At 32.2% G+C, this 72,089-nt stretch overlaps 2 protein-coding genes across 4 annotated transcripts; one reads left to right on the top strand and one right to left on the bottom strand.

Moving 5' to 3' along the window:
• Positions 1–37,985: 37,985 nt before the first annotated feature.
• Positions 37,986–42,863, bottom strand: LOC115717035 (mediator of RNA polymerase II transcription subunit 6). 3 transcript variants are annotated; one of them, XM_030645973.2, is made up of 6 exons: positions 42,439–42,863; positions 41,841–42,015; positions 41,489–41,558; positions 41,093–41,202; positions 38,796–38,996; positions 37,986–38,333 (listed from the first exon to the last, which is right to left on the bottom strand). In XM_030645973.2, exons 1-5 carry the CDS (start codon positions 42,675–42,677, stop codon positions 38,832–38,834), a joined length of 759 nt encoding a protein of 252 aa, XP_030501833.1. In that variant the 5' UTR covers positions 42,678–42,863; the 3' UTR covers positions 37,986–38,333; positions 38,796–38,831. The 3 variants fall into 3 exon arrangements, with proteins under 3 accessions (XP_030501833.1, XP_030501835.1, XP_030501834.1); XM_030645975.2 differs by having other exon boundaries at positions 37,986–38,390; positions 42,439–42,856; XM_030645974.2 differs by having other exon boundaries at positions 37,986–38,394; positions 42,439–42,855.
• A 20,139-nt stretch (positions 42,864–63,002) lies between these two features.
• Positions 63,003–67,228, top strand: LOC115716645 (uncharacterized). Its single transcript, XM_030645492.2, has 4 exons — positions 63,003–64,680; positions 65,747–65,893; positions 66,198–66,314; positions 66,409–67,228. The coding sequence occupies exons 1-4, from the start codon at positions 63,148–63,150 to the stop codon at positions 67,024–67,026; spliced, it is 2,415 nt and encodes an 804-aa protein (XP_030501352.1). The 5' UTR covers positions 63,003–63,147; the 3' UTR covers positions 67,027–67,228.
• Positions 67,229–72,089: the final 4,861 nt, after the last annotated feature.

Genomic DNA, 72,089 nt, shown 5'->3' with positions numbered 1-72,089 from the left:
ATTGAATAAGCCCAAAGCTAAATGGGCCTAAATAAAATCTATCAATGACTATGACATTTTATTTAGCAACATTAACCTATATGCATCTATAATAAAATTAAACACATAGGCTCACACAGGCACACTTTGGATGGGTCCTATCATGTTGCTAGGTCATACACAGATGAAAGAAGATTGTAAAATTTACCTGTTACAAATTATTAACTTGACCAAGGGAGCCATCAGATCATTAGATCTGGCAAAAAGTAACCATGGCTATTTGCAATCAAGTAATAATAGGTTTTAAAAACTTACACATAAGCTAAAACACATACTCCTGCAACAAGGTTAGTTGGATAGTTGGATGTAGGATTTATTTAATTTTAAATTAAATATTTAATTTCGAAAATAATTAATTAAATAAAAAAAATAATTTTTCGAAAAATTTAAAAAAAAATTTGAAAAATTCGAAATTTTTTTTTTTTAAAAAAATTAAAATTTAAAATTAAACCTACAATTTTTGAAAAATTAGGTTTCAACCAACCTAAATATCATTTCAAAAAAAATTTGCTAACTACTTTTAAATTTTAAATGTTATTTTATAAATAAAAATTAAATAAAAAATTAGAAAAGATAAATAAATATCTTTTTCAAATTTTAAATTTAATTTAAATAAATAAAATAACAAAATTTAAAAAAAATTAGCAAAATATCTTATATCATTTAAAAATTACATAATTATAAATATCTTATTTTTAAATTTAAAATAAGATAAGATATAATCAAATTTTAAAATAAGATAGATTTTTAAGCAAAAAGATAAATACTAATTCTATTCGAATTCAAATTACACTAATATCTTGAATTAAAAAAAATTAAATTAATTCAAAATGATAATTAGAATTGAATTAGGAATAGTAATAGTATATATACAAAACCATACAAAAAATTGGAAGTTAATTCCATGAAAAAGTATGAAAAATTGAAGAAAAAGGAAAAAATCCGAAACTGTACGGACAGTTCTGCGATCATGAAACTATCAAGACAGGATTTTGTCAAATCTTCAAAAAATCATAACTAATTCAAATAAAATCCAAATTGAGTTCTGTAAAAGGCTAACTTGCTTAATTTTTTCCATACTATCCAATAAAAATAATTCCAGAAACGAAATCACAATTATTTTTCACGAAAATTTCACAAACAACAATCAATCATCAAATAACACTCAATACAACATGATACCATCCAAAGAACATACAAACAATCGTTTTAAAGTCCAAATTTCTTGCAAGTAAATCAATTACCATGGCTCTGAGGCCAGTTGTTGGAATTTATTTTACCAGGATCTTAGATCTACTCACAAGTATGTTTATTAACATCCTAAATAAGAACTTTCTAAAACGATGAAATAAACACATATAAAGTTTAGGAAACCTTACATTGGGTGCAGCGGAATAATATGACTCCTTCCGTTCAGATATCTAGCCCTTGATTCCTTTCTGTAGCAGAGCATTATCAATATCTGAACCTGGATCTCTTTCTCTGAAACTTTGATGCTGAATCTCCTTTGCTGATGATCTTTCTTCACGATCTTCCTCACTATGATTGAGGTATCACTTGATGTGTGTGGGCACTACTCTAATCACTAAGAGAGGTTCGAAATATTGAGGAAGAAAAGAGAGAGAGAGTGGCGGCTAGAGAAGAGAGTGGAGGCTCAGGTTTTTCTGATTCAGAAAGTGTAATTTTCCTGAAGCCTTCACTATCTATTTATAGCATTCCTCTAGGGCTTGATTTGAATTATATGGCATTAAAATAATGAAAAAATCATTTAAAAAAGATAACACAAGTGGCCGGCCCTATGCTAGGTGGACTGGGCCTTGATTTTTGCAATTTTGCAATTTTACCACTTTTGTATCTGATTTTCTCAAAAATGCCAATTTCCTAATTCAATCATTTAAATGCCAATTCTAACTATTTAATAACTATAAATAATTATTAAATAATATTGTCATTTATCATATTTATTAATTGAACCATACAAAGTATCATAATTAACAAATATGCCCCTATAAACTCTTTCTTTACAATTTCGCCCTTACTTAGTGAAAATTTCACAAATAGACATAGTCTAATTTGTGAATTATAATTGATTAATCAAAACCAATTACATGAGTCTTACAAGCAATATTATCTCAACTAGTGGGGGGACCATGGGTCTATATAACCGAGCTTCCAATAAGTAGATCAAGAATTTAGCACTAAAATTCACTAACTTATTAATTCTTCGTTGAATCCACGCATAGAACTCGAATTGCACTCTCGGTATATAGAATGCTCTATATGTTCCACCATATAGACACATCATTAGTTATCCATTGTTATAATCCTAATGTGATCAATGATCCTCTATATGAATGATCTACACTGTAAAGGGATTAAATTACCGTTACACCCTACAATGTATTTATTCCTTAAAACACTTGACCCCGTATAAATGATATTTCAGCTTATGTGAAATGAGTACTCCACCATTTATGTTCGTTTGGTCAAGCTCGAAGGAGATCATCCTTTGCTTACTATTCGCCAGATAGAAGCTATAGATTCCATGTTTATGCTAGCGCTCCCACTCAATTGCACTACCGTGTTCCCAAAATGTACGTATCACCCTGACCTAAAAGTAGGCTTAACTAACAAATCAAAGAACACGAATAGCCTTTCAAGATTGAGCCTAATCATATCAGGATTAAGATCATTTGATCTAGGATCAACTTAGGCGATATTGACTTGAATAGATATTACGGTAAGTTTAATAAATCTAAGTCAAAGTTCAATATCGGTCCCTTCCGATGCATACTCCATGCATCCAACCTGAGCTTTACTTTAACCAATGTTCTGGAAAGAACATAGTATTTCTCCAAATACAAGTAAACTCTGTTGTAGATTATCATATCAGTAAAACCCTGTGTCTGATAAATCTAGGAAACTTTATTCACATAGTCATGTTTACTTTCCAATGTGTTGACGGCACAATAAACAGGATCAAGTATGTGAAAAGGGTTTCAGATGAATTTATACATTATGTACATATAATCATGAAATAAATCATGTGAACCATGCAACATTAAATGTTATTTCTGATCTATATTAATAAGTAAATCTGATTATATTGAAATGAGTTTTATTTAGGGCATAAAACCCAACATAAACATGGTTAGGGTATTTATGATTTTGAAAACCGGGTGGTTGAGAGACATAAACCTCTTCCATAATGTACCCATTTAAGAATGCGCTTTTTACATCCATTTGGTACAAGATAAAATTCTTGTGGCATGCAAAAGCTAACAACATTCTAATGGACTCAAGTCTTGCTACCGGGGCAAAGGTTTCCTCATAATCAATTCCTTCTTCTTGATTGTAACCTTGGGCCACTAATCTAGCCTTGTTACGCACAATGACCCCATGCTCATCTACCTTATTTCTATAGACCCATTTTGTTCCAATCACCGATTGATGTGACGGTCTTGGAACTAACTCCCAAACATTATTTCTTATAAATTGATTTATTTCTTCTTGCATAGCTAGAAGCCAAAATTCATCAACTTCGGCCTCTTTAAAATTCTTTGGTTCAATTTGAGAAATAAAAGCAATGAAATTACACAAGTTTCTAAGGGAGTTTCTAGTAGTGACACCTTGAGAAGGATCACCTAGAATTTGGTCTATAGGATGAGCACTTTTGAATTTCCACTCATGTGGAAGGTTAGAGTTCATACCTTGGCTTTCATTTACCTTTTCCACGGGTGGTTCCTCTTTGGGAGTTTGTGAAGGAGCATTGGAAGTCTCTCCAATTTCGAGATTTTGAACCTCATCTCCCAAACCTACAACATCATCATCTAAACTTTTGCTTGTAGGCGGGTTAGTCTCATCAAAAGCAACATGAATAGATTCTTCAACAACATTAGTTCTTTTGTTATAAATTCTATAAGCTTTACTATGTGTTGAATACCCTATAAAAATTCCAACATCGGATTTCGCATCAAATTTTCCAAGGTTGTCCTTGGTGTTTAAAATGTAACATTTGCATCCAAAAACTTTAAAATAGCCAATGTTGGGTTTTCTTCCTTTCCAAAGCTCATAAGGGGTTTTATTCATGTTGGGCCTAATGAAAACACGATTCAAAATATAACAAGAAGTATTGACGGCCTCGGCCCAAAAATATTTTGGTAATGAAATTTCATTTAGCATTGACCTAGCCATTTCTTGAATTGTTCTATTCTTCCTTTCGACAACTCCATTTTGTTGTGGAGTTCTTGGTGCCGAAAAGTTATGGTTAAAACCATGTTCATCACAAAACAATTCTAAGGCATCATTGTCAAACTCACCACCATGGTCACTCCTAACGGAGGTAATAGAATATCCTTTTTCATTTTGCACACTTTTACAGAATTTGACAAAGTTTTCCAAAACATCACTTTTAAGAGTCAAGAAAATAACCCAAGTAAATCTTGAAAAATCATCAACAATTACAAATGCATAGTATTTACCACCAAGACTAGCAATTCTAGAAGGACCAAATAAATCAATATGAAGCAATTGCAAAGGTCTAGTAGTTGAAATTTCTTTCTTGGAATGAAAAGATGTTTTAATTTGTTTTCCAAATTGGCATGCATCACAAAGTTTATCTTTAACAAACGGAATAGATGGCAAACCAATAACAAGATCTTTTCTAACCAATTTTGAAATAGAATCCATACTAGCATGTCCTAATCTTCTATGCCACAACCAAGAATTATCATTCATAACGGTTAACATTTATTTTTACTATCAAAAGAATCAACATCAATAACATACACATTATCCTTCCTTACTCCAAGGAAAATAACTTCATTGGTTGAAACATTTTCAATGGAGCATTTTGAGGATTCAAACACAACACGAAAACCTATATCACATAATTGACTAATACTAAGCAAGTTATGTTTAAGATTATCAACAAGAAGCACATTTTTAATACATGGAGAGTATATGTTACCGATATCACCAATGCCCAAGATTTTTCCTTTTGAATTGTCTCCAAAAGTGACAAAGCCACTTTCCTTACTTTTAAAGCTTGAAAATCTTGATGGATCACCGGTCATATGCTTTGAACATCCACTATCCAAGAACCATAAGCTTTGGCTCTTTCTTGTTGATTCCTACAAAAACAAATTCATTTGTTGGCTTTTGGTACCCATATAACTTTGGGTCCATTCATGTTAGTTCTAGAACCCTTTGGTACCCATTTAGTCTTGCCTAGATATGCAAATTTCTTTACATGACAATAGGAAATAGTATGACCATCTCGGTTACAATATGTGCATGTAAAGTGAGGTAGACTAGATGATTTCACAAAAAAGTTTCTCAAAAATTTTTGTTTCTTACTAGGATCATAACCAATACCATTTTTGAAAAACCACATGATTGGTTTCCCACCATGAGATCATAGCCTTCCTTACCTCTAGTGAAGGTATATATGTCATTTTTTAGGCTTCTCACATGGGCTTTCAAATCAATAATTTCTTTCTTATGTGAAGCACATGTAGCACATTGAGATTTAGCTATAAGTTCTTTTTCATTTATTTTCAAAATCTCAATTTCTTTTAAAAGCATGTTGGTCTTCTCTCTAAGGGTTTGGTTTTTAACAAGCAATTTACCAAAATCATCAAATAGTTCCTTAAATGAATTAGACAACTCATCATATGACATATCTAAGTTATCATCATCATTTTCGCTATCACAATCATTTTGGTTAGAAATGCTTACCCCATCATCAAGTGCCATCATGCACATGTTTGCCACTTCATTCTTTCCTTCTTCTTCGGAGTCCTCTTCGTCACTATTGAGCCAATCCGCCAACATTGCCCTTCCTTTGTATTTGTTCTTCTTTCTCATTGGACAATCCATCTTCATATGTCCGGGCTTCTTGCACTCAAAGCAAATTGGTGGATCATCTTTGCTTTTTCTTTCTTTTGACTCACTCCCTCTTTGTGGCTTCTTCCCAAAGTTCTTTTTGAATTTCATGAACTTTTTGTATTTCTTAGAGAAGAGTGCCAAGTCCTCCATGTCACTACATAAGCTTTCCTCATCTTCTTCACTAATGGCATGGGAGGATGAAGACTTGAATGCAATAGTCTTCTTTTTCTTCTCAACTTCCTCTTCTTCTTGAGCACTCATGAAAATTTCATGGTTCATGAGTGAGCCAATTAGTTCTTCCAAGGGAAGTGTTGAGAGATCCTTGGCTTCTTGAATGGCAACCACCTTTCCTTGATAAGCCTTGGTGAGACTTCTCAAAATCTTGGTCACCATATCCTTTTGAGTAAGTACCTTGCCAAGAGAGTTCAAACCATTAGTAATTGTAGTGAAGCGAGTATACATATTAGCAATGGTTTCATCCGATTTCATCTTAAAGTTCTCATATTGAGTGGAATAAATTTGAATTTTAGTTTCCTTCATAGCACTAGTTCCTTGATGAGTAACTTCAAGCATTTTCCACATATCATAAGCGGTAGAGGCTTGTTCAATATTTTTAAAAATGTCTCTATCCAAACCACATATAAGAGCATATTTAGCTTTAGCATTTTTAGAAAGCATTTTCTTATCATTTTCATCATATGCTTCATAAGTCTTAATTACTTCTACACCATTTATGACATGTTTAGCAACATAAGGACCACTAGACACAATATGCCACAAATCATAGTCAATAGATTGAAGGTAAGTTTCCATTCTAATTTTCCAATAAGGAAAATCTACTCCATTGAAGTATGGTGCTCTATTTGTGCTAAAACCTTCTAACATGTTATTTTGTGAATTACTTGGAAACGCCATGCTCTAGATTGTGAAATCTAATCAAATAATTTGAGCCCTTGCTCTGATACCAATTGTTAGCCCAAGATATGTTTCCAAGAGGGGGGGTGAATTGGAAATTTAAACTAATTTCGGAAAATTAAAACTTTTAACACAAAATTATGCAATTAGTCAATTAATCAAGTAAAAGCAAGTAGTATGGCAAGCAATATATTAAGACAAATAATTAAACTTGTAAAGTAAAGAGTTTAAGGATTAGAAAATGCAAACTCTCGATTTTTACAAGGTTCGGTAGAACTATGCCACCTACGTCCTTGGTCTTCAAAGCTATGGACCTAGCTTTGAGTTCCAATATCGAGCCAAGTTAACGGGCTTGACTAACCCTTACAACCGGGAAATTTTCACCAAGGTATTTCCAAACCTCTTACAATAGTTTCGCACCCCCGAGGACTATTAACCTCTTTCTCGGATTGTTAAAGTGCCAATCTCACTATTTCCGGGTTGTTTACAAAACCGGTGCCAACCTCACCTCAATCACAATATGGAAATGTGTTTGATATACAAGCTAAAATCACTCTAGAAATATGATGATACAATGGAAACCTAGAGTGAAAAGCAAGCACACTTAAGATGAATAAAATCAAATTTTGGCTCAAAGTGTGTGAAATGTGTTGGTTTGGATTTCAAACTTAGAAGCTCCTTAATCTCACTTAGATAGGTTAGATATATGTAATAAATGCTCAACCAACTTATTTTTTGAAAGAAAAATCGAGTTTATATAGTGTTTGATAAAAAACTAGCCGTTTATAGCCGTTAGCACGTTTCCCGAGGTGAGGTCAGCCATGAACCGGAAGTCCGGATGGGAACCGGAATTCCGGATTGATTACAACCGGAATTCCGGTTGCCAACCGGAATTCCGGATGGCTGACCAGTGGCAAAAGTGCCATTTTTCGGGACTTAAACGCGCATAACTTCTTACTCGATTATCCGATTTCAGAAATTCCAACTTTGTTCTCTTAGTTAAACAAAATGTAATTTAGAAATTCAATCAAAAAAATTTTTGAACTATCGTGTGAGAAAACTTGTTGCACAAGTTAGTGAATGGGCCAAAATTCAAATTTATAAAAACTTAGTGTGCTATGCAAATCACTTTAACAAGACTAAAGTAGATTTATACCATTTAATTTTGAGTAGTCTTGATGTAGAAGAGCCTCCTAGCTTGATTTGCATGTTTTTGATCCCAAGTTGATTTTTTCCGAGAGTTGACCTTGACTTTGACTTTGACTTTGACTTTCGGGTTGACTTTTTGACTTTGGGATTTTTGAAGACCTCTTTTGAATAGGGTCTTGAGTTGTTGATCCCTTGATGAATCTTTTGCTCTTGATATGCTTGTTGAGTCCATTTAGTGTTGCTTTTAAAAGTTTGGTAAAAATACCAAAATATTTATTTTCTCTTTTAAATTTGCTACAAAGTCAATAAATCATTAGTAACAAATAATAATCAAATATTTGCTAATCATCAAAACAAGGAGATCGAAAAGTTTGAGTTAACACAGAGGAGTATCTATGATGAGGGACAAGTTCAGCAACTCAACTCTCTTATCAACAGAATGAATATTGGGATTGATGACCCGAACTATTTAGCACAACCTCCTCGGTTCTATCCCTATGACCAGCTGCCACCACCCAACCCTTTCTGAAAGGGTCTCAGGTAAGTTTCTTCTCTCTGCATTGTACTGTCTACATTGGGGACAATGTAATATTTAGTTTGGGGGGAGAGACTTAAAAATTTTAAATTCTGCACTTTAACTTCGGCATTTTAATTTTCTGTTTTAGTTTTAGTTAAGGAATGGCAATAAGCTTGATGATAGTTAATACTGCTGATTAGTGTGATGTGATCTGAAATTGCAAAATAACTGTGTGCTTGATTCTGTTAACTCTTTGGATTAGTTTGGATGCTTAGAAACCTGTGTTTAATTGTAATTACTCAATCTGTGAAAATTGTTATAACTGTTTTACTATGGTTTGTGGTAAGATTAACAGGATAGCTTAGAACTTGCATGTTTATTCTTTTGAGGCGAAATCCTTGATAGTGTTCAATTGGAATATGACTTAGGCATTTGTTGGATAGTTTGAGCCTTTCAAGCCTACCATAATAATGTGTATCCCTAGTTAACCTTTTGAGCCTAAACCTGTTATGTTTTTCACCCATTGATTTGAAAAATTATGCAACCGCACTATTAATTATTCTTCTTCACCATGTTATCCATGATATCATAAGCTACATGATTAGTTTGGGGGAGGAGAAACATTTAGTGTGAGGAAATAGTGAGAGGGAGAAAGAACTTGTAAGATTGAGAAGAAAAAAATTTGTGTAATTCAATGTCACTGAAAAAAAAAAAATATGAGAAAAAGAAAAAGAAACACAATGAAAAAGTAAAAATATGTGTTTAAAAGAAAAAAAAATAATAAAATATATGATTTCAGTGATGTTGGAAAATAGTAGAGATGTCTTCTATCAATCTTGGTAAATTTGGGAACAGTATGGGGTTTTAGAGAAAGAGAAGTAAAAAGCTTGTGGGTTCTGTTTGTGTGCTTATGATATCTTGAGCCAAAATTGTCTTTTGCCTATCCCTGAATATCTGAGCCATACTACCTAAGCCTTGAAAAGACCTAATGATTTTGAAGAACACTGTCAACATTAGTGGAGAAAGGTAAGCATGCAAGCTTATGAGTTATCGGATTGTGGAATTAATGGAAAGAGTAAAACTTTTATAACAATGTTTCACATTTGAGTAAATTGTTGCAGTTGTACATAGTGTTATTTATGGAGCATCCGAGTTAATTGTTAGAGTTAGTAGGATCAAAATTCTAGTTTATGCAAGTAGAAAACAGAGCATGAGTCAGCAGCATAGTAATTATCTGATAGTGTAGTTAGTTTTTTTATCTTACTCGGGGGCGAGTAAGAATCTAGTTTGGGGGATTTTGTTAGGATATAATTAGCCTATGTCACGGGTCTTTAAAGTTAGCATTATCTCGTCTATTGGTGTCTTTTGGAGCAGTTTTACGCTTGATTTTCATTATTTCAGGTTCCCGGAGTGTTAAAGTTCAAATTCAGTCAAATGGCGAAAAACTGGGATAAACTGGAAAAAATTGGAAAAATTCGTCTCCAGAAGCTACAGTAGTCGCGACTTCCATTGAGCCAGGTCGCGAGCCTTTTTCCTGGTCGCGACCCTGGTCGCGACTTCGAGGTTTGGCAGAACCTTCGATTTTCGAGGTTTGCCTGTAGTCGCGACCAGCTTAAGTGCTAGTCGCGACTAGGTACGGAAATCGCAGATTTGACCTAATTTTGATTTTTCTCTCAATTGGAGGCACACCACTCATCCCTATATAAGGAATACGACAACCGAAGGTCGAATCAAGCAAAAGGACCTAATAGTGGAGGCAAGTGGAGAGGAAGCTATCTTGAAGACCCGGAGCGATACCACCTTCTAGTTTCTTTCTTTTACCCTTTTAATTCTTCTTTATGTTTGTTTTTATTTCAGAATTAATCATGGATGTTTTTAGAGTTATTATGAACTAAATTTCCCAATAAGGGAGGATGATGATTGTTGTTTAAGTTTATGCCTAGTTAATAAATAATTGCCATTCCTTCATCTTATGTGTGAATACTATCTTTATTTGTGTTTAATTCCATGTGCAAGCTTGATCACCTTTTACATGTTTAATGATCTCAATTCAAAATCTGAAAAGTGAGAATTGAGAATGCTAAAATTTGGATAGTCTGGGTTTTGATGTAAAACGAAAGTATTTACATAGCCTCAGTGACTAATAGATTATTGCTTAATGCTGATTTTGTGTTGATTTAATTAAGAAGTTAATTAGAGAACATATTATTTAGAACCTAAAAGATCTGAAAAGAGTTAGGTTAATTTATAATCTGTCATTCACATTGAGATAAGGATAGCAATTAGGTTTTAACATTGGTAGCTTATCAACAGGATTCACCTCCCTAATCTCTCATCTTGATTAATCTTCGTTTATTTTCTCTTTAATTTTCTGAGTTATTTACTTTCAAATTGCAAACTTATTATTTTACCAAATAGAATTATAAGTATAGTTCAGTAGTACTTAATCCAATTCCCTGTGGTTCGACCTCACTTGCGTGAGATACTACTTGATTGCGTACACTTGCGTAATAACCATAAATTTCGTAACAGCAACTGTAAATCAACTTAAAAACCACAACTCTTTCCTCAAAATTACATAGTTCTTACTCATTGTCACTTTTCATCATGTTTATTCGAATCAGATCAATTTCCAACTATTATAAAACTAATTTGCTACCATTTACATAAATCGTACCTTGTATATATGCTAGCTTTTGGTACTCGTCAATTGACACTTCTTCATGATTTGTAAACCATTTTAAAACGATATTGCAACTGTAAGGCAACGCAAAAAGTAAAAAAAAAAAACCTTATTAGTATCATGTGGTTCCTTAATTAGAATCAGTTCTTGTTTTTTGTTGTTAGAATCTGAATTTCCTGTTGTAAACCGGTGAATCAACCAGAATGCAACTGTGTATGACGTATATCATTGTTGAAAAAAATTTCATTTCATACCTTTTTTTGGATTTCAGGGGGAGCTCCGGATCTGTTCAATACAGATTTACATTGCTTCAATCTGGATTTTCGACGCTCGTTTGAGTGATATTGCACGATAAAAAACCGAAATCAAATGTTTAATTTCAGTTTCTCCACGGTTTTTTGGTCTTTTTTTTTTAAATTTTCTGTTAAGATCCTTGGATTTGTTCGTTTCCTATCGAAATTCGCCAGAATTGATGGTTGTTCTACGCTCGATCTGGTTTCATTCTGGTTGCATAGCCGACTGCATCAATAGAGGTTCCTTCATCGTCTCCGTTCGTGACGTGCAGCTGAAGGTATAGGTGAGGTGGTATTTTTGTAATATATTTATAGTGGGCTGTACAAATGTTGATTGGGCCGGCCCATAGTATTTTTGTAATATTTAACCCTTTTTAGAATTTTCCTGTTTTTTTTTCCTTTTTTATTTAATTTTACTAAAATGAGTTGATTTTTCTTTAAATCACTTTATTTATACTTACATTAAGTAATTAGTTATTTTGAGTTTTCATAAATAATTTATTTAGATCTTGATATCCACCTACTACGATTTGTCCGTAATCAATTATATATAACTTTTAATTATAATTAATTTTAGTAGAAGTATTTAAAGCTATGTTACAAAGTTCATTATATCGATTTTTGTGAGATTCTTTAAAGTATATATTAAACATTTTTTGTGATATCCTCAGCACATAAAATGATATAGTAGCATCGCTAATAAATTATGATTATGAATTGTCTTATCACTACTAAAAACAGGAGGATTTCTTGACTGTTTAAAACAATCGGGGAAAGTTTTGTTATCGTGTCCTAAAATTGATGCCTATACCACCCATGCAAAACCTAATGGAATATGCGTCAGCTCTAAACGGTCGCTAAGGAGGAATATGCGTCAGCTCTAAACGGTCGCTAAGGAAATTTTACCCGTCAATTTTTAATCAACACATCGAAAAAAAAAAATTGAATCTGAGAACCATCCAAATTTAACCACTACAGCTTTGAACAACTATCATGACACCGCCAGCGACCATGAGCCCAAACCACCACCCACCATTTTGAGCTGTGAAAATGGTACCACAATAAAATTAGAGTATGAGAGAGAGAGAGAGAGAGAGAGAGAGAGAGAGAGAGAGAGAGAGAGAACAGTAGATAGGCGTACAAGTACCTTCGTCAAGGGCAAAAACCCACCACCAAACTTGAAACACATTAAAAAGTTACTAAGAGAGAAATCTTAAAATTAAGATAAATTTTGCTATAAGTGGATAAATAGGCGTAATTTATTAATTACGGAGATTTAATTAAAATGTGTGGATATAATGTAAGTTATTCGTGAAATAAAAATATTTTCATGTTCGGCGACCCTAGAAACCCGATTGGCCAGGCCAAAATATCACAACGGTTTTAGTTAGTAATATTGATGACATTATTGAGATAAGTCGATTATAGTAATATTTTGGTATTTCGGCGTACTCGGAGTTGACCAAATATCGTAAAATTAAAAAAAAAATTAATAGCTAAGAAATGATAAGATAATTATTAATGATAAAATTTTTATTAATATTATTATATTATTGTTACTGTTATTAATATTATGATTATTATTATAATATTAACATTATTATTATATTATTATTAAAACTTATGGTCAGATAAATTTATATATATGTGTGTTTTAAGTTTATAAACGAAACAGTACGAATGAACCTTCTATTCTTCGTCGAACAAAACCCTCATCTTCTTTTATCCATTTTTTTTATTTTCAACTCAAAACCTAGCGATTTAAGCTCTGGTAGTAGTAGCAAATCCTTGAAGAGAGAAAGTTGTCTGGGCTTAGGGCAACGGTAAGGAAGAGAATCATTTATTGCTGCAACACTGGGAACATGTAAATTTTGCCATGCATGATATGATTAGACAACAAGGGAAAACAAATCTGAGATCTGAGAGAACAACAGGCTCGTCTTCTGTTTATTCATGTACCACCGACACATTATGTTGTACCACTGGATATGGTGAAACTTATGGAACCAACTTACGAGCATATTAGGATCAAAAACTAAATAAAATACCAATTATGGAATAGAGCAAAAGGTTTCAGGGTGACCAAGATAGCGGTGAAGGTGAGAACAAGAAATGGCGAACTTATCCTGAGTGTTCAATATGTAAAAAAATACCATTTGGGCCAATGTAGAGCCAGATCTTGTTTTCATTGTGGAGTAGTGGGTCACATGAAAAGAACCTGCCCACAATTAACAAATAATGATGTTAAAGGAGAAGAGTGTATGGTTCTTGCCCAAGTGTCGATTATGACTCAAGAGGACTGAGGTATCGTTCCTTCGATCGACTCAGGTTAGAATTTTATGGGTAATAATATAATTGTTGTTTCAATTGATATCGATATTAAGAATTGTACACTCAATGAGGGGACATCAAAAGATCTGAATGGACTGTGCATGTATGTTAGTTAGTGGTAACTCATCTGACGGGGTCAGACAGATTAGGGAAATGACAATATGAATTAAATTTGCTGGTATTCCTAAGTGGAATATAGGACATGAGTAGCCAATGGAGGCATCCATTTAATTGATTTGGAGAAAAGAATCTTTTGTTTAGAAGTGATCTAGTATTAGTAAAGGTGAGATAATTTATGAGTATTGCCCAGAATCCTAAGTGAATTAAAGGCGACGATTATGTGGGTCAATCTATCTACTACCAAGGGAAAAATAAAACAAAAGAGACATGAGTCAAATTGCGACAGTCAGAGCCCCGTGATCTGCAAGGAATAGATTGGGAGGTATATAATCCCACATCGCCTGGGAGAAGGTTGTATATGATGATTATGAGACTATGTAGGTATGGGACTACATTATCGTAAGGGATTTGAATGGATTGATTGGGGCCACCTATATCAACGAGGTGTATCTTATTTTTGGTAGCCTATGACGAAAGAACTCTACGATTAAGTGTCCTTGACTTGAGGTGATTTCATTTCAGGAAGGGTGAGTTCTTAAGAAGTTTTTCCAAGAAGCATGTGGGTCAGAACAAAGCACGTTGGGAACACTCGAGTTGACCTGAAGAGTCAGTCATCGATCCAGGAAGTGGTCAGAGTGGCGTACCTGTATATAAAATCCAATAATCCGTGGGGGAGAAGGCCCAATAGAGGCTTGAAGCAAGGGCGTTAGAAAGGTAACGTATAGCAAAAGGTTAGGGAGAGTAGTGGTATTACTAAGGTAAAGAAGATTACTTGAATATTTCATGGTGATATGGTAATGATGGAGAATACTTTTATATTTAACTGGATGGTCAATCTGGTATTTTGAATAAATAGGTACTTATATTTTGAATAACAAGATACTTACATTTTGGATAATTATACTATCTTAAGTAATTAATTACCTGTAATTTGGGTAACCAGTTACTTATATTAGAGGAGCTCTTATGACGATTAGATCTTAAGAATAACCACAAGTGCATCCACAATTACAACTGAAAGTTGTAAGAAAAAAATACAATAATAAAAATTAATATTAATATAACTATATAATGTTAAATGTGCAAAAATAAATAATAAAAATTAGAGATGATGGAAGATTAAAAAAATTAAAAATAGAGGGAATACAAAAGGGAAAGTATTAAAATTATAAAGAAAAAGAAAAGGAAAATAAATGAAAAATGGTAGAAAAAGAAAATGAGAGGGAAAAAAAGAATAATAAAGCAAAAATATATATATATATATGAAAAAATATAAAAAAAAAATAGAAAGAAAAATAATAACTAGGAAAAAAAAGAAAGAGAAATAAAGAAATAAAGAACAAAAAATAAAGTAAAATAATGAGAGAAATAAAAAGTATATAAAACATAATAAATAAAGAAAATATAATTGAAAAAAATACTTATAAGAAATTGAAAACTCATTAAAAAAATTAAGGGATCATTAGAAGAAAAAAAAAGAGACACACACAAACGATAAAAAGAATTACAAAAATACAGTTGTACATAATTTTTAATATTTTTATGGCTTTTAAAATTTTATTTACATAAAATATAGTCTTTTGATGTATTTTTATGTTGTACTCTTGTTATTTTGTTGTTGATTTTTTATTATTTGTGTATTATTTATTTTTTTTTATGTTATTTTTCTATTACTTTCATGTGGTTTTCTTGTTTTTTTTAAGTAAGAATATATTATTGTCACAGAATAACTTTACAACAAAGACCAATCTAAGTACAATTAATATGTTGTACCCAAACTATCCAACCAATCAATATCCTCTATACTAGCTTTCTCTCTTTTAAAATGAGAAAACCTCATACAAATTTATCTTTTAATTCTATTTACAAGAAAATGAATAATATATGCATGGGCATTTCTTTTTTTTTTTTGAAGAAAAGCGTGCATACATTAGATTAAAAACCGTCAGACCTCGCGGTCATTACAAAATATAGTTTCGGGCATAGAGGATAGAGGCACAGAGCCGAACCTCTGATGGGAAAAAGCCCACTTGGCCACATTATGGGCCATAAAATTACATTGTCTACTAACAAATTCAAAAGTACAACCAATAAAGAAAGGGGAGGTGATTTTACAAAAAGAGACGTAGTTATCAATCTCCCACTGGGAATCCTTTCCGTTAAGAGCGTTGATCACCACTCTCGAATCACTTTCCAAAATAAGAAACTTGACACCGCGAGCTTTTGCTTCTTGAAGGGCCAGACAGCACGCCATCGCTTCCCCACAGAGAGCATTTGAGAATGTTATTTCGAGCTTCCCAAATATGATAAATCAAGGTATTTAATACACCAGTATAAATCTCTCTTCTAAGCTTGGACTGCTTACACCTTTTCACCTAATTCACACTATATTCAAACTTATTTTGATGAAGATTCATACCAGCCTAGGTACTTAATTCAGAGTGAATTTGCTTGTTGTAACTATAATTGAAAAAAAAAAAAAAGTGTTGGTTGTTCAATTTCTACCTCACAAAACAAACAAGCGGTTGTGACAATAAAGCTAAAATTAAATAAGAGCTCTCTGGCTTAGAGCCTTTTCCAGCAAGCCAACCAAGTAATGAAACGGTGTTTTGGGTTGCCCTATCTATTCCATATGAAATTAAATTATTTCTTTCTAAGATTATCACTCGGTCAGACTTTCGAACAAATAGAATGTATGTTAAATTTCATTCTCTTGAAATTGACAACCTCCATTTTGCTCTTGATATTGTTTTTCATCATAACTATTTTCCTTCAGTACCAACTGGAACTTTGTGGAGCATTATAACTCCACAAATCTTGCTCTTTAATGTAAATTAAGTGGACCTAACAAACCCAAAGATTATCTCTTTTGATGGAAATGTCCCAAACATATTTACTAATTGCTCTCATATTCCACATTCCAATATGTCTCTAAAGTCAAGTTCACCATTATTTCTAGGCTGACAAACTCTTTTCCAATCAATTTGTCCAAGATAAAGTGAGTCTGAAACACACAAAAAGGTTCTACGAATATTATTAATTCTACCAAGGATATACATTGGCAAAATCATGAGTTGAGTCCAATAATTATGTATGGACAACAAGGAAGAATTAATAAAGATGCATCTTCCAACATACGAAATATGCCTTAAACTCCAAAGTCTAAATCTAGCTACAATTTTCTCAAAAATAGCATCACAATCAGACTTAGAAATTTGCTTTGCATAAATAGGTTTGCGCAGATATTTAAAGGGTAGAGAACTTAGAGAAAAACCTGAGCTATCCAGAATGAATTGAGTATCTAAAGAAAACATACCTAAACAATACATTATTGTCCTTACTGGGATTGGCTTACAAACTTGAAGTTTCAAAGAACCGTTTAAAGGTCCTTAGTGAGAGCATAACAGATTAAACATCCCCTTTAGAAAAGAGCAACACATAATCAGGGAAGCACAAGTGATTTAGTTGTATACTCCTACACCTCATATGATAACTAAATCCTTCCTTTTTAGTAACTTTAGACATCAACCTAGAAATGTAGCATTCCATGTCGATGACAAATAATAGGGGATAGATGGGGTCACCTTGATGAAGCTCTCTTTTAATGAAAAAGAAACCATTAATGAGTAGAGAGAACTTAGGAGTAGAACACATGCCATTATTATCTTGATGAACAAATCGAGAAAATGTAAACTTCCAGCATTTCATGAATAAATTTCTAATCCACTGTATCATTAGCTTTCTTAAGTTCTATTTTAATCATACGAATGAGAATTGAAGTTCCTACCATAATATTTAATCAAGTCTTGACAAATGAGGATGTTATGACCAATATACCTTCCATGAACAAAGTTTCCTTAACAATGTTAGAAAGAACATTTCTCATTCTAGCACATAAACTTTAGTGATAGTTCTATAGACCACATTGCAGTAAGCAATGGGTCTAAAATCATTAACACTATTCAGATAGATTATCTTGGGAATAAGTGTGAGAGTTGTGGCATTGATCTCCTTGAGAATCTTCCCATAATTAAAAGTGGAAAGCACAACATTAATGATGTCTTTACCCACAATTTCCTAAGTTTTCTTAAAGAAATCTCTAGTGAAGTTGTCCGGACCAGGAGCTTTAGCATCAAGAATGGAAAACAAGGCATCTTTGATCACTTCCTTAGTATAGGGCCTAGAAAGAAATTGAATATGTTCAGGTTGGAGAACTGAGCCTTCTCAAATCACTCTGGCCAAAATTCTTTTTTTCCACTTAATTTGAACCCCAATAAATGTTGATAATACTCAGCATTATTAACATCTTTAATGTTATACATAGAAACCCATGTTCATTATTGACGGCATAAACATTGTTCTACATTCTTTGAAACTTCAAGTTGTTTGAAAGATTTTAGTGTTACAATCACCACCAACACTCCAGTCTAGTTTGGCTTTTGTTGTAAAAATGATAAATGATCAACGAATGCTTGATTAAAGGCTTTATGAGCTTCCACTTTAGCTTTAATAAGACTCAAATTACTAGGAACCTTTTGAACAACTATCTGACAATCTTGTAATCTGATATTAGCATATCAAAGTAATGAAACAGCTTTAGACCCACATTAAGAATCAGATGAACAGTAAGAATAGATGGGATGTGATCGAAATCAAATTTAGGTTAAAAATTGGCTTCAATAGTAGGAAAAGTATCAATCCACTTTTGATTCCCCAAAACAGAATCCAAGTTGGCATACACTCTACTCAAGCCCTCTTGCTTATTATTTCAAGTGAAAAAACAATCTGAATATTTGATGTCACAAAGTGAAGTATTCTCCAAAAAGATTTTTAGCTACTTGCAATATTTAGTATTTTTTCCTGCTTGAATTCTCTCTTTTGGGAGTCCCACACTATTGAAATAACCAATAAGAATTCACAAATTTTGTTGAGTACAGGCCATCATCTTCAAATTTTCCGAAATGACATCTCTATCATTCACCTCATTATGAGCATTAATGAAGGTAGCTTCAAAAACTAAAGCATGTTTAGGTTTCACCACAATGTGCATATGCTGACTAAAACAATCCCAAATATCAAGATCAAAAGACATCAGGTTCCAAGCAAAGAGAATCCTACTATTAGGATGGTAAGAAGAATTTGTAGAAAAATACCATCCCCTAAAAAGACTCAGGTATAAATCCCCCAGATTATGAGCTTTAACCTTAGATTCCAAGAGACACGCAATTCTAATTTTCTTCTCAAATATGTATATTATCACCTCTCTATGTTTCTAGGAATTGTCTATCCCTTAAACATTCTAACAAAAAATTATGTCCCTTAAGTGTGGGAGAAACTCCCCCTCCCTCACCTATAATCCCCATCTCACAAAGTACCTGTCTAGCCTGAGTGTCCTTATCATTCAAAGCTTGAAATGAATTACTTATGCTCATGCTAGGTCCTGGATCTCCAAGCTCAATTTCTTTCTTATTTTTTCTCCTCTAAACTCTTTGAATTTGGTCAACCAGACCAAAGTTTGACATATTACTTTCCACTTTCTCTTAGTTTTCTTGTTCAATCTTAGAATTCTTTGTTTCATCAGATTTCTTAGGAACCCATTGGTGCCCTTTTTGGTACCTTCTTGCAATGCTACTGTGTGTGCCCAAGCCTTTTACAACCTATATAAATTGTAGGTTTCCACTCCTAGTGGATCCCTAGATGAACCGTGTCTCCCACTTCATTCTCAAAAGCTATTTGCTTTAGAAGATCTTAATTAATACTGACTTCAAGCATGACTCGAGCATAGACAAGCCTATCTCAATTTTGTGAGGCTTGGTCCTATTTAACAAGCCTATCAATCTACCAAAGAATCTTCTTTAGAGGTGTTTCTCCCCAATACTTAATGTCAAGATGAGAGACTTCTATCCAAACTGGTAATCAGCACAGATTTTCCTTGCAAAATTTCTCATGAGCATTCCAAGGTTTCATAACTAAAGGCTTCTTGTTAAAAAAGAGGTATCCCCCTGCTATGACATTATCCTAATCCACTACTGAGAGAAAACAAACTAAGAAAATCCCATGGGCTAATAAAGAAACTTTGTCAATCCCTTTATTTTTCCAGATTCTATGGAAAAATCCTTCCATGGTCTAAATAGGTGGGTTAGCCCCAAGAACATAACAGACCAATCCTGAATTCCAATAAGAAGCCTCCTCTATTATATCCTAATAACTATATCCTTATTCCCCTCTTTCAATTTGACATCAGATTCAATGTGTAGTATAGGAACAAGGTTAGTTAGAGCCTTACCTCTAGTCAATCGATCCTTAGCCGCACGCATAACTCCAATCTAAGAAGAAATAGTCTTTGAGACAATCGATTTCTCCATTGGTGTGAGATTTGTAAGCATCGAAGAACTTTTTCTCTGTTCACCAACCTCCTCGAGCACGTCGCTCTGTGCCGCATTAATCTGCATCTTCTTCCTCAAAATTGAAAAAATCAATCACAGTTATCCCAGTCAGCTCCGCAAGAGATTTAGTTTTTGATAATTGGATCCTCTGAGGAAGGACCTTTCTTCTTCACACCATTCTCCCAAATCCCTCCATTGTTAGATTTTTTGATCGCACCCTTCCTAAGTCTTTCGCGCCCAGCCATGGCACCAGCATAAGCTGAGGAACGCCTAAGCCCTAGCAAAGTTTGATATCCTTTGTTCTTATGTCACGATGATATGTGATTTTCTTGATGCTTTTTGTGTCTTTATAGAATACCGTAAAAAAATTGAATGTAGAAGTGTAAATTTTTCAACAAAAATAGTAGTTTATGTAATTTTTCCAAAAAACAACTGTTAGGTCCTTTTTTGGCAATTTAGTTGTCAAAATATTTTTTAATTAATGTGCATTTTTATTGAGCATTTAAATTGTTTTTATTACATTGATTTTGTGCATTTTATTGCTCTTTTCTATCTTAGGAAAGAATCATTTTTCAGCTGGACTTTTCTTTGTTTGGAAACTTCTTGTAAGAGAAGAAATTCTTTTATGGAAAGTTGTCTAATTTTGGGAAACTTGACTTTCCTTTTTTCTAATGGATGATTTCGGTTTTGCCTTTATTAGAACAAATCAAATTATCTTTATTTGGCAAGTTTAAAATCTAAATTCGTGATCTTGGTTCAATTTAGAAAGTTTCCTTTCTGGTCCATATCTGCTACTGTGAAACCCGATTTTGATGCTGCAAATCAAGAATTTTTTTAAGAAAGTTTTGTACAGCTGCGAAATAATTTTTGTGGCTGTCTCTAGGGTTACTATGTTCTATAAATAGGACCTAGAGAGCGGCCAAACGATTTTATCTCTTCTAGTCTCATATTTTCATATCTTTCTTTGTGAGAAGAGTGTTTCATTTGTAAAAACCTAGAGTGTTCAACTAGGTTTTTGTTTTCTTATTATGATCTCATACTATTCTTAGAATAGGTTGAAGAGAAGCTTTGAACAAGCGTGGGTCTTCAGGAGAAGACTTTTCCAAGTCTCATTTTGGGAGGAAGTGAGCATATATCTTCGGGAGAAGATTTATTTAAGCCTTACTTCGGGAGGAAGTATGTGACAGTCAGTAGTCCCGTGATCCGTAAGGGGAAATACCGGGTAAACTGTGCAATCCCACATCGCCTAGGGAAGGTCAAGTGGGATGATTCTAAAATTATATAGGTATGGGACTACACAGTTGAAGAGAACTTAAATGGATTGATTGGTACTACCTATATCAACAAGGTGCATCTTATTTTTTGGTAACACATCTCGAAAGAAGTCAACAGTTAAGCGTGCTTAACCTGGGCAATTTTAGGATGGGTGACCTCCTGGGAAGTTTTCCCAAGAAGCGTGTGAGTGAGGACAAAGCACGCTAGAAACACTTGTGTTGGTCTGTAGGGTCAATTTTCAGTCCATAAAGCAGCCAGAGTGGCATTCTCATGTATAAGAGCCATTGTCCGTGGGTGTAAGGGCCCAATGGGGGCTTGCGGAAACGTTACAAATGGTATCAGAGCCTTGACCCAGCTGGAAGTGTGGTCGACGAGGGCGTCAGACCCCGTAAGGGGGGTGATTGTGACAGTCAGTAGTCCCGTGATTCGTAAGAGGAAATACCGGGTAAGCTGTGCAATCCCACATCGCCTGGGGAAGGTCAAGTCGGATGATTCTGAGACTATGTAAGTGTGGGACTACACAGTTTAAGAGAGCTTAAATGGATTGATTGGTACTACCTATATCAACAAGGTGCATCTTGTTTTTTGAGAGCCTCATCTCGAAAGAACTCCACAGTTAAGCATGCTTAACCTGGGGCAAATTCAGGATGGGTGACCTCCTGGGAAGTTTTCCCAGGAAGCGTGTGAGTGAGGACAAAGCACGCTGGAAACACTTGTGTTAGTTTGTAGGGTCAGTCGTCAGTCCATAAAGCAGCTAGAGTGGCGTACTCATGTATAAGAGCCATTAGTCCATGGGTGTGAGAGGTCAATGGAGGCTTGAAGCGGATACGTTACAAAGTAAGCACACATCAATAGCTAAAGGGAGTTCACTACTTGGTGTGTTTCAGAGATCAGATTAGCAAGATGGATTACAAAGGGTTGCGGCAAATCACAGATGGAGTCTAAATTTGTTTAAGTCATTTGCTTTTGTAATCTTTGATGCTTTACTAATTGATTTAATTCTCTGGGCGTGGCCCCGTGGACTAGTAGTGTTTGAAAGAACAGTGATACCACGTACAAATCTCTTGTGTCAAGTGATTTAATTTTCTGCAATTATTTTTATATTCTGCCAATTCTGGTTTGTTTCTGCAAAATTGTTTTCTGCAGTAACAGAATGACATTCTGCTGCTACAAACGTATACAGTTTTATATTTTTGTAATATATATTGATATTTGCAAAAATCAGTTTCTCAATTGTTATCAGAGCAGGAAACTAAACTCTTAGTGTGATCCTCTTAACGTTTTCGTATATTTTTGCAATATGTTTCCCTTTGCAGAAGGAACATCTATTGTTTTCCCACCACTTCTCAATGATTCCAACTATCCTTATTGGAAGGTTAGAATGAGAGCCTTTATCAAGTCTCAAAATGAGAAAGCATGAAGGATGGTTCTTTCAGGATGGTCTCCTCCTGTTGTGGTAGATTCCGAAGGTAATTCTAAATTAAAATATGCACTTGAATGGTCTACTGAAGATGATAAATTGTCTGCATATAATAGCAAAGCTTTACATGCTATATTTAATGGAGTAGGTGAAGGTTATATTAAGCTTATATCTTCTTGTGAATCTGCTAAGGATGCTTGGCAGATCCTTCAAACTCAGTTTGAAGGAACATCTAATGTTAAGTGTTCTAGATATATTATGCTTCAGACCAAATTTGATGATCTTAGGATGTCTGAAAATGAAACCCTAACTGAATTTTATGAAAGGCTATTTGATATAGCTAATGAATATTTTGCTCTTGGTGAAAAGCTTGATTGAATATGTTCTTGTTAAAAAAATTGTTAGAGTTCTTCCAAATAGGTTTGACACTAAACTCTTGGCTATGGAGGAAGGAAAAGATTTTAGCAAGATGAAGGTGGAAGAGTTAATGGGTTCTTTGCGTACTTTTGAATTGAATCAACAAATCAAGCATAAGGACAAACCTAGGTCCATTATTGATAGAGGTAAAGGTATTGCTTTTAATGTTGCTAAAAAAGAAATTTCAGATGATGAAGAAGATGATGAGATGGATGTTTTACCTAAAAACTTTCAGAAATACATGAAAAAGATAAGTGACAAAAAGAATTTTCTGAAATTCTCCAAAGGTAATACTTTTTCAAAATCTTTCATGACTAACAATCAAAACAGAATTCAATGTAGAGAATGTGAGGTTTTGGACATATTCAATCTGAATGTGCAAATACACTGAAAAAGAATAAGAAAAGTTTCAATGTCACATGGAGTGATGATGAAACTAATAGTGATGAAGATATTTCTAAAAGTGTTGCACTAACCTCAATTTCTTCTAAGTTTTTTTGTGATTCGCAGGTGAAAGAAAGATTGATATGTTTGAATAATACCATTGAAAAAGAAAATTTTGATTCTGATGAATTTGAAATCTGTGAGGAGTCACTGGCTGAGTCTTACAAGGTTATGTATGAAAAGTGGATACAGGTTACTTATGAAAATAGATCATTGTTAAAAATAAATAAACAATTGTCTTATCAAACTGAATCTCTTGAATTGAAAATTAAAGAATATGAGACTGATTTTTTGAAGAAAGTAATCAGAAACTTTATTAAACTTCAAACTCTGCTACTAAACAAGGTAGCAAATCAGTTAGGACATCCCCCATACTGAAAACACGATCAGGATAGAAACTAGAAGCTCTTGCAAAAGCATGAGCTACTTAGTTTGCTGAACGTTTAACGAAAAAGATCAAAACATTATTCAAGTCCATAAGCAAAGCTTTACAATCTTAAATAACATAACCAAAACTAGAGATCATATTGAATGGATTTCGGATAGCTTGTATGGCTACCAAGCAGTCGGCTTCAAGAGTCACCTGCTGCCATCCTTTGGCTTTAATCCAACTTAAAGCTTCACGAATTCAATTGCCTCCGCTAGCTCAGGTCGAACCACTCTTGGATAAGATCGTGTGACTCCCTCAATAAGGTAGCCGAACTCGTCTCTAGCAACAGCACCAAAACCATAGCCTTGAGTGTCTTCAAAAATTAAGGCATCGACATTAATCTTGATACCATTTGACATAGGGGGCTCCACCGCTCGGCCCCATCTCTAGCAGCTAACTGAGATGACTCCACAGGAGTTTGAGCGGCCTTCCATTGATCAAGGTAAGTAATGGCAAAAGCAACAGTAGAAGAGACATTAGGCAGCTTGTTATTCCACACCTTATCGTTCCGAGATTTCCAAATGGTCCCAACATAGAACAACAACTAGGCATTGAGTTTCATAGGAGGATGAGTCAAATGTGCTAGTACACCAATCCAAGAAATCCACACCAGCAGTAATTGTTGTATTCACCCCAGCCTTCTCCCAACAAGCCAAAGCAAAAGCACATGTGACAAGCGCATGGAGTATGGTTTCATCATGAGCATCACATATCGGACGTAGGCTACTAACAGCTACCCTTTTGATTGTAGGAAATTATTTTACCAGGATCTAGATTTACTACCAAGTATGTTTGATTAACATCCTAATATGAATTCTAAAACAATGAAAATAAATACATATAAAGTTTAGAAAACCTTACAGTGGGTGCAGCGGAATATTATGACTCCTTCCATTCAGATCTCTAGCCCTTGATTCCTTTCTGTAGCAGAGCATAATCAAGATTTGAATCTGGATCTTCTTTTCTCCTTCTTTGATGCAGATTTTCCATAGTCTTACATACTATGACTGAGGTACCACTTGATGTGTGTGGGCACTACTCATTCACTCAAAGGAATTCGAAATTTAGAGAGAAGAAAAGAGAGAGAGAGAGAGAGAGAGAGAGAGAGAGAGAGAGAGAGAGAGAGAGAGAGAGAGAGAGAGAGAGAGAGAGAGAGGCGTGTGGCTTTTTCTGAAAGAAACCAATGTTCAAAGTTGAGTGTTTCCTGAAGCCAACACTTTCTATTTATAGAATACCCTCTAGGTTTAGGTTAGAATTGTATGGCATTAAAATAATGGAAACTATAAATGGTATTTCTTATGCATGTGGCCGGCCATACAAAGGGAATTGGGCCTCACTTTGCATCTTTTCCATTTTGTTATTTTCCATTCCCATTTTCTCAAAAATACCAATTTTCCAATTTAACCTTTTAAATGCCAATTCTAATTATTTAATAACTTAAAAATAATTATTAAATAATATTGCCATTTAATATATTTATTAATTTACACATACAAAGTCTCTTAATCAATAAATAAACCTAGAATCTCTTTTCTTTATAATTTCGCCCTTGCATAGTGAAAATTCAAAAAGTAGACATAGTCTAACTTTTAGAATTATAATTGATTAATTAAAATCAATTAACTGAGTCTTACAAGCAGTATGGTCTCAACTAGTATGGGGACCATGGGTCTATATAACCGAGCTTCCAATAAGTTGAACCGAATTTACCAAGTAAATTCCCTAACTTATTAATTCCTTGTTGAATCCACACTTAGAACTTGGAATTGCACTCTCAGTCATATAGAACGTTCTATATGTTCTATGATATAGACACGTCATTAGTTATCCATTGTTATAATCCTAATGTGATCAATGATCCTCTATATAGATGATTTACACTGTAAAGGGATTAAATTACCGTAACACCTTACAATGTATTTTATCCTTAAAACACTTAACCCTGTATAAATGATATTTCAGCTAAGTGAAATGAGATCTCCACCATTTATTTTCGTTTGGTTAAGCTCGAAGGAAATCATCCTTTACTTTCTATTCGCTAGATAGAAGCTATAGATTCCATATTTATGTTAGCGCTCCCACTCAATTGCACTACCGTGTTCCCAAAATATACATATCACCCTGACCCAAAAGTAGGCTTAACTAACAAATCAAAGAACACGAATAACACTCTTGATATTGAACCTAACCATATCAGGATTAAGATCATTTGATCTAGGATCAACAGGTGATATTGAATTGAATAGATATTACGGTAAATTTTAATATATCTAATCAAAGTTCAATATCGGTCCCTTCCGATGTATACTCCATACATCCGATACTGGTAAACTTTGCCAATGTCCTGGAAAGGACATAACACTTTTCCAAGGTGTAAGAATACCTATCGCTGATTATACCATGTCAGTCTAAATCTAGTGTTCTGACAAATCAGGGAATAAACTTTCGAACATATAATTAAGATTATATTCCACTGTGCTGACAACACTATAATCTTTAACAAATTCATATGTTCTGGACTTAAATAGAATTCATACATTATATATATAATCATGAAATAAATCATGTGAACCATGCAACATTAAATGTTATTTCTGATCTTTATTAATAAGTAAATCTGATTATATGAAATGAGTTTTATTTAGGGCATAAAACCCAACATTAATATCAACATGACCATCGTAGGGAGACAGTAAGATCCTCCTCTCCACACCAGATTCTTGCATTTAGGAAGGATCTTCAATCTCCATAGGTTGTTCCTAAAGCTCGAAATAGCCACATGGTTCCAAGAGCCATTCATTTTCTACAACAAATTGAATGCACTCTTCACTGTGTATTCCCCTGAAATCTTAGAAGACCAGTAAAAAGAATCTGGCCCTGCATTAGCTTGAATCGGTATGCCACATATTAGTGCTTTGTCTCTAGCATTGAACAGATCATTCACAATATCCAAATGCCAGCCAACACTATCAACTTGTAAGAGATTTTCAACCAAAATGCCATTAAGAGCTAGATGAAAGGATGTAACACAAGGATTATTCTCATCTGGTAGCCAACGCTCACCCAAAACAGTCACTGATTTACCATCAACTATTTTCTAATGCACCCCATTAGTTACCACATTTTGAGCCTCCCAAATGCTACGTCAAACAAAGCTCGGATTGTGACCAAGTTGAGCCGTAAGATAAGTGCCATGAGGAAAATACCTTGCCTTGAAAATTCTAATGGCTAACGAAGTTGGACGAGTAAGGAAACGCCAACCTTGCTTTCCAAGAAGAGATAAATTGTGATGACAGAGATTACGAAATCCCATACCCCCTATGCTCTTATGTTTACTTAATCTTTCTCATGACATCCAGTGAATACTCTTGTCTTTAGCATTAGAACTTATTCTATTAAAGAAGGAACTTAAAAATTTCAAAAAAAATATTCAAATGCTTAACCCTGGATCTTTTATTTTTGAGGAAGTTCAGAATGTAGGTCAAAAAGGCTTTGTTGGTCTTGGATCAAATGGTACTGAAACTTCTGGAAAAACAAAATTTGTAAGATCTAGTGTTCCAGCGAATTAACCTGCTGCTGCAAATTTAAGATCTGCTGCTACAAAAATGTCGTCTCCAGTAAGTTCAAAAAGGATAAGATCTTAGGTAAGAAGGTTTGTTCCAATCTATCATTTTTGTGGTATTAAGGGGCATATTCGACCTAAATATTTCACCATCAAAATTTGTACAAAACAAATTATTTTGGTAATTTGAAAATTTTTCAAAAGAAACATAGTGCTTTGAAACAAAAATGGATTGAAAAAGAAAAATGTCTAGTTGGTTTTTCTGATAAAAGTGTTGATTCTCAAATGTGGTATTTTGACAGTGGTTGTTCTAGACATATGACAGGTGACAAGGATTTTTTAGTGAATATCAGACCAATGCAATGTGGTGAGGTCACGTTAGGTAATGGTTTAACAGGAAATGTCATTGGTATGGGAACTCTCAATTTTGAAGGGTTACCAAGGTTGAAAAATGTTATGATTGTTGAGGGACTAAAAGCTAATTTACTTAGCGTTAGTCAGTTTTGTAATCAAGGGTATACCGTCAATTTTGACAATGATCATTGTTTTGTTCTTAATAGTGATAAATAATGCATTTTACAAGGATTTAGATCTGTTGATAATTGCTACACTCTCACATCTGTTTTTACTTGTCATTCTGCATGTGAAAATACCAATGCTGTATATATTTCGAAAAATCTTGTTCAACATTCTCGTACAAAACACATGATATAAGACATCATTTTATTAGGGAACTTGTTGTCAACCAAACATTGCAGTTGGAATATGTTGATACTGAAAAGCAATTGGCTGATATTTTCACTAAGGCCCTAGATTCAAGTCAGTTTGACTCCCACAGAAAATCTTTGGGGGTTCGCATTGTCTAACTCTTTTCTTTTTGTTCTCTATTTTGTACAAAATTTTGAGTAGTTCTTATCTTGGATCTATCCTTCTTTCATTCTTGGTTGACAAAATATGTTTATGCTTTTGGATGATAATTAGCTTAGTGTCTTGTACTCTTCATACTTTTGAGGTTGGGTTAAAAGATTCAAGTTACTTACATATGTGTGATCAGGATAAACTAAAGTATACATGTATAAAGTTGAGCAGTTTTTGTTTTAGTTTCTTGTCAGGCCCCTTGCTGGATCAGAGCTACCCATACTGAGGTGTGAAAGCCATCTTTTGAGTAAGCTAGAACTTTGTAATTAAGAGTTATGAAGAGGATGCACTACCATAAAAAATGGCTACCTTCAGTATGGTGTGATAGCATCCAGTTGCGGGATCAAATTGAAAAAGGCGAAAAAGAAAAATCTTGCCAAGGACAATGATCCTATTTTCACTGCACACACTTATGTCTGACAAGTGTGTACAAGTTTGTAAGTCTCCTCTTCTAAAATAAAAAAAAAATCCTGGTTCACACTTTATGTAACTTGTCTATTTTTTTCACAACATCTGGTAAGTATGATTTGTATTTGAGACAATAAATTCTTATCATCTTTAAAAGCATAACATGGTTATTTTTCCTTTTTATAAAACTTAGAAAGATGCATGCATTAGAATAACTTGATTTTTGTATAAAATATTTTAGTCTATTATTTTTTTCGAAAAAAAAATAATATTTTAAAAAAAAAAAGGTGTCATGTGACTTGACTTTTGGGCTAAGAAAAATTGGTCATTTGTCTTTCTTTTGGTAAGTATCAACATGTGCTTTATTTAGTAAATTTTTGATGAGTTTCCTCTTAAAATTTGATCTCTTATTCTTTATATTTTGTTTAATTGTTGATCATGATTGTTTTTCAAATCTTAATTTTTGGAAAATCTTGGTTTCTATTTGTCTTTGGCCCTTATAGATAAACAAAAAGGGGAAGTATTTAGGATTTTAATTTTATACTCAACTGTCCAGGGGGATTTGAAGTTTGTGTTTGTATTCGTCTTTAGTCAAAGTTAGCTTTTTATTTTGGTTTAATGTTGTGCTTCTCAGGGGAAGTTTTTATATATGTTTGTTTCGCTAACTTTATTTTGTAGGTGTATGTTTATTAAAAATATTTTGATTATCTAAAGTGTCAAAGGGGGAGATTGTTAAGTCTTTTTTTGGCAATTTAGTTGTCAAAATATTTTTTTAATTAATGTGTATTTTTATTGAGCATTTAAATTGTTTTTATTACATTGATTTTGTGCATTTTATTGCTCTATTCTATCTTAGAAAAGAATCATTTTTTAGCTGAATTTTTCTTTGTTTGGAAACTTCTTATAAGAGAAGAAATTCTTTTATGGAAAGTTGTCTAATTTTGGGAAACTTGACTTTCTCTTTTTCTAATGGATGATTTTGGTTTTGCCTTTATTAGAACAAATCAAATTATCTTTATTTGGCAGGTTTGAAGTCCTAATTCGTAATCTTGGTTCAATTTAGAAAGTTTCTTTTCTAGTCCTGATCTGCTACTACGAAATCCGATTCTGATGCTGCAAATCAAGAATTTTTTTAAGAAAGTTTTGTACAGCTGCGAAATCATTTTTGTGGCTGTCTCTAGGGTTGTTATGTTCTATAAATAGGACCTAGAGAGCAGCCAAATGATTTTATCTCTTCTAGTCTCGTATTTTCATATCTTTCTTTGTGAGAAGAGTGTTTCATTTGTGAAAACCTAGAGTGTTCAACTAGGCTTTGATTTTCTTATTATGATCTCATACTATTCTTAGAATAGGTTGAAGAGAAGCTTTGAACAAGCGTGGGTCTTTGGGAGAAGATTTTTCCAAGTCTCATTTTGGGAAGAAGTGAGCATATATCTTCGGGAGAAGATTTGTTTAAGCCTTACTTCGGGAGGAAGTAAGCACACATCAATAGTTGAACGGAGTTCACTACTTGGTGTGTTTCAGAGATCAGATTAGCAAGGTGGATTACAAAGGGTTGCGACAAATCACTAGAGGGAGTCTAAATTTGTTTAACTCAATTGCTTTTGTAATCTTCGATACTTTACAAATTGATTTCATTCTCTGGGCGTGGCCACGTGGACTAGTAGTGTTTGAAAGAACACTGATACCATGTACAAATCTCTTGTGTCAAGTGATTTAATTTTCTACAATTATTTTTATATTCTGCCAGTTCTAGTTTGTTTCTGCAAAACCGTTTTTTGCAGTAACAGAATTACATTCTGCTGCTGCAGACATATACAGTTTTATATTTTTGTAATATATATTGATATTTGCAAAAACTCAATTTTTCAACAACTTTCAAATAATAAAGCTATAGAAAGAAAGAAAAAAAAATCCTATATTTTTGTTAACTATTATTTTTTTTTTATCAAGAAATGAAATTTCATTAATCAAGCTAATTACAACCAAAAGAATTTATCCCAATAGGAAAGAAGATCCCTCACTACAAGCCCTTTACAAAATTCATCACATATATATCTTTCTTTATGTAGTTCTTTTCATTTACAACTTATTCTCAATTTGATATTCTGAAAACGGGAGTTAAACATCTATGTTTAAAATTACACAAGTTATGATTTAACCAAATGTCATAAATGACACCAACCAAAGTCACACTAAGAATTTGAGCTACCAAATCATTCATCTTCAACATGTTCAACCAATATTTAATAAGGGCTATGATAATGGTGGAGAGTTTGTAGGTAGGTGATATTTGGTTGACTGTAACGGTCATCTTAATGGTAATAAATGCCTATTACGTATATTGTTTGTTTTTTTATTTTAACTTTTATAATCCATTACAATGTAAGAATTATTACATTGAGTATTATAATGATGATTACATGCCAAAACTAATGTAATCCTCGTTACAATTACAATCCATTAAAAAAGTAAAATAATATTTTAATAAAAGATATTGTAAATAGAGGAATGCTAATGACACTCTATATTGCATTCTCTTTTACACTCTTTATAAATGAGTGATATGTGTAACTTTTTAAAGTATATTTAAGTATAATTACAATTATATTCTTTTCATTTTTTATTAATAATTAAAATGTATCATCATCTAATTTACTTTTTTATTTTTGGACTTTTTTTTTTAATTTCTTATATTTTTTTACTAAATAATATGCAACATCTTTCTTTTAAATTCTTTTTTTATAATAACTATGTATTATTTTATGTTATAAAAAATAAAAAACACTAATTTTTCTTTTTCTTTAACAAATTTTGCATCAATTTTTTTTTCATATTGTATTATTCTTTAAATTATTTTGTGTTTCATGTTTGTTATAATATATATATAGTTATATATATATAAAGAAACAACAAAAGATAAAAATAATCTAAATGTGATTATGCCTAGTTAATAATATGTGTTAGATCAATTTACTTTTATTTTATTTTTTTTTAAGTAAAAAAAATTATTTTCATGAATAAGCAAAAAATTAATTGATTTAACATATATACACATATTTAATTAGAGAGAAATTTAAGAACAATTTAAGAGTGTAAAAAAAAAAAAACACGAATTTTGTTTTTTAAAAGATTTATACAAAGCAAAAAAAAATAATAAAAAAAATGGTGAAAATTTATGAAAAGAAATATTTTCCATTTCTTATAAAGTAAATAGCCAATATTTATTATAAAAGAAATTAAAAGAATAATTCATTATGGTACATATTATCTATTAAAAAAATGAAATTTTAATAAATAAAAAATATAATTTAATTAAGTTTTTTTATTATCTGAAAAATAAATAAGCAAGTAAATAAAATCACACTTTAATTATTAGTAAAAATAAATAAATTAATCATTAGTTTTTTTAAAAAAAAAAACTATAGTAAATGAGATGACTCATTTTAATTATCATTAATAAAAACTAAATAAGAGCATAATTGTAACTATTTTAATTTAAATATAATTTAGAAGATTACATATGTCACTTAATTAAGAAAAGAGTGTAAAAGAGAGTTTCATTAGCACTTCTCAAAATCAAAGGTCTATATTACCTTTTCTTTTGAATATTTTATAATTATAAAATAAAAATAATAGAGTTATTTTAGTTCATACATATTTTATTCCTTTATATTTTTCATATCAAACCAAACACAATAATTCTGATACAATATTCATTCTAACTACAAACCAAACATTATAATTAATTCTTACCATTCTTATTCTATTACATTACTATTACTATTATCAATACACCAAACCAAACACTACTTTACATTCTCATACCAAATTAAATACGATATAATTTTGATTATAATATTTATTTCAACTACAAACTAAACATTATAATCAATTCCTACTATTTTTATTCCATTACATTACCATTATCATTTTATTATACCATACTAAACATCACTTTAGGGTTTCTCTTTCAAGACTGGTTAAATGAGTGACTTTATTAAGGCATACGAACTTTTAAATATGGCAATAGTTAAGCCACGTACACATGCATGATAGATGAGATAAGACAATTTAATTCATTTATTTGGGTTATATAATATGATGAAGAAATTGGTACATATGTACAAATATATATTATGTAACATATTTCATAGACCTCTCCCTATTACAACGACCTAGATTCTGGACCATCTGAAATCAATTAATATTTATTTATAGAGCATGCAATGCATGGCTTCGATTGGCCTCAACAAATGAGGACATTTCGTTTACTCAAATAAAAAAAATTAAAAAAATAAAAGAAAAAAAAATGAGGGCATTTTCTCTTTTTTTTTTTTTTTTTTTTTGCTTAACATTTCATTTTATTTGGCATGCCCAAAAGTCCTTGTACAACAATCATTATTATTTATAGCGTGACTGAGTATATTTGTCTCTTTAGCTAAGCCAAACCAAACCCATTCTTCTCTTTCTCTCCTTTTCCAACAACTACCCAAATATATAAATACATAATTTATACTGCGTGAGAATGACGATTCATCAATTGAAAGATCCAAGACGATGTTAAGTGGATATTTTTTAAAAGGGAATGGCTAAAAAATGCTTAGTATCTTTTTATGTATCAATATTGTTATTTATTTAGGAGAAATGCTAAAGGGCACCAGCCGGCCCTGAAACAAAGTGGGTTATAGGAAAAAAAAACCGTTCTAGATATGAGCATTTGTCATTAGGTATTGGGTTCTATCTAAAAGTAATTTCGTTATTAACATAGTAGACAATCACTGAGATTAAGCGTTCTATGGCTACGTCTCAAGATCATTAAAAATCGTTCTAGATATGAGCATTTGTCCCAAATTCATGTTTTCTTATGTCAAACCACAAAATTACTTACATTTTATTCATATTTTATTCATTTTAGGAAGTTTTATGAATATTTTATGAATAATTTTATGAATTTTTATGAAACTTGATGTGCTATATAAAATATTCAACCTATCTTAATGTTTGAATATTTCTAAATATATCTAGCACTATAAAAGGAATTTATGTATAGCATTTAAATCATACAAATCAAAATAATTGTATTAAAAATAAGTTTGTCAAATAAATACAAATTAATACAATTATTGTATGATAATAAATTAAATGCTTAATTCCATAATATATAATTAATTATGCATTTATGACCATATAATATCTTAAATATTTGCACTAATAATTAATTTGTATAAATAAGGTAAATATACAAATTAGTACAATTAATTATATGAAATGAATTAAATGCAAAATTAAAAAATATACTTAATGGCAGATTATCAATTAATTTGATCAATAAATTACTTAATTGGTAAATAAATATAATAATTGCGCACTTAATTGTAGAATAATTAAATATTCACATTCTTAAAATATCACAATTATTGTAATTACATGTAAAAATAAAGCATGTAATTAATTTACCAAATTAAAAACTTTCCATAATAATTTATTACTAAATAACATATTATATATGAAGATATATATTAAATAAGAATGTAAAGTTTAAACAAATATAATTTAATTGACTAAATAAACAAAATAAGGAAATAAAATAATATTCCAAAAATAAATCAAAATAATAAAATTTCAGAATTTTCTTAAATTTTTCTTAATTTTCCTTTTTTTTTTTTTTTTTGAAAAATCTGCCCTGAAAAATGATATAATAAATTTTCCTTAAACTTCCAAAAATCATGAAATCAATTCCAAAATGATCTAAATGAAAAAATTAAGAGATCTATATTGATTTCAAGCATTGAAAATACGCAAAATGTATACTTTAATTTCAAAAGGTGTTCTCGGGTCCGAATGGATTTTTCCAGTAAAGTTTTCAGATTTTAAAGTATTAAAATTATTTTGATGCACAAAATCGATCTATAATATCTTATGAATATAGTAATGCATATAGAATTCAAAATAAATACCAAAAATGAAAACGGAAAAAATACGGACCGAAGCATAAAACTTTCATGTATATATATACTCGTATACAATATATACTGCATAAAATCATCATTAATGTATCGAAGAGAGTATTACATACAATTTCATGCAATAAAAATATATATATACGTATATATATACAACAATACTTACGTATATATAATATATATATAAACAAAATTAAAATATGAATATATACATATGTATATACGTAGATTGAATTAAAATGTATATATATGATCGGAATTATATGAATATGAATATATATATATATAAAATATATATAAATTAAGAATCGATCATTATACGTATATATATTTATATATGAAGATGTATATGAATATAAATATATATGTGTATATATATATATATATGAAGATGAATATGAATATGAATATATATATGTATAAAAAAGAATTGAGTATGAATGTATATATATAATCAAGATTATATAATATGAAAGTATATATATAAAATATATATAATTTATATTATAAATGAAGAATCCTGTAAAAGTATATATATAATAAAAATCAAAATAAATCAAGGCAGAGATATATAATCCGCTCTGATACCAACTGTTAGACAATTTATATGTATAAACTAAAACATATATGATTAAGTATAAAGTGCGGAATTAATAAAACATATATGTACTGTAATTAAGGATCGAAATACCTCCAGCCATTAAATCTTTGAGCTTTAGTCCCACATAAGCTTGATCTGCAAAAAGAAATCATCGATGTGGCATCTAAGCCTCGCTCTCTCAACTCTCTTTTAGATGGATTTTGCTATTATGAAACGTAATGATATTTTCGTGACCGAGACCCTATATTTATAGTGAGATACTCCATCAAGATTTGCGCCACATTAATTGTCGAATATTTCGACAATTAATTCGTAAATCAAATCGTAGTACGAATATGTAAATCTGACCATATATAGAATATTACATAATTGATTTTGTCCAGATTCAATGAATATAAAATATTCATTTATTAGAAAATCAATTATTTATTTATTTCCTTATATAGAAATTTATTTCTTTAAATAGAAATATATTTCCTTAAATAAAAATATTCTTATAGAAATGCTAAAGGGCACCAGCAGGGCCGGTCCTGAAACAAAGTGGGCTATAGGGAAAAAAAAAATTGGACCCTTATGTTAGAAAAAATGTGGTATTTTTTAAAATTGGAAAAAAAAAATGTATAATTTTAAAAGAGCAAAAAAAAAATTTGGGCCCCTAGGCTGGGTGGGCCCTAGGCACAGGCCTAGCCCGCCTATGCCCAGGGCCGGGCCTGGGCACCAGTGGTATTTAACACCCTCCTATGTGTTAATATCGCTATTGGTCTAACTAAGTATCGGGTCCCATATAATATAATATAATAGTTGTTAAGGAGTATTACTAGCCAATCGCAACGCGACATGTCGAGAAGGTGCTAAGTACCACTGGTGCCTTATAGCAATGCTCTTTATTTAACTAAGTATCGAATTTTATATAGTTTAATGTAATAATTTTTAGAAAGTATTAGTAGTCAATCACAAAATGTCACGTTTAGAAGATGCTAAACACCACTAGTACTCAATAACAATACTTAAAGTTTTTTTAAGTTACATTTACTTTTTCATACGTAGTTAAATTCAACAAGGTTCCTTTTAAAAAATATATTATTATTATTATTATTATTATTATTATTATTATTATTATTTTATAGAAAGATAATCTCAGATTCCCAGTGATTATCTTATTCCACTTTTACTATTATCATTATTATTTTGTAACATACATGATATTGACTTTCATCAGTTTTCTTAAGAAAAAATATTAAGTTCGGCTTTTGCAGTCTGTAAGAGAACATTAGGCCCAACAATATAAATTGGGCTACTTATTATAAAAAGTAAAAGAAAAGTGGACTAAATTACACTCTATATCTTTTTTATATTATCCTCTTTTATTTTTATCCTCTTTTTTAAAGTCTATTTTTTTTACCTTTTCTTTAAAACATTATACCAATTTTACCCCTGTCACTTCAAGATACTTTCCATATGACTCTCTTATATCAGGGTATTTTAGGTACAATACACATAAAAAGAGGTATGTTTCAATTAAATATAGAAGTAGATGTAAACTTGATTAATTGATTAATAAAAGTGGTATTTTTCAACTTACCCCACTACCCCTCCAGGGCTAATCTATCTCTTTGAGATATTAATTAGGGGTTTTAAAAATTATTTACTTAAATATAGTTGACCAATTTATATAGTATTTTTTTATTTTTTAGATATTTTTATGGTATTTGATATACTATATATATAAATTAGATTTTTTAAAGCTCATATTTAATGTGTTTATTTATTTTTAAGAAGTTTTATTTGTCTAGTGCTGGAAAAGTTGCTAGAGTTTGCTGCCGATGTCAGAAAAGTCGTCGGAATTACTACGGACGCTAAAAAATCATCGAAATTGACATTATTACTGAAAAAAATGACTAAGAAAACGGTTTCTTGATGAATTATTAGAATTATTGTACTATAGTAGAAAATCCTACACCAAATTAATGTAACTATTGGAAATAGTGGAAGTAAACACTCACACTTGATGGGTGTTCTTAATTAAGAAAATGAATTTGGTCATAGTCAGCTCACAATGCTTGGAACCTGCATTACTGAAGTTTCCTTTACCTGCTGCAATATTCGATCTTGGTAAATAATTTTTGTAAGCCTATTGAGGCACGGTAATTATATTAGTCTTCCTCTTCTAATGTATAGATAGTTTTTAATATATACTTTAGTTTATTTAATGGAGTGCAAAAAAAACAAAACTGTATTGTATTGCTTTTGTACTATAGTAATATGCTTTATAAAGTGTTCCAAATGTACACATACTAAAAATTGTGTCAACTGACTTTCAATTATGCTATGAAGGATTTAAGGAACAGATTCTTGAACTGTTCTGTTCAGTCTCAAATCACAAATGCATTGTCTTCCTAGTTTTACATAATAACTTTAGTACTTAATAAGAAAAGTTATGGGGGCGTTTGCCTGATTAAGTGATGGAGGAAATGGGTCAAATTTTGCAAGGAATGCTTGGCAACAGCTTGCTGAAATGATCGAGGAGACGGCTATGGAGCGTTATAGCTCACTTCTTTCAGAAAACATTCCTGGGGTGCATACAAGATGAATCTGGTGTAAGCAATCTTCTGTTTTGTATTTTAATACTTCCTAGTCAAAAAACATTTAACTCCTCACTTTTGTCACCCTAGAAATCAGAAAATCCATACTCCAAAAAAGACTTAGGAATAGGATAGTCCATTAGACACTGTATAGCACTAATTTAATTTCATGTAAACAACAACGAGCTACAAGTAATAAGCTTCCAATGGTCTTCTGCTAATAGTTAGCAGTACATAAATCCAATATCACCAACACCGAGTATCGACTTCTATAACAAGGTTTCTACAATTTTCAGATTGCTTCTTTGTATCATGTTTTCTTCTTCATTTCTTTAAAGTTACTAACTTAATATTCAACAAGGAACAAAAGAAAAGGGCCTAGGGGTTAGCTGACATTTAAGTTGTACCATATCCCCTTCCTAAAGTAAGTTAGTGAAGCTCTTCACATACCTCCAGGCAGATAAGATACGATGTGTTAGCTCTTATTCAGAATTTCATTCTTTTAGCTGGGCCTTGATCAATGATCGGATCAACGGAAGGTGGTTGTCGTGCCTCCCCAGCTTGCTGGGTTTCAGGGCCATTTTCCGATTCTGAGTTTGTAAGGGGGACGTAGCCTTCTGGAAATGGTGGCGGTGGAGGAGCTGGCGGTAGCTGCATAAATGTGAAGTGGCCTCTTAGAATCAGATTTGTTATGACAGTAATAACTGGACACAACAAACTGCCGTTTATATAATAAATATATAAATACACTAAGTATTAGAAACACATGTAATGCATGTTCGCAACTAAATCTAATACAATTCAATTATATTTTTTAAATATATACAATTTAATCTAATTTTAAATTTATTTATAAAAAAAATATCTAATTAATTTTATTAAACAATAAAATAAGTAAATAAATTTATATATTTTAAATAATATAATTAATAAATTTATTGTAAAGTTAATTAAAAAATAGAATTAGCATTTAATTCAAATTAAAACTAAAATTTATATAAAAAAAAAATAATTATCTAATTTTGTTAATATTTTTAAATTAAATTTAAATCTTCAAAATTATTTTTTTCCAAAAAAAAAAATAATTAATCAATTGATTTAAGAGTTAATTTTAACCATTACTTTAAGGGGGCGTTTGGTACGAGGTGTTCAAAATAATTTGATTATAGGGAATATTATGAAGGAGAATATAATTATAGGGAAATGTGTAAACTGTGTTTGGTTGTGTAGGGTAATATGTAATCATATTCCTGTTAATTAGATTAGACTGTTTGGTTAAGTACAAGAATCTTATATATTATTTTAAAAAATAAAAATAAAAATATTTTTTATATATTTATTTAATGTTAATTATATATAAAAATAAAATAATTATTTATTAAAAAAATTTATTTATTAATTAGTAAATATTAAATTGGGGAATCACCCCATATACTATTTTTTTAACTTTTTTTTTTTTTTTTCAAATTTACGGTTTAGGTTTCTAAAGTGGTTGCAGCGCAAGTTGCAATATGGGTTTCTATACGATTTTTGTTGCAATTTAAGTTGAGTTGCAATATGGATTTCTATGTATAATTTCATAAAAATGCAAAAAAAAAAAAAATGTTTTGAAGTGTAATAATGAAAAAGCCCCTATTAAATTTTATTTTATTTTTCATTAATTAAATTGAATATTTCTATATATTTTATCACTATATTATTATTATTTTTTTGCTACGTCATTTATGTGTACACCATCCGCATAAAATTTATGTATAATAAATATACATATATTATTGCTAATAATATAAAAAAATAACTCAGTTAAAAAAAAACCGATCTCGCAAACTAAATATATATCGTAATATTTTATTTATAATAAATGATAATATTATTGGTATTTAAATTTATTTATTAATTCAAAAATATTATTTAAATTAATATAATAGAAGGTAATGATTAAATCCTACCATTTTTTAAAGTATCAACATTACCCTCCTCAAGGGTAGTTATATTACTAAGGGAATAACATTCCAAGGCTAAACACTCAAAACAAACAAGGTAATGTTTCACATTACTATTCCCTTGTTAGCATTAACTCATTCCAAACACCCCCTAACAGGAAAATTAAAAAAAAAAAAAAAAAAAACCGTTAACTTTTCCGTTAAATAATCACAAACAATGTAAGAGAGATATTATACACGTTGTAATTGGATGGGATGCATACAAAAATGTAATAAATACACAAAAACATGTGTCAAATAAATATAAATATTATTAGGGAATCATAATTTTCTTTTTTATCAAATCCATAAATATTCATCAGACACATTTTTGTGCATTTGATACATTGACTACACCGATTTTCACGCGTTTACAGAATTATCTTTAATCAAAAATAATGTAGAATTTTTAAAGAAATATCTTGAGTCCATGACATTCCTTCACGATATGCAGATAAAACAAATGTTAAAAAGCATACAAAAACTCATTCTCATGTCTCAAACCTAGCAAATGGCAATGTGGATTTAAGTTTACCCAAGTTCAGTGTTAACTCTAGACAAACCAGTAATCAATTGATGGGATCTTAACAAACCAAAAAGCAACTGCTATCAATTCAAGGACTTTTCCCTTAGGTACATTTGGTCTACTGTTATGTTCTTAAAGCATTTTTCCACAATTATGGTAGAATGTACATTTTTAGATGAATGATAACTACCTTGCCTTGTGTTTATAAAAAAAAAGAAAAGAAAAGAAAGATAACATACCTTGCGTTGTAAAGTTCCAATAATATGATCAATTCGTTTTACATCTCTAAAATCAATTGCCTCTTTGGCAACCTTTGGTTCCAAAGCTGCACTGTCATTTTCGGAATCAACTGCATCAGACATAACACGAGTGAGTATTAAAATTTACAATACAGAACTGTTAATACCTTTGGGAATTCTACCAGTTGCCAAGGCCCAAGATTAAAACGTCCTTAGTCCAAAACAGCAAAGCAAAGTACCAGTTGAGCTCATTACTTGCTATACTAATATTCAAAATCACAAAAATATACAGATGCATAGCACAGAACAAGTATCATCAAACTAAATTAAAACATTTATGAACCCTTTCAAATACCTAATAAAAAAGGTGCAAAACAAGTTAATAAGATGATGTACCATATCCTATCTTCTCTGACTTTGAGGCAGCTGTTGTAAAGGCCTTTGATATGTAGTACAGAGCACGCCCCTGCATCATCCATAGACAATCCACATTAAACATATTGTCTTCTAATTTCGAAATACTCTATGAAACTGTTATGTAGTCTTCCAAAATGTCCATTTTTTCAAAACTAAAAGAACACTAACAATTGAATCGAGACAACTTCAAATTACACCCTTCTTCCACACACATGTTGAAAGTTGCAGGATTGGAAGTTACCCGTGATAGTGTTGTGCCTCAAAGAAATCATTTTCAGTTATAAAGATATAATAAGAATACAACATAACTCTGAAAGAATAAAGCACCTACAACTCGAGCAGCGAAAACATTGCAAAGCTGTGGTGCTTGGTAAATCGACCCATCCAGAACATAATAAGTCAGCATCAGTGTAACTTTCTCAGGTCCATCCCTCTTTTGCTTACGGAAAACGAAAAGGTGAGGCTCCATAACTTCACTCAACATGAATTCTATGCCAGTCATTTTCCTGTGATCCAAACAAATTACCGTCATCATCAACTCTATTTTGACCCAACAAGTTGGAGTCAATCTCAAGAACTAAAAGATCTAGATCATATTAATGGAATGCTAAAGTTATAAACATTTTCTCAATATAACAAAAGATTATAGGATTAATGAGTCTCAAATTAAACCAGAGAATCAGAAACATTATGCTCCAAATATTCATATTGACCCGAATTGAAAAATCCCAAGACAAGTTTTAGATTACCGGCTTCCAGATAAGTTCATATCACTAAATACAAATGTCTATATAATTCAAAAGTTTCCGTTTTTCCCTTCCATAATAGAAATTCCCTTCGCATCAAACCCAATTTTCAAAATTTCAGCAATTAACTGGAAATTTACAGAGTGAAAACAAAAAAAAAAATAGAAGAGTTGAAGAAATTACGAGAGTTGGGAGAAGTCGAGGGGGTGAATGGAGCGCATTCGGAGCTGTTCATTGTTGCAGGTATAGTCGTAGAAGGGGGATAGAGCGAAGTAATCGAAGACAAGGTTGCGATCCAGCGGATATGAGTTGAGCCATAGTTGGTCCCTGAAGCATATTCCGGTCATGTCTGTTCCCGGTGGAGGTGGCGCTACAGGTGGACCACCTTCCATACCCGGCACCCCCACTGGTGGCGCTGCCATTTTTGTTACTGAGACTATTCCTCGGGTGCTTGATCAAAATAAATTAAAATTTACTGAATGATTTAGGGTTTGTTCGTACTGGAATCAAGTACTATTTTTTCTTTTGTTTTGGGCCTCTAATAGCAGTAAAAAATTCTAGATGCACAACAAATGAACATTTTTTCTTTTAAAGAATGGTTGATTAGATAGAAAAGATAATCACCCAAACTAATTATAGACAAAAGTCTACTTATAGGCCGAAAAATTACAAGTTTTTACAGTATTATAAAATAAACAGCCAACAAAAAAAAAAATCTTTCATAAAATATGGAATAGTTCTCAATTTTTCACCTTCCCAACTTAGGGTCTATATCATTGATAGAATTAATCATTACCTTAAAATTACTTTCCACAAGATAAACTTGTAGCCTCTATCCTTCGCCACTTCCAAAGCTAAACAAATACGGGTAGCCTCACCACAAAGTACATATGAAATATTCAATTTTGTCGTATTCACTCAAACCACCTTACTCCGGTCTCTAGCAACAACTACAATACACATGTGCTCCACTCTTACTTTAACGTCACAATTCACTTGAGTCAATCTTAAGGAGGAGGGGTCCACACAATGCATTAAATCAGAGGCGGGGAAGGGATAAGGGAATCTATATAATCTGCGTAAGAGTGAAGAATAGAGTCAATACATTGATTCACATTATTCATCATGTTATTATGTACTTTATCATTCTGAATCCGCCAAATCATGTCAATAACAATAGATGCATAAAGGAAGATCTCATATGCATTTATGCCTTTGTGCTTAAGGCTCCAAATGAATTTGACACAATCCCACACACGAATTCTTTTACCAGAGACAGGAAAGATACCCCAAGGGAAAGAGCGCCAAAGATGAAATGCCATGTTACAATGAAGAAAAGGTGCTCAATAAATTTCTCATCTACCCCACAAATTGGGCAGGTATTGTTAGCAATAGGAAAGTGGTTTATCAAGACTGATCTGGTTGGGCGTGCATTAGACAAAATGCTCCACCATATGACTACCCCCCTTCAAATGGCAGTAATAGTATCACTATTAAATAAGTAGATAAGTTTTTGAATGTCGCGGTCACTAGATTCTATCAACAGGCCTAACAATATACTGTAAGCATGCTATTAAGTTCCCAAAATAAAAGTTGTAAGAATCATCTTCTCTGAGAAATTTTAACAAGTAAATCAAAGAACTCAATGAACGCAAATAGGAGTTCATGTATACTCAGAATTCAGACTGATCTACTAATGATCATCATTGTGATATGAATAACTATTTTATGGTAAACGACACGTTAATGAAAAATGTTTATTACATATCGGTCCAGTCATGCACAATCGAATTATACACAATATCTTTATTACATTTTTTATCAACATATGTGATTCGAATCAAAATCACACACGCAAGAAGTATAGTGTATATTAAATCGTACTTAGCAGGTCCATATTACAGATTCACATTACTTTAATACACTACCGACTTGTTTTATTCATATCATATCATCTTAATTCTCTTGTACATCATTACAAGATTATTCCTTCTCTATATGAATAAGGAATTTTCAAATATTTAATACTTATACACTTATAATTAATATGTCATTTATCTTATAATTGTATTTTATATATTCTCTAATATATTATCCATTAATTACTTGTTCTTAGGTCATAAATCCCAACAATCACTTTACAAGCCCCCTTCCTAAAGATATCATTGGCTTTCACCATTTTTTTCTAAGACTACTAGTTTGGAACCTTAGCCTTACACTTGAGAATATCATTTCCTCTGAGATATTTAGCCTCTAGTATCTTGCAGCACAAAGACTAGCATCCTGTAAGAAGTTTCCACCCCCACTTAGCCAAAAAATGCCTGATTCATTTCTTTAGTTTTCCTGAATCCAAGGCCGCCACGGGATTTAGGAAGGCCTTGGATTCAGGAAGGCACAACTTGTTCCAAGCCTTCAAGTGGATCCCGTGATTTTCTTTTTTAAAATCCCACCAAAAATCTCGAACCATGCTATTAATTTTCAAAAAAAAGGAAATTAGAGAGCTTGGTATCTTGCATGGCATAAACAGCCATACCTAACCCCACTAATTTTATAAAGGTGGCACGACCAATGTTAGACAAAGTTTTTGCTTTCCACCCTTACAGTTTAGATGTTAGGTTATCCAGAATAAAGTTAAAATCTACATCATTTTGTCTAAAACGGAATAAAGGGAGGCCTAGATATTTGGTGATGCCTTTCGGGCCACCAATTCCCAGGGCATTTCTAATTTCCAACTTTGTATACTCAGAGGTATTCTTGCTGAAGAAAATAGAAGTTTTAAGCTTATTGACTCGTTGCCCCAACTAATCACACAATCTCTTTAGACAATTCCACATACCTTTTGCTTCCCCTACTGTAACGTCCCAACTTCAAGCTTCCATTGGGCCCTTACACCCACGTAATAATGGCTCTTATACATGAGTACGCCACTCTGGCTGCTTCTTCGATTAACGACTAGTACTACAGACCAACACAAGTGTTTCTAGCGTGCTTTGTCCTCACTCGCACACTTTCTGGGAAAACTTCCCAAGAGGTCACCCATCCTGAAATTACCTCAAGTCCAGCACGCTTAATTGTGGAGTTCTTTTGTGATGGACTACTGAAAAATAAGATGCACCTTGTTGATATAGGTAGTACCAATCAATTCATTCAAGCTCTCTTCTACTGTGCAGTCCTATACCTACACAACCTCAAAATCATCACACTTTCCCCAGGTGATGTGGGATTGCACAACTTACTCGGTATTTCCCCTTGTGAATCACAAGACTAGTGACTGTCACAATCACCCCCCTTACAAGGTCTGACGTCCTCATCGACCACACTTCTGGCTGGGTCAAGGCTCTGATACCATTTTGTAACGTCCCCGCTTCAAGCCTCCATTGGGCCCTTACACCCACAGAATAATGGCTCTTATACACGAGTACGCTACTCTGACTACTTCCTGGATTGAGGACTAGCCCTACAGACCAACACGAGTGTTTCCAGCGTGTTTTGTCCTCACTCGCACACTTCGTGGGAAAACTTCTCAGGAGGTCACCCATCCTGAAATTACCCCAAGTCAAGAACGCTTAACTGTGGAGTTCTTTCGTGATGGGCTACCGAAAAATAAGATGCACCTTGTTGATATATGTAGTACCAATCAGTCCATTTAAGCTCTCTTCAACTGTGCAGTCCCATACCTACACAGCCTCAGAATCATCACACTTGACCTTCCCTAGGTGATGTGGGATTGTACAGATTACCCGATATTTTTCCTTACGGATCACGGGACTACTGACTGTCACACCTACGGTAGCCTTTCCAACCAAGATTAAATCATCCTAAAAAAATATATGAGAAATGATTGGCCCACCGCGACTGATTCTAATACCCTTGATACCACCATTTTTAGGGACTCTTGAATAAGCCTTGATAATATCTCAACAACCCAAATTAAAATATAAGGGGAGAGAGGGTCTCCCTGAAGAATATCACAAGAAGGATCAATTCTGCCAACTTGGCCCCATTTAGGCAAATATTGAAGGTGGTAGTTAAAATACATTTCAAGACCCAGTTACAAAATCTATTCGAAGCCCCAAAGCACATCAGCACCCAATCCACAAACTACCAACTAAGTTTATCATAAGCTTTTGTAAGGTCAATTTTAATGGCAAAAACCCCTCTCTTCCCTTTTTCCTTTTAAAGGTGTGGATAATTTCCTAGGCAATCACATTGTTGTCTTGGATATCCCTTCCAAGCATAAACACTACTTGAGTAGGGCAAACAATTTTGGGGAGAAGAAGCTTTATTCTATTTGTAATAATCTTAGAAATGACTTTATATGACACATTTTAAAAAGAGATAGGCTTAAAATGGTGAGTCCAAGTCGGGTTCTGAATTTTGGGGATTAGAATAAATTTTGTAGCATTAACACTCCCGGTGCATTATACCCGAGTTGGAAAAGTACATGATTGCTACACAAAATTCTTCACCCAATGTGTGCTAATAATGCTTGAAGAAAAGGGCTGAGACAACAACAATGTAGCTCTTTATAATTACTTAGCTGCTTTTTTTTATATTATTTATTAAATCAAAATGTGTGAGACTCAATAATGAAATGCACGAATTACAATATATCACCTTTTACAATGCTTAGCATTTCTTATGAACATATAGTTTTAATCTCATTTGTTTTATTTTAACAACAAAATATCATTTATCTAATTATTAAAATTTATTACGGGTTTATGGCCATATGACAATATATATAGTAATTTAAGATATTTTGTAAATAATTATTTAAAACATTTACCTTTAAAAAGATATTTATATTTTGTAAATAGTAATTTGAAATATTTTGTAAATTTTTTAAAAAAATTTAAAATATTTAAATTGTAAAGCATATGGTCTCTGGGACACAAAAATCCCTTTATTTGATCTTGCAACTTCAAGACCTAAAAAATACTACAACTAGCCCAAATCTTTTAATTTAAATCCAGTGTTCAATATAATCTTTAGGGCCTTTAGTTCCTGTAAGTTGTTGTTGGTCAGGATAACATCATCTATATAAACTAAAAGGAAATAAAACTACCAATAAAATATTACATGAACAAAGAATGGTCAGTAGGAGAGTGACAAAAATCTTCTTCAAATAGGCACTTAAAATTTAGCAAACTATTATCTTGAAGCTTGTTTCAAGCCATACAATGATTTTCATAACTGGCAAATTGGATTTGGTGGTAACTCCCCCTTGGGTCAATCCCTTGAGGTAGAGACATAAATGTTGGAATTGATTAAATACTTAAGGTTTATCAAATAAGATTAGTATAGACTAATCAATCAGACTTGTACAAACTAACAATGTAAGTTAAAAGATTAAAACACATTAAGAGGATGTGTACTTTAAAGTTGTATTTGTATAATGCGTTAGAAACTATTCAAGATCTTAAAACTTAGTTTTGAGTAAACTTATCGCCTGAAAAGTTCTGGGTCATTCAAAAGTGTCAAATGCAATTTTCGAAGGAAAATGCACAATATTGGGCAACATGTCGTGTGGAACATTTTCGAAAATATGCAAAATAACCATCAACAATGTCCCGAGAGATATGTTGCCTAAGGTGAAAGTGACATGTCGCCCAGTGATAGGCAACATGTTGCCTGGTGTTATAGATTTTCCAACGCGTAAGTATACATATCGTTTACAAGTAATAAATTTACAAGAGTGAGATCGACCCCACAAGGAATGTAGTTAATTACCAAGCAATTAAATTCCTAATTCTATTTAGTGGCAATAAAATTAAGAAAAAATATTTAATTTCTACTAAAAAAACAAAAAATAAATAATTAAGATGAAATTAATAATGATTAAAGCTTAGAGTGATTATTTCAGTTGCATCTACTTTATTTAGTTTAATATACTTTAATTCTTAATTTTAATTTTCATGTGATAGTGGATTTACTAAAGAAACTTATATTCAAGCTAGGACATATAAATCTCAATCTGTATACAAATTTGCTACTCTTGTTCAAAATTTAAATACATAAGAGGTATTAAGCATAAAAATCCTAAATGCTACATAAACCAAATGAGTACTCTCATTCTATATCGAAATATATGTCTATTTTACTAGAGCATAAACAATACTCACTTCTCAAATTTTCTACTAAAATCATAAAACAGTTAATTGGTGAGCAGGTAATTAAAAGTAATTAAGTACAGATGAAATAGATACACATAAAAATTGAGAAAGAACTAAATCATATTAAAACTAAAATAAAGTGTCAAACAATCTCCATTGATACCCTTATAAACAATCTAGCTACTCATATTCATTATAAATAATTGACAACAATTAACTAAGAACATAAGAAAAAAGTAGAAGGAAATAACTTGTCGAAAAATATTGATAAAAATCTCCAAAGCCTCTTTCTGCTTCAATTTTTGTCCTTAATGATTGTTGTTTTACAAAGTGTCAAAAGGGTCCATTATAAAACCCTAATCTTTGTCATTTAAAACAGGCGGGCCGCGACACTACCTTGTAGTCTTGCGGTGCTTGAAGCACGATTTTTGACAGCGAGTTTCCTGCTGCGTTGACTGATAATATTTTGGCCATAACTATTTTAATATTGCTCAAAATTGGATGATTCAAGATGTTTTGGAAAGTTGAAAGAGAGATCTAAAACTTTTATTCACAATATTTTTCCTCAAAGTGAATTCATCATAGTTAAAAATTTGCTTGAAGCTTCAGACTTGATTTTTGATCACAAACAGAGCGTGTTGATCATCAAAAACTTAGAATATTTCACCACTTATATCCTAGAACTCTAAATTCCATGATAATTCATCATATTCATCTAATTTAACATGTTTCTTCTCATTTTCAATTCACATTATGAATTTTACCATTTAAACCTGAAACAAATAGAAAACAATCGTAATTCTACACAAAATTAAATAACTAAACACGACACAACATAACTGAATCAAGTTAATCAAATAAAGAATTGAGTAACAATGTTTCAAATAAGTCAAGTAACATGGTTTTTATAAATTTTTTAATAATATGCTCTAATCCAAAATTTCATCTCAATTACATCATTAACTCACATCAATTCTTTCGTTTAGCTCATAAAACCACAATCAATACTTAACTAACATTCAAAACAATTTATACATACTAAATACAACCATCAACCATTAATCGAATTTATTCCTTTTGCATTGCTCACTATTCTCTACTAATACACATAAATGCATAATCAAGAATCAAAAGGTCTTTGTAGGCTTGTAATGAAAGGCTTAGATACGGGTGGATGAAATAGTCATTTAAGCTCAATGTACCATAAGCATATAAAACCAATCTTGATATTCACATCCTAATTTAACACACCCCAAGTTTCCTTTTATTTCTAAGGATTGAGAAAATTTAACACTAGAGAGATTTTTTTTTCAAAAACTATCATTCCTCCAAACTTATACCTTTAACAATAAGAGAAATATTGTTGTTGTTATAAATATTAATAATTATATGGATGTCCAAATCTTTTATTTATTACCATGAATTGTAATGAACATTCCTCTTTTCCTTAGTTTCCCTTTTTCTTAGTTTCTTAATATCTCACTCTTGTATTTGTATAAATAGGGGTTCACCCCATTGGAATAAACAACTCAGAAATTCTCATTCACTTTCTCTTTCTCTCTTCATCTTCTTCTTCTTTCTTCTCACCTAAAGTTCAATGTCATATAGTATATATGAGTTTAAACAAATATTGATTCATTGTGATATATTGAAATCCCTACAGGTGTATTAATATTATTAGATATCACAATTTTTAAAAAATCTCTCGATCAGGGGGAGAGAAGCAGTTGGGATCGATGATAATTTTTGAAAAATGATCCTTGCACAAAGTATATAAGAACAATATAGTTCAAAATGATATATACCAACTGCAAATCAATATTATTCAAAGTTGAAATAAAATGAGTTGAAAACCCCTGAAGCGTAAATGAACAATGTAGAAATTATTAATAAATGTTCATTTGATTTGCCCTGAAGTTGTTAAATCTAGAGGTACTCATGGAGATACCTTAATGTTATAAAGTATTAAAATGATAACCGTGATGAAAACAGTACTCGAAAAGACTCCCAAGAGAAGTTAGACATAACACATTTCATCATAATTGAATCCCTGAAGTGATTCGTTATAGGTACCTATAAATGATAAACATATTTGAAAAATATGTAATTTAAAGAGATCTCTATAAGTTATGTCAATATGGGAGGAAATTATCATTTATTGAAATTTTTGTCGCCAATAAATATTGAATGTTTGCATATGCAATAAACTAACATGAGATAGCAAGGATCATGGTATTAGATTTGTCGAGAATCATCGACTTACATTTTGATTTTTGGCCAAAATATTATGACGCAATCCAGGCAAATTTACTCACATAAAGTGAAGTAAGACCTATAGGGTGTGCAAATAAATATTTCTAATGAGAAATTTGCATATATGTATTTGTACATAATGAATTGTTGTACAAAGTTTGTATAGACATGAGATTGATTGAAGTAAGACTTAAATATTGAGAAAATATAATCATTATTTGATTATATCCTGGAATATATTTTATGAGGATTTATAAGCGTCACATAAATGTTGCAACAAAAGATTATTTATTTGGAGCTCCTAATATAGTGAGAATTTTAAATAAGCCTTATCTAAAAATTCTAGAAGAATTTAATACATGTCTTAAAGTGATATAAATTCTAAGTCGCGCGCACTATATGACAAAGATCTTTGTATGAAATAAAGACATGTAAGTAAATTATTGTTTGAAAAATACGTATGGTTGTCTATGCAGTATAAATACGTAAATTATACGTTGTGATAGACTCTTGAAAAGTTTTTGATTAATTGAAGAACAAACTTTTATTTCTTTTGTATATCGAGAAATATTAAATGTATAAAGTTTGTTCATTAGTATTGAAGTCCTGAAGTACTTCATATGTATTAAGAATTATAGATATATGATCATTTGATATGAAAATTAAGATCATACAACAAGATGGAACAAATATATGGTATTGGAGTACCATCATTGTCACAAATGAAATTTATATTATCATTAATGTGTTATGTTCATATCTACTTGAAATGTTAAATTTTAGTATGAACAAGATTGTATATACACATGAATGATACAATTAGTTGGATAAAGATTAATGTTCCACGAACCCCTCATCTATAATTTAGAAGTCCATACATACTCTGGAAGAGTTATAGAAAATATATGATCAAAGATTGTATATGGTGATATTTTAAAAGTGATAACAATAATTTTATGAGATCTATTATCACCAAAAGAATTATGGATCATATGTGCATGAGGGGGAGACATATTCATGTTGCACTCTTTTTCCCTTAGCTCAGGTTTTGTCCCACTGGGTTTTCCTAGCAAGGTTTTTAACGAGGCAACTTACAAATAGTTATGAATATGAAATATATATTGTACTCTTTTTCCCTAGCTCAGATTTTGTCCCACTGGGTTTTTCTGGCAAGGTTTTTAACGAGGCAACTATAAATCATGTTAACATACTTGCATTTTATGAAGCAAGTAGAGAATGTGTGTGAGTGAGATCATTGACATAGCATATTCGAGAAACATATGGATTGCACTCAATAAAGAAGTATCAACCCAAGCAATTCTCTATGGATAATACTGCTTGCATCGTTCAACTAAAAGGAGGTACATTGAAGGAGATAGAGTTAGAACACATTTCACGAAATTCTTCTTTATACGCTTCAAGAAAATGCATATTGGTGTTCAACATATTCAATCAAGTGTCAATCTTACAAACTTATTCACAAAGTTATTACCAACATCAACATTTGGGAAGACGGCAGACAAGATCGAAATTCGTCGATTAGAAGATCTCCACAAATGCCTAAATGAGGGGGAGTTAGTTTACACTATACTCTTTTTCCTTTGATTAAGTTTTCAGCAAGATTTTTAATAAGGCAGTTATTATGGACATCCAAGGGAGAGTGTTATAAATATTAATAATTATGTGGATGTCCAAATCTTTTATTTATTACCATGAATTGTAATGAACATTACTCTTTTCCTTAGTTTCCCTTTTTCTTAGTTTTTTAATATCTCACTCTTGTATTTGTATAAATAGGGGTTCACCCCATTGGAATAAACAACTCAGAAATTCTCATTCACTTTCTCTTTCTCTCTTCATCTTCTTCTTCTTTCTTCTCATCTACTTTATATTATTTTATATTATTTTATAACAGTTGTTTGTTTGTTTTATTTTTCTTTTATTTATTTTTTTCAAATTTGTACTCTTTTTTTTGTCCTCAACATTCACTTGAACTTTTCTATTGTCAATACCACTCTACAAAGGATAACACTTAATACAATTCATTTCTCTCTTTTACATCTTTATATGCTCATGATATCCATTTAGGACTGAAAAATAATAAAGTATTCAGTTAAGCTCAAAACAAGTAATTGACAATAAAAAGTATAACTTTAGGCTAAAAAAGAGTAATTAAAGAGAAATTTAAACAAGGTTAGCTTGAAAGACACAATCTAAAAATTGTCTCAATCACTTTTCTAGTCATGCATCATCTATCATTTCACCTCAAATAGTAAACAAACAAGTTCTATAATTTTCTTCTCAACCAACTTTCTACAATCCACATTTAGCATGCATAAACCACTTCAATTGCTAGAAATTTACCAATTATAATTTTATGTTCATTAAAGCACAAAATTGAAGTTAATTAAAAATGCAATCTCACCAAGCACACAAATTTTTTAAAAAATTAATCAAAATTTTCCTCAAACATGCTACATACTTAATTCAATTTGTGTGATTTTTTTTTCATTAAGAAATATGTGGGGAGAAATAATATTAAATCACTATTTTTTTAGGGTTTTTTTTTATATACTTTAAAATAATTTTTTTTTTGCATTTTTACAAAATTCTACATAGAAACTCCTATTACAACTAGCGCTGCAACCTAAATTGCAATAAAAATCGTATAGAAACCCCTATTGCAACTAGCGCTCCAACTATTTTAAAACTCAAACCGTAAATTTAAAAAAAAAATTAAAAAAAAATAGGGATAAAAACAGGAAAATTCTAAAAAGGGTAAAATATTACAAAAAAACTGTGGGCCGGCCCAATCAACATTTGTACAGCCCACTACGAATATATTACAAAAATACCACCTCACCTATACCTTCAGCCGCACGTCACGAACGGAGACGATGAAGGAACCTCTATCGATGCAGTCGGCTACGCAACCAGAATGAAACCAGATCGAGCATAGAACAACCATCAATTCTGGCGAATTTCGATAGGAAACGAACAAATCCAAGGATCTGAACAGAAATTTTTTTTAAAAAAAGACCAGAAAACCGTGGAGAAACTGAAATTAAACATTTAATTTCGGTTTTTAATCGTGCAATATCACTCAAACGAGCGTCGAAAATCCAGATTGAAGCAATGTAAATCTGTATTGAACAGATCTGGAGCTCCCCCCTGAAATCCAAAAAAAGGTATGAAATGAAATTTTTTTCAACAATGATATACGTCATACACAGTTGCATTCTGGTTGATTCACCGGTTTACAACAGGAAAGTCATATTCTAACAACAAAAAACAAGAACTGATTCTAATTAAGGAACCACATGATACTAATAAGGGTTTTTTTTTTTAATTTTTTGCGTTGCCTTACAGTTGCAATATCGTTTTAAAATGGTTTACAAATCATGAAGAAGTGTCAATTGACGAGTACCAAAAGCTAGCATATATAGAAGGTACGATTTATGTAAATGGTAGCAAATTAGTTTTATAATAGTTGGAAATTGATCTGATTCGAATAAACATGATGAAAAATGACAATGAGTAAGAACTATGTAATTTTGAGGAAAGAATTGTGGGTTTTAAGTTGATTTACAGTTGCATAATCATTTAATAATAGTTTCATTACATTTTTTGCAGGAATTTATTTTGGAAAAGATAGAGGACAAAACAGTTTGAGAAATGGTTAGTTTCCCAAAAATTTAATGAAGTTTCTTAATAGTTTTATTCTCGTTTCTTTGTAGTTTATTAACAACAAAAAAATGGCAAAAGCAGGAATCAGGACAGGAAATACAATGCTTGAACAAAGGGACAGAGATAGAAGTAAGTTTGTACTCTATTTCATAACAGAATCAAACCAGTTTTAAAATTCGTTGCCTCGGACTAATAAACATTACAAAAACACAGGAAAGGAAAGACATTCCATTCCTAGTCTTCTACAATGGACAGTTCGATGATCGAATGAATTATGAAAATTATGAAGCCAGTGGACATTACATTTCAGCCAATTCTAACTATGAAGATTTGCAACAGAAACTCAAAGATGTCCTGGAGTGCAACCAAGAAAACACTGTTTTGCAACTGAAATATCAAGTGAAGGAAGGATACCCACCATTGAGGATAAAGGATGATCAAAGCCTGCATTTCTACATACAACTCAAACTGAAGGACCCCAACTTCACAACATACCCATTGTGTATGAATGTCATCCACAACCCAACAACAACCATCGATGCATCATTCTTGGGAAATGACAATTCATTAATTACACATACAAGCACCTTCCAACCGATCGAATACAATGCAGCAACAACAGAAGACTCAACAAATCAACAACATACAATTGAAGCTACAGTACAGGAATTTGGGGGAGAAAGTTTTGACTTCATGGACTATGCAAAACTTGTGGCAGAGGAGATGGTTGAGCAACTGGAAAACAACAAAAAAAAGGAACCAGAAATCACAGATTATGACGAACTACTAATCACAGATCCGCAACATCCTGAAATAGAAGAAGCACAAATATACAAAGACAAAGAAACACTGCAGAGTGTGCTTGGTTTCTATGCAATTAAGAACAACTTCTAATTCAGAGTGAAAAAATCATGTGCAAGAACATACAAGATTTGTTGTTTGGATCCAAAATGTAAGTGGGCACTAACGGCATCCAGAAACGGGCCAACAAAGTCATTCATCATTCGAAAGTACGACAGAAAGGTGATACACACTTGTGATCTAAACATAAGATTTGCCGACAAAAGACAAGCTACAACGAAATTGATTGGAAACTACATCAAGCCACGGTTTACCAACATAAAAACAACTCAAACGCCACAAGACATCAGAGGAGAAATGAAACACAAGTATGGGGTGAGAATGAACTACATGAAAGCATGGAGAAGCAAAGAGCACGCGCAAGAAGAATTACGAGGAAAGGCCAACGAATCATACAAGCTGCTGCCCGTTTTTTTGCACATGTTGCAAAAAACTAATCCCGGAACAATAGTGCACATGCAAACAGAGGATGACAACAGCTTCAAGTACTCGTTTGTCGCACTGGATGCTTCAATAAAAGGATGGAAGAAATGCAAACATATAATAGTTGTTGACGAAACTTTCCTTAAATCAACATATGGATGTACATTGCTCTCTGCTTGTACACAAGATGCAAATGGGCACATTTTTCCACTAGCTTTTTCTGTTGTGGATTCAGAAAACAACAACTCATGACAATGGTTTTTCACAAAAGTAAGAGAAACATATGGGATTAGAGAGGAACAGTGCTTGATCTCAGATAGACATGAGAGCATAATTAAGGCAGCTTGTCAAGTATTTCCAGAAATCACACATTGCTATTGTGTATACCACCTGTTAAGCAACCTAAAAGCAACCTTCAAGAAGAATGCAAGCAAGCTGGATAAACCATTCTTCGCTGCAGCCAGAGCATAGACAGAGAGGAAATTTGAATACCATATGAGCGAGTTGGACAGCTTGGACATCCGTGTCAGACCATATTTACAACAAGTTGGATACCACAAAGGGTCAAGATACCACTGCAAAAACAACAGGTATTCAACTATGACTTCAAACATTGCTGAATCTCTAAATGCAGCAAACTTAGCAGCTAGAGAGCTACCAATCACAACACTGATGGAGTCATTGAGAGCTTTGATACAACAATGGACATACACAAACAGGAAAAAAGCACAGAAAACAACAACATTTTTAACACCTACAGCAGAGAAGAAATTAGTCGACAACTTTGTGGACTCATTGACAGAAAATGTAATGAAATGTTTAATATTGTAGTTGCATTATAGTTTCTTAATAGTTTGGTTGTCGTTGTTATACATAATAACAATTTTATAAATTTACTTAATACGCAGGTAAAGCCAATAAACGAGACCATGTTCGAAGTCGTTGAACTAACCAGATCATGGGTCATCAACCTCAAGGAGAAAACATGCAGTTGCAACAGATTCCAACTTGACGAATTACCGTGTGCTCATGCACTTGCTGTTATAAAAGAGATGAACTTGAATGTTTACAACTACTGTTCAGGTTATTACACCACAAGAACATGGCTTGAAACATACAGCGACTCAACATATCCGGTACACAATCACACAACATGGGATGTGCCACAAAACATAAAAGATATCATTGTTCTACCACCAAACCAAAAAATAAGATCTGGAAGACCAAGGAAACGAAGGTTTTTATCTGAATGGGATACAAAAAAACATAACAGGTGCAGCAAATGTGGTCAACACGGACACAATCGAAAGACATGCAACAATCAAACAATAAAATAGATACATATGAAATATTTGAATTGTTTAATTTTGTGTGCAAATTCAAACAGGTTGATCTGTTATGTTCTAAATACATGGGCTTTCATTTTAATGAAATTTGAAACAGTTTTTTAATAGTTGCAAAATCGTTTTGTTACAGTTGTGACACTTTGAAAATATTAAGTACCGGAATGACTTCTTCTTTACAGTTTTAAAAGCAGTCAGGTAAGAATTGATAAAACATAACTAAAATAAAGGAAAAATGAGTAATGGAAAAATAAAGAATAAAAATACATTCATAGCACAATTTAGAAATATGAAAACATTGTTTGTATTCAGTTGGTTAATAGTTTCTCCATAGTTGAGCGACCGTATACAAAAACTTGAACAATTAAACAAAACAAACAACTTTAGGAAATACAGACCTATACAATAAACATATTATAAGGACTAAATGTCAAATATCCTAAAAGTTTTAAACCAGGTCCAGAGTATAAAATCAAATATAATACCTACATTCAACCAATAACACTAACTATTGTCTGATAATAGATTCAACCAATAACACAAAATAGTCACCAAAATAAAAGATCTTATTTTTTCAATTTAGATGCCTTAGAAGACTTGCTTTGCTTCTCATCCTCGCTATCAATGCTTTCATCAATTTTCCTTTGGCCATATGAGAAGAAAAGTGCAGCAAGCCGGGTACGATAAACTTCGATATCAAAGTTCGCAGGGACATCCTTTCCGTGGATAAAGAACTCGGCAAATGCAGCAACATATGCTCCGCAATCACTATAAAAACAGAAGAAAAATAAACAGTTTAGAAACTAAAAAACAACATAAAATAAACTTAAAAGAAACACTCACTTTTTCTGCTGAGACGGCAGACCACTAATCTCCACGATTCTTAAGGGAGCTGTAGGGTCAGAACCTGAAGCAGGAGCATGTGACCTATTCTTCCAGAAACCAAGTAAATCGAAAAACAAAGGCAAAGAACAGAATAAGCCTTCATGGCATTCCTAGCTGCAGCATTCATTTTCGCAGTCCTCAAAGAATTATACAGAAACAGAATCCCTTCATTCAAGTCAAGACGACCAAACACCCAATGACTTTCCCTTCTTAGATTGATGATGAATAACACATGATCGGCTTCATACCAAGACTTAGAACAGGGAATGTGCATACCTTGGATGTAATGCGCTATTGGGTGGGCAGCGTGAATGTGTGACATCTTAGTCTTCATTGACTTGGCTTTGCTATATTTGTGGTACAAAGCTTGGATGAAATCATCAAAGAGACAATCAGTTGTTGCAAAATTCAACGTCACAGCGGAAGAATATTTACCTTTTTTCCGAAGGTAATAGAATATGGTGTTCATATGCTGGAAAAAAAAAAGAAACACAAATGAAAAGGTTGAACAAATGTTAAAAAACTGTAATACAGTATCAAAACTTAAAAACATTTATAAAGCAACTGAAAACAAACTATCATAACTACAATAGAAATTGGAAACTTTACCGAGTCGTTTATAAACATGTCGCATGTAGCCAAATGATAAAACCAAGTTTTATCCTCAACATAATCGACACCTAGCCTAAAACCCGGGGTAAATTTCTTTGCGCCATCTTCATAACAATTGTAATGCCTAAAACAACAAAGAAACAACAAAAAATAGCATTAAAACCAGAATAAAACTGAAAAATAAAACATAATACAAAAACAGATTTAATAAAAATAGTCACCTAGGATGTTTAAGCAATCCTTCACCAATCCAAGCGTCAAATTTTGCCTCAATCTCGGGAGATACGGGATCAGCAAACGCATCATTAAGAGCATAAAGGCCCTTCACATAAGTCACCATTTTAAAATCCGTATCATCCCCAGCTGATTGAGAACCTGAGGACATAAGCTCCATTGGAGTGCTCCCCACATCAACAGACCCGAAATCAACAAAATGAGATTTTAAGGCCGGAGCACGCTTCCTCTTATCCAACAGAGGTGTATCAGAGACAGTGTCCTCAGTTTCTTCATCAATATGAAGGGCATCTGACTTTTGACCAACAACCTCTGGATTGGGTGCGGGGACCTAAAAAAGAAAGAATGCATTAAAACAGTTGCAAAACAAACTAGAAACTATTGAGCAACCAAAAAAAAACCTAATTTTCTTGCAAACAATTAAAAATACACTTACATGGATTTTACCAACAGCCTCCAAGCCAGCCAACACAACTTGATCATCATCTATTTCAAGCTGGCTTAACCCATCAAAGAAATCGTCCCCCTTCAATCGAGACTCATCGCCCTTTGGCTTCTCAACATCCTTAGCATTTTTATTACTCCCTCCAACAGCCTCATATGGATTCACATCAGCAGGGGCAACATCAGTAACAACCTTGTCAGCATCATCAGCATCACCACCAACTTTAACCAACTCACCACCATCGTCGGAGTCGGAATCAATATTTTCTGGATCAGGCAGTTGTTTCTCATCATCCTCAGCATCATCACCATCATCATCAGAATCTTGAGTTACTAATTCATCCGATGACTTTCCCTGCATCAAACAACATAAATGAAACTTAAATAAAACAGTAAAGAAACTTAAAAAAAAATATGAAAAAACCTAAACAATAAAATATGAATAAATACCTCATCAGAAGGACGACGATGAATGGCATTAACCTTCTCCTGGATATCCTTAATTACAGTCATTACGGACTTGAAATTAAGATCAACAAAACACCTCAAGGATATGAAGTCTTCGACCAATGATGATTGATTCGAAATGACCATCTCCAACTTAGATTTCATCAAATCAATATCCGCTGAATCAGACTTCTTTGAAGATGACCCACTCTCAAAGGATTGCTTCACTACACCACGGTCATCAATAGACTTATTGAGAAATAAAGCGTCAAGTTGAAGCTTCTGCCTCTCTTCATCAGTAGGACACATGTATTTGATCTTCAACTGAACAGCATAATCAAACATAATATGAAAAATATTAAAACAATTGAAAAAACTAAAAATTAACAACATAAAAAAAACTGAAAAGAAACAGTAAAGAAACTGTAAATTACCTTGTCCAACGGCAAATCAAAAATCTTGCCCTTCAAGTCTCGAAGAGTTGGATTTTTGGTGTCAATGGTGTTGCTCCAGTTCAGAATCCTTGGAATAGAAGATGAAACTCTCTTACAAAAAGAGTTCACCATAGCAGGACAGCATTCATAAAACCAAACCGTAAAAACCCAAGGACATCCCAAAGCCCTATACCAGCCATCATACTGGCCTCCCTTCTCTGCCTTCCTATTTTTCATAATAATCCCATGTTGAATTCTACCTTTGAATGAATCAATTATCAATTCAAATGATTCCCTACCCTAACAATACTCGTCCCACCAACCGCTATCCACAACATCTAGATCAAACCTAGATACTTCTTTATCAGGAGTATTGCTTAGAAGAAAACACTGAATAAAATAAAAAACAACCATTTTCAAACCAAGAGACTCATCCAAACCCCACCGACTACCCAAAAAAGCATCCTCGATGGCTTTGTGGTCAATAGTTTTTACACCACGGAAACAGGTTTCTACCAACTGATTTGTTTCCTGTGAAAACAACAACTTGTTGCAATCACCGAAACAATCAATTCCAGAAATCAAGTAAAATTCCTCGGCACTAAACCGTATGCAACGACCAGCAACCTTAGCCCAAAACTCTTTAGGATTGGGCTGGAAAACTTCCCTCAGTAATAAACTATGTACAACTTGCGGATGAAAAACAAACTCAGGCATATTTAGAAAATGGCCAAACTGAGTTTCACGAAACATAGAAAGCAAATTAACAGATAAAGTGTTCTTAATATTATCTATCACGGAAAAAACACTAGTGCATACACACTTAGATCTATAGAAATCAGAAGGACTAAATTTGTAGTCCCAAACCTGCAACATAACGAAAATGGCCACAATAAATTATTAATCGTGAATAAAACAGTATGAAAACTGCAATAAAACTATAAACAAACTACCATTCAGATACAACTACACAAAAATAAACAGCAAAGACCTGAAATCGTTTTGAAACCTAAAAAATAACAGCAAACAACTAAACCTAAAGAAAATCTAAAAACACATCAAACATAACAACACAATAAATTATTAATAGTGAGTAATACAATAGGAAAACTACAATAAAACTATATACAAACAACAAACAAACTACAAAACAGATACAACTATACAAAAATAAAGAGTCTTCATTGAAAATCGTTTTGAAACCTAAAAAATAACAGCAAACAACTAAACCTAATGGAAATCGAAAACACATCAAACATACCAACATTAAACTATAAAAAAACTAATAAGAAACTACATACGACTGATTGTACACACTAAAAACGAAAACAAAACACAGAACCTAAAGCACAAAAAAACACTGAAAATAAAGAAAATAAAATCAAATTTAAAAACCAAACCCAGAAAATAACAAAATAAATTGTTCAAAACCAACAATAAAGAACTAAAAAATTAAACAACATAAAACGAAATGTGCAAATGAAACCCTAAAATTACACAAAGGAGAATGAACAAAAAAACGCCAAAATCTGGGGAAAGTGTAAATGTTGGAAGAGGGGGAAACGATAATGAAACTTAAAACCAACCTGAGTTCGATCTTCAGCAGAGGCACAAGATTTTTTCCCAGAAATTTATGGAACCGTGTGCTCCTCCACGTTGAGCTTCATTTTCTTCGAAGAATGGGGCCTCCCACGCTTGGTCAGTGGAGCATCAAAATCAGAATCATAGTCTTCAAGGATCGGGCGTTTACCCTTGGATTTGTTGGCCAAAGTTTTCTTGCCCATTTTCTGATTTTTGTTTGAGAACTGGAGAAGGCGATGATGATGAACGAGTGATTGCCATCTTATAAATAAATTTGAAAAAAATGAAACTGAGAGGGAAAAACAGTTGAGAAATTGTGGGCTTAGTGGGAGTTGAAATTTTGTGGATGAACAAAAAACGAGAGGGAAAAAACATGATCAATAATGGGTGGTTAAGCTTATGAATGGAGGTTACTTGATCTTCAAAACAACTTAGAAACAGAAGGAAAAATCGAAAATGAAATTGAAAGAAAATGAAAAAAGAGAGGGAAGAGAGTGAGATTTGATTGATGAGTGATGGGGATAGCACACGTGTATGTGCATGAAATGATGACTAAGTGGTATTTTTATAATAAAACAAACATGGTAAGTAAAAAAGTTGATGTAGGCGTGTAGGGGTATTTTTGTAATAAATTGTGTAAAATGGATTTTTCATGTAAAAATTTCAAAAAAATAGTATATGAGGTAATTCTTTTTTTTTTGTTATGAAAGGGATTAAATCACCATTTAATTATTCAGAAAACTCGGACAAAATACAACACAGAAGTCAAAATAATATTATATATTTTTTTGAAATTAAATTAATTAATTACTCATATAATTAATAATTATTAATTTCTTTTGCTGAATAATATTAATACAGTAGAACCTCTATTTAAGAATACTCTATTCAAGAATAACCTCTAATTTGTTATAAAAAAATCAAGTCCCGATTTGGGCCAGTTATAAATAAGAATAACCTCTAAATTGTAATTAGTTATACATTTTCTAAGTCCCGTATTAACAAAGTATACCTCTATATAAGAATAATTACATCTTAATAAAATATATACATATATTTTGTAAATTTATTTATGTAAAGTTAATAATTTTATTTTAAATTATAATACATGTATGAAATTATATTTACTCTAAAATATTTCTATTACGATATAGTATTAATGATTATTTATTGTTATTATTATTACATTGATATTTTTTGGTTTTTAATTTTTTTTTCTAGTGTAACTCTATTTAGTTATAACCTCCCAATTAGAATATAATTTACTTGGTAAGTTCTACTGTAATTAGTGTAAGTTAAGGCAATTTAGGATAGAAAGGCCCTACACAGTAACACAGTAGACCACCGTTACCGCCAAGAAGTCTCTAAGATACCGCCACGTGGACGAAGGTATTTGTATAATTTCTATCTTCTCCCATAAAAGAGCGCCATTTGCCTTATTATTCTCATTTAAAACATTCAAAAACCTCTTTTTCTTTCTACTTCTTTCTCTACTCATAAACCCTAGCTTACCTTTCTTTGTTCTTCTACATCTCAAATCATTCTCATGCGATCGCGCTCACCTTTCATACCATGCACCCTCACTCCTACACCGTCGATTCCTTATCCAAATCCCAAGACCTTGCCGCCACAATCCTCGCTTCCTCCGCCCCTTCTCAGATCTCCGTCGCTTGCGCCGCCATCGACTCCTTCCTGCACTCGCAATCACCCGACCACTCCCGCCACTTCTTCTCCTTCGTCTTCCCAACCCTAGTCTGCAAGCTCTTCGGTTTCGACGATAACGTTTCGTCTTCATCGTTATCGTTGCCATCGCAATCGCCGCCGTTGCCGTCGTCGGCTAACGGCTGGATCGACACAGTTCTCGCTTCCAATGATACTGATTTAGCGAATAGAGTGTTTTCCCTTCTTGCTCCCGGGGGTGTCCTTCTCAGCTCAATCTCTGCTGTTGATCGTCTATCCCTTGTGAAGTACGTATTTCCGAACGAACGGTTGCCGGAATGGGCCCGATTCATGCTCTCCTCTGACAAGGACTGCCGTATTTTAGCTGATCTTTGCCCAATTTTCAAAGGTAAAGTTAAGGAAGACTCCGTTAAGGGTTCTGTGTTTCAAGTTCAGCTTAATGTGTTTGAATACTATATGTTTTGGTTCGCTTATTACCCTGTTTGTAGAGGAAACAATGAGAGTTGTGACACTGTTGCCATAAAGAGAAATAAAAGGTTTAAATTGGAGAATTGGGTTTCTTCCATTTCTGGGTTTTCTAGCAGTAAACGGGGTAGTCCGGAGAGTAGGAATGAGTGCAGTCTTTATGTTAGGCTTCTTTATGCTTATCTCCGTGCATTTGTGCCTGTGAGTGATTTGAATTCGCACCAGCCTTATCGGAGCTCGCTTCTTCAGTACTCCTTGAGTTATGATGGTTCTGTTATCTTGCAAGCTGAGTTCGTTGTCAATGTTTTTATTCATTTTTGGCTTGTTGACAATGACTTTTCACCCTTACCTGTTGATTTATGCAAGTCGTTTGGAGTAAATTTTCCATTACGGTCGGTTTTGGGTGATACACCGCCTACAGCTGGGCTTGGTGAGATGGTGAAACTTTTTGTCAAGTACTTGAATTTGAGTTCAGCAATGCAGTCAGATGGGAATGAGAATTTTGACCTTAGCGGCAGTCCAAGGTGGAGTTCCGGTTCATTTGATGGTTCTAGGTCAAGGAATGCTATTGTGGCTTCACCATTTGTGAATTCTAATGGGTCTTGGAACTTGTCAATTCAGAGGCCACTGTATAGGTTTATATTGAGAACATTCTTATATTGCCCCATAGAAACTTCAATAAAAAATGCATCCGATGTGTTTTCGGTTTGGATTACTTATATAGAGCCTTGGACGATCAGTTTGGATGACTTTATGGCTATTGATGCCATTGTTGATGGATCAGCTAAGACTTTGAAGAGGGAGGAATCGCAGTTCCAAGCTTGTGGGTATTCACCTACTTGGCAGGGTTATGTCTTGTCCAACTACTTGTACTATAGTTCCTTGGTTATGCATTTTATTGGGTTTGCACACAAGTTTCTTCATGCTGATGCGGAAATAGTAGTCCAGATGGTCTTAAAGGTTGGCTTCTTGTCGTTTTCTCTCTCTCTAAATTCAAGCTATATGCTGTCTAATTTGTCACTTCCTACTTTAATAAGCTCATCCGGCCCGTCACCATTAAACCTATTTATTTATCAGTATCCAGTGATTTATTATAATTCAAGGGTTTGATATATTAACCAATTTGTTGAAAGAACCCAATGACGTTAACAGGTTCAGAGTTTGATTCCTTTTAAGTACTGACATAGCTTATTGCTATATATTTATGCTTCTCAAGGATTTTAGGGTTGAACTGGGAGGAGAAATTAATAATTTTATACAATATATAATTGAGAATATTTCAATGGTGCATCACGAATAGGATAGATTTTAAGTTAAGCTATATATGTATGCTATTGATTTTGTTTAGCAAATCTTAATTGGTACGCCTGTTGTAATGCTGTGTTTGTGGTAGAACATAAGAGGTGATATGTGGGTGACCTACTACATCTATCTTAGCTATTCGACTTTCATATAAAAAAGAATACGTAGGTGACCTACTATAACCATCCAGCTTCCATAGGCTTACACACCACCACATATAAGCCCAAAGTCAACCTTGGGCCTTGGCTAAGTTTTTTCCAATGCTGATGAAGTCAAGCTTCTGCAACTTTGTAAGACAAAATGCTCTTACACATTTTGCCGTAGTGAATATTGTAACAATTGAAATAGATGAAGTTGCAGAACAAAATTTATTTGTGTGGGAGTTTCGGGTGAGTAGGTACCGAACTTCTATTGATACTTTTACATAATAAAATATATATAAAATATCACATGTGAATTATAGTTTCAACTCTAGTCAATGTTCTTTGCTATAAGATCTTCTGCATCCCCAAGAGGGGTAGCTCAAATGTCAGTCGTGTGGGACTCCCACAAGGTCTGAACTCCCACAAGAGGGGTAGCCAGTTCTTATAGTTTCTTGCAGCGGGATCCTGGCTGTGTGTGTATATATATATTCTGCATCCAGATTCCAGACTTACTCTTTGGCTCATTTCTTCTTGACTGTCTCTTTTAACTGAGCTTATGTTTATCTCTGCCGTTTTTACAGGTTATAAATATTTTGACATCATCCAAAGAGTTACTTGACCTTTTAAAGATGGTGGATTCTATTTTCCATTCCAAACAGACTGGAATTGGGAAACCAATGCTTAATAGCTTGTATAGATTTGTACCTTCAATTCGTGAACAGTTGAAGGTACGCTCAACTCTCCCTGTTATTTTTAGTCAAAAGTGTGTAAGAAAACCATCTTTATTGTCACTTTAAAAGTAAAAATAAAAAATATAAACTCGTGGAATATACAGTCAGTTTAAAGTATATATAATTGGAATTTATGCTATATCTATAAGTTTGATGTTCGATGTTTCCTGTTGGGGCATTTCCTAAGTAAGCTGTATTGTAATGCAACTATCGATGATAGGCCCTGTGTTCTACTTGAGGCAGAAGAAACCAATTACGCAGCAACTGGTCACCTAATTTATTTTTCTCTTGTAAACATTAGGACTGGGAGGATGGATTATCGGAGTCTGATGCTGATGGATCTTTCTTGCATGAAAATTGGAACAAAGATTTACGTCTTTTCAGTGATGGAGAAGATGGCGGCCAGCAGCTACTTCAGGTTTTTATGCTCAACCTTTCTCTCCTTTGCTCCTCCTTAAAATCATGTATACACTACGAGATCTTGACCAATTTTAATGATTTCATTGTTTCAGTTGTTCATATTACGAGCGGAAGCTGAGCTGCAAGCCATTTCTGGTGACAATCTTGCTCGAAATCTGCAGTGCATTGATTCACTGAAATCACAAGTGGCCTGCCTATTCGGTAGCCACACGATAAAGCCATTGTCATTTTCTCCGGAACCAAAACAGCATCAGCAGGTCCGTGATGATATATTCAAGCCCAGAAGAGTCAGCAGTTGTACAATGACCAATGTCAATTACAAGGGTGACTGGATGAAGCGCCCCATCTCAGATGACGAGGTTGGATGGCTTGCGAAATTCTTGGTCTGGTTGTCGGATTGGTTGAATGAGAATCTTGGAATAAACCAGCCAGATAACATTCAGGTAGACTCGCCTTCATGGCCTTACGTGGAGGTTTTAAGTGGTGAGGTGGACAATGTTTATGGACCCACAGATACTATGAAGGCAATTCTATGTGCTCTTGGTTCATGGCTTCTTATGCTGGGAATGACAGTGGTACGGATAATGAGAAAACATGGTGTGAGAGTGAACCTTAGAATGTTGGCGTCTAAAAAGGTAGTAATGGTTTTGTTTTTGTATGTTGTGTTTAATATACTGAGGAAAGCTTTTGGTGTTCTTCATAGGGTGTAGTGTAGATGACACTAGAACAAGAGTTTCTAAGAAGATAAAAGAAAAAAAAAAACAAAAAAGAAGAAAAGAAAAGAAAAGAAAAGCTTATAGGAATAGGGAAAGTTGTGTTTTCTCTACAAACTTTGTTGATGGAGTTTTGTTGTTGCCAACTTGTAAGTAATTGTAATACGTGCAGCATGAAAATGTAAAAGGGTTTTTTTTTTTTTTTAGTTAATTAATTCCTCCTCTATTGGGACTCTTTTTTTTCTTTGATGATTTTTTATTGAGATGATAAGGGCACACAAAATGAAAATATATCCCAAATATGTACATCTCACATAATTTTGAAAAAAATTGTACCATGACAATTACTTTGACCTATGGAATTCTAAACCGGCCTAAATGCAATGAGTGGGTTGGGTTGATTATAACCCATTTTATAAAATTCTAGTCATTTTCAAAAAAATTAATTTATATCACATCATATTCTAAAAAAAGAATGCATCAAGTCTTTGTATCAATAAACTATCCCTAAATTTTAGTCATCCAAACATAAATATAACTTTGTACTAAAAAATAAAATAAAATAATAAATAAATAAAATATTGTTATAAAATAATATAAAGTAGATGAGAGGAAAGAAGAAGAAGATGAAGAGAGAAAGAGAAAGTGAATGAGAATTTCTGAGTTGTTTATTCCAATGGGATGAGCCCCTATTTATACAAATACAAGAGTGAGATATTAAGAAACTAAGAAAAAGGGAAACTAAGGAAAAGAGGAATGTTGATTACAATTCATGGTAATAAATAAAAGATTTGGACATCCACATAATTATTAATATTTATAACACTCCCCCTTGGATGTCCATAATAGCTGCCTTATTAAAAATCTTGCTGAAAACTTGGTCAAAGGAAAAAGAGTATAGTGTAAACTAACTCCCTCCCCCTCATTAGGCATTTGTGGAGATCTTCTAATCGACGAATTTCGATCTTATTTGCCGTCTTCTCAAATGTTGATGTTGGTAATAACTTTGTGAATAAGTTTACAAGATTGACACTTAATTAAATATGTTGAACACCAATATGTATTTTCTTGAAGCGTATAAAGAAGAATTTCGTGAAATGTGTTCTAACTCTATCTCCTTCAATGTACCATCCTTTTAGTTGAGCGATGCAAGCAGTATTATCCATAGAGAATTGCTTGGGTTGATACTTCTTTATTGAGTGCAATCCATATGTTTCCCGAATATGCTATGTCAATGATCTCACTCACACATATTCTCTACTTACTTCATAAAATGCAAGTATGTTAACATGATTTATAGTTGCCTCGTTAAAAACCTTGCCAGAAAAACCCAGGGGGACAAAATCTGAGCTAAGGGAAAAAGAGTACAATATATATTTCATATTCATAACTATTTGCAAGTTGCCTCGTTAAAAACCTTGCCAGGAAAACTCATTGGGACAAAACCTGAACTAAGGAAAAAAGAGTGCAACATGAATATGTCTCCCCCTCATACACATATGATCCATAATTCTTTTGGTGATAATATATCTCATAAGATTATTGTTATCACTTTTAAAATATCACCATATATAATCTTTGATCATATATTTTCTATAACTCTTCTAGAGTATGTATGGGCTTCTAAATTATAGATGAGGGGTTCGTGGAACATTCATATTTATCCAACTAATTGTATCATTCATGTGTATATACAATCTTGTTCATACTAAAATTTAACATTTCAAGTAGATAACACATTAATGATAATATAAATTTTCGTTTGTGACAATGATGGTACTCCAATACCATATATTTGTTCCATCTTGTTGTATGATCTTAATTTTCATATCAAATGATCATATATCTATAATTCTTAATACATATGAAGTACTTCAGGACTTCAATACTAATGAACAAACTTTATACATTAATATTTCTCGAAATACAAAAGAAATAAAAGTTTGTTCTTCAATTAATCAAAAACTCTTCAAGAGTCTATCACAACGTATAATTTACGTATTTATACTGCATAGACAACCATACGTATTTTTCAAACAATAATTTACTTACATGTCTTTATTTCATACAAAGATCTTTGTCATATAGTGCGCGCGACTTTGAATTTATATCACTTAAGACATGTATTAAATTCTTCTAGAATTTTTAGATAAGGCTTATTTCAAATTCTCACTATATTAGGAGCTCCAAATAAATAACCTTTTGTTGCAACATTTATGTGACGCTTATAAATCCTCATAAAATATATTCCAGGCTATAATCAAATCATGATTATATTTTCTCAATATTTAAGCCTTACTTCAATCAATCTCATGTCTATGCAAACTTTGTACAACAATTCATTATGTACAAATACATATATGCAAATTTCTCATTAGAAATATTTATTTGCACACCCTACAGGTCTTACTTCACTTTATGTGAGTAAATTTGCCTGGATTGCGTCATAATATTTTGGCCAAAAATCAAAATGTATGTCGATGATTCTCGACAAATCTAATACCATGATCCTTGCTATCTCATGTTAGTTTATTGCATATGCAAACATTCAATATTTATTGTCGACAAAAATTTCAATAAATGATAATTTCCTCCCATATTGACATAACTTATAGAGATCTCTTTAAATTACATATTTTCAAATATGTTTATCATTTATAGGTACCTATAACGAATCACTTCAGGGATTCAATTATGATCAAATGTGTTATGTCTAACTTCTCTTGGGAGTCTTTTCGAGTACCGTTTTCATCACGGTTATAATTTTAATACTTTATAACATTAAGGTATCTCCATGAGTACCTCTAGATTTAACAACTTCAGGACAAATCAAATGAACATTTACTAATAATTTCTATATTGTTCATTTACGCTTCAGGCGTTTTCAACTCATTCTATCTCAACTTTGAGTAATATTGATTTGCAGTTGGTATATATCATTTTGAACTATATCGTTCTTATAACTTTGTGCAAGGATCATTTTTCAAAAATTATCATCGATCCCAACTGCTTCTCTCCCCCTGATCGAGAGAATTTTTAAAAATTGTGATATCTAATAATATTAATATACCTGTAGGGATTTCAGTATATCACAATGAATCAATATTTGTTTAAACTCATATATACTATATGACATTGAACTTCAGGTTCAATAAACTTCAGTTTCAAGTTCAATCCTTATGAACTTAATTCATTTCTAAGAATGAGTCATACGTGTATAATTAGAAATACATAAATTTACACATTTTGTAAATGCATGATCATATAATCTTATCACGTCGATAAGAAACTATGCAATAAAAATCTAACAATGGCTCAAGATTGTTAAGAAAATATAATTTAAATATTTTCTATGTGCAAATATATGTACATTCTTCTTTTGAGCCTTATAAATAACAATGAGAAGAATCTTCTGGTTCTTCAACAAAATTTAGTCAAATTCTTTGACAATTTATTGCATATGATTGATCATGTCAAAATAATTCAATTCATGAACTTCAGGTTCACTATAATTTGTATTTCAATGAAACTTTCAAAAGGTAATGTAAATTCATTACAACATAATCATTACAAGTTTCATTTTTATATACACGAATAATATAATTATATTATTCTCCAAAACATATACACTCTTCAGGAGTCACTATTATGTTTATCAAACTTTATATTTCTTCAGGAATCACTATCATCAATTCAATGATGTGTATAATATAAAATGTACACGACAACTTCATCATGTTGTTATAATGGTCAAATAGATATAACCATAATATATCATTCATGTTTCCTGGTATCTTTTTAACAAGTCGTCTAATTTATTAATAGACTATTCATCAGTCTAATTATCATGACTTGATATATTATATATTTAAATGTACAACAAGTACATATAATAAGTTATTTCTTATTATACTTTCATAACTAGATAAAAGTTATACATCTAGGTACATACAAATATATTTTATTACTCTAAGTAGCAATTGTATGTAAGACTTCTTTAGGAAGCTTTTCAAATAATTATTTTGTGATTCTTTATCACTTTGATTATATTAGATCACTAACAAATATTAATAAATTATATATCCACTTTTGGGAATATGCAAACTAAATTATATAGTAACTATATATATACACATATTCTGCACCAACAATAGTTTGAAACTATTGATTTCAAGAAATAATAAAATATGTATATATTAATTTACTTCTGGCATTGCCAATATATGTGAAATCTATATTCTTTGAAATAGAATTTCATGTCTATTCATTCTCTTTAGGTAATGATATTTAAATATTCTAAATGTACAATAAGTTTGTACAATTCACATTCTATTAAATAATCAAGTATACTTTTATCTTGATTATAAGTATGTCCGTACTACAGGTACGCGGCCACTATTATTAAATTCCACACATGATATATAAATTTCATGCACTTTGATTATGTGTGGTATCTCATCTTTTAGTTGTTTCCACTTTTTCTGGAAATATTTGAGTAGTAAATAATGTCATTGATTATTTAAAATCATTACATTCACTTCGGGGAATGACATTGAACAAGTAGAACATTATTATAAATTTCTTAAAAATTTATTACTTGTTCATCCATAAAAAATATAAGAAATTATTCAACAATTTCTTTTACGATATTTCAAAGAATATATGAATGCAATTTTTGCATAGTCTCCAAGATGTATGCAAAATTTAATCTTTAACATATGTCAGATTCAATAATTTCTAACATTGCAAGTAATAACAATGTATAATAACATGACTAATACGAGGAATCTTTAAAAGTGATTGACTTCAATTCGTATCATTCTCTGCAGGGAATGATGAACAATAAATACTGCCTCATGTATTTAAATAACATTAGTCATGCTCATTGTTATTCTTATACTTTAATGTTTCAATGCAATTTTCTTAACATTCTTTTTGGGTATTCAAAACCCACTATAAAATTGCATCAATAATAATCATTTTTAATGATTCTTTAGTTGTATTCACATAAATACAATCATTTTTTTTCTTCGATAAATATAAAACATTTACTTCAGAAA

This window comes from Cannabis sativa, chromosome 5 (genome assembly GCF_029168945.1).
Source record: "Cannabis sativa cultivar Pink pepper isolate KNU-18-1 chromosome 5, ASM2916894v1, whole genome shotgun sequence".
In the NCBI taxonomy this organism is placed as follows: domain Eukaryota; kingdom Viridiplantae; phylum Streptophyta; class Magnoliopsida; order Rosales; family Cannabaceae; genus Cannabis; species Cannabis sativa.
Note: the sequence above shows the minus strand (reverse complement) of the source record. Positions and strands in the feature narration are given on the sequence as shown.

Coding starts and splice junctions, on each gene's coding strand:
- LOC115717035 (XM_030645973.2), bottom strand. CDS start 42,677: ATGGCAGCGCCACCAGTGGGGGTGCCGGGTATGGAAGGTGGTCCACCT. Junction 41,559..41,840: donor ATGTTTTCGCTGCTCGAGTT/GTAGGTGCTTTA, acceptor TGGATGATGCAG/GGGCGTGCTCTGTACTACAT. Junction 41,203..41,488: donor GTCAGAGAAGATAGGATATG/GTACATCATCTT, acceptor TGTCTGATGCAG/TTGATTCCGAAAATGACAGT.
- LOC115716645 (XM_030645492.2), top strand. CDS start 63,148: ATGCACCCTCACTCCTACACCGTCGATTCCTTATCCAAATCCCAAGAC. Junction 64,681..65,746: donor TAGTCCAGATGGTCTTAAAG/GTTGGCTTCTTG, acceptor CCGTTTTTACAG/GTTATAAATATTTTGACATC. Junction 65,894..66,197: donor CAATTCGTGAACAGTTGAAG/GTACGCTCAACT, acceptor TGTAAACATTAG/GACTGGGAGGATGGATTATC.